This window comes from Euphorbia lathyris, chromosome 8 (assembly GCF_963576675.1).
Source record: "Euphorbia lathyris chromosome 8, ddEupLath1.1, whole genome shotgun sequence".
Classification (NCBI taxonomy): domain Eukaryota; kingdom Viridiplantae; phylum Streptophyta; class Magnoliopsida; order Malpighiales; family Euphorbiaceae; genus Euphorbia; species Euphorbia lathyris.
This window is the reverse complement of record NC_088917.1, coordinates 42,220,238-42,292,326: the sequence shown is the minus strand read 5'-3', so window position 1 is coordinate 42,292,326 and position 72,089 is coordinate 42,220,238. Positions and strand designations below refer to the sequence as shown.

The 72,089-nt window shown below is 37.5% G+C and overlaps 2 protein-coding genes and 1 long non-coding RNA gene across 4 annotated transcripts; 1 reads left to right on the top strand and 2 right to left on the bottom strand.

Moving 5' to 3' along the window:
• The first annotated feature begins 47,027 nt into the window (after positions 1-47,027).
• Positions 47,028-48,986, top strand: LOC136202864 (myb family transcription factor EFM). The gene is made up of 4 exons (XM_065993802.1): positions 47,028-47,362; positions 47,428-47,949; positions 48,132-48,208; positions 48,294-48,986. The coding sequence occupies exons 1-4, from the start codon at positions 47,161-47,163 to the stop codon at positions 48,687-48,689; spliced, it is 1,197 nt and encodes a 398-aa protein (XP_065849874.1). The 5' UTR covers positions 47,028-47,160; the 3' UTR covers positions 48,690-48,986.
• Positions 48,987-49,156: 170 nt separating this feature from the next.
• On the bottom strand, positions 49,157-65,439 carry LOC136202346 (uncharacterized). The gene is made up of 9 exons (XM_065992908.1): positions 65,286-65,439; positions 64,168-64,266; positions 63,575-64,035; positions 61,272-61,338; positions 61,143-61,196; positions 60,288-60,356; positions 60,065-60,130; positions 59,901-59,969; positions 49,157-49,485 (listed from the first exon to the last, which is right to left on the bottom strand). The coding sequence occupies exons 1-9, from the start codon at positions 65,394-65,396 to the stop codon at positions 49,429-49,431; spliced, it is 1,053 nt and encodes a 350-aa protein (XP_065848980.1). The 5' UTR covers positions 65,397-65,439; the 3' UTR covers positions 49,157-49,428.
• Positions 65,440-66,820: 1,381 nt separating this feature from the next.
• Positions 66,821-69,067, bottom strand: LOC136203747 (uncharacterized). Of its 2 annotated transcripts, XR_010674968.1 has the most exons (6): positions 68,981-69,067; positions 68,562-68,703; positions 68,267-68,354; positions 67,987-68,117; positions 67,554-67,653; positions 66,821-67,155 (listed from the first exon to the last, which is right to left on the bottom strand). It is a non-coding gene; the product is annotated as an uncharacterized lncRNA (long non-coding RNA). The 2 variants fall into 2 exon arrangements; XR_010674967.1 differs by lacking the exon at positions 68,981-69,067 and having other exon boundaries at positions 68,562-68,868.
• Positions 69,068-72,089: the final 3,022 nt, after the last annotated feature.

The following is a 72,089-nucleotide window of genomic DNA, read 5'->3' as shown; positions in this document are numbered from 1 at the left end:
TAACAAATTGAACGGTTCAAACTTCACCGACTGGTTTCGTAACCTCAAAATCGTTTTGAAGTTCGATAAGATAGGGTATGTACTTGATACAACGATACCCCTATCCCAGCTGATGATGCTCCCATCGAAGAAATTGATGCTTACCAGAAGCACAAAGCTGATGACGATCATGCGGGATGCATCATACTTGCATCGATGACACCGGAAATGGATGCCTATTCCATCATCATGCACCTTAAGGAGTTGTTTGGGAACAGACTAGGTGCGAACGCTACGAGATATCCAAGTTGCTATATCGTTGCAGGATGCAAGAGGGCACATCTGTGATGACACATTGTGTCAAGATGATTGGCTATATTACCAAACTTTCTAGTATTGGATTCGCGATGGATAACGAACTAAGCATAGACTTAATTCTTCAATCCCTCCCAGAGAGTTATTCACAGTTCATCATGAACTACCAGATGAATGACTTGCAAACCTCTCTTGAAGAGCTTGCAAATATGCTCAAGTCAGTTGAGCCCAATATGAAGAAAGACAAGGCAATACCGGCTCATGTCATAGAGGGATCAAAGAAGAGGAAGGGGAATTTTCCCAATCCTAAATATCCCAAGAAAGGCAAGGGAGCCATGCCCGCTAGAGCTAAGGGAAAGGAAGTGAAGAAGCCCAAAGGAGAGTGCCACTTCTGTGGTAAAGACGGGCATTGGAGAAGGAACTGCAAGGAGTACCTAGCCTCCCTCAAGAAGGGAAAAGGCAGTGCTTCAACATCTTGTATGTTTTATATTGAAATAAATACAATTTCACAGTCTGAATCTTGGGTACTTGATACCGGATGCGGATCTCATATTTGTACAAATATGCAGGAACTAAATCGGACTAGGGAATTGAAGAAAGGAAGCATAAACTTGCGAGTAGGAAATGGAGCAAGAGTTGCCGCCCTCGCAATTGGAGATTATGTTTTAAATTTGCCCTCTGGGCTTGTAATAGAATTAAGGAACTGTTTGTACGTTCCTCAAATGTCTCGTAACATTATTTCTATTAGCCGTCTTGTTGACAACGGTTTTCATATTTCAATAAAAGACAAACATTGCGATTTTTATAGAGATTCGATTTTCTATTTTTCAGGAATATCACAAAATGGGATTTATGTGTTAGATGACAAAATTTCTATTTTCGCAATTGATACCAAAAGACATAAGCTAGATAATTCAACTTACTTGTGGCATTGTCGTTTAGGCCATATAAACAAAAGACGCATGCTTAAGCTACATCAACATGGGCTTATAAATTCAATTGATCCTGAATCATTGGAAACATGCGAAGCATGTTTAAAAGGTAAAATGACAAAGACACCCTTTAGCAATAAAGGTGAGCGTGTGTCAGACACTCTAGGACTTATTCATTCAGATGTATGCGGTCCTATGTCAGTCCATGCAAGAGGAGGATTCAGATACTTCATAAGCTTCATAGACGACCATACCCGATATGGTTATATCTACTTGATGAGGCACAAGTCCGAAGCTTTTGAGAAATTTAAATGCTTTAAGAATGAAGTAGAAAATCAATTAGGGAAGAAAATAAAGACACGTCGATCTGATCGAGGTGGCGAATATCTTTCAGATGATTTTCTGAATTATCTAACTGAATGTGGGATATGCTCACAATGGACACCTCCCTATACACCACAACACAATGGTGTATCTGAGAGGAGGAACCGTACCCTACTAGATATGGTACGATCCATGATGAGCATAGCATTACTTCCAAAGACATTCTGGGGCTATGCCTTAGAAACCGCCCTCTTCACCCTAAATTGAGTACCAACTAAATCCGCTGGTTCCACACCATATGAATTGTTCGTTGGTAGGAAACACGTGTTCTCATTCATGAGATTATGGGGTTGTTCAGCATTTTTCAAACGCATAGCATCAGACAAACTAGATTCAAAAGCTGATAAGTGTTTCTTCATTGGATACCCCAAGGAAACTGTGGGGTATTACTTCTATCATCCAGATGATCAGAAAGTAATAGTATCCAAGAACGCAACCTTCTTAGAGAAAGAGTTTCTCGAAGACACAGAAAAGGGAAGCATGATTGAACTTGATGAAGTTCATGAACAAGAAACACCAACTGAAACAACAGAAGCGGTTGAGGAACCTGATGCAGTCCCATTAGATGAGACTCAAGTGCCACCCCTTCGTAGCTCACAAAGAGTTCGTGAACTCCCTATTAGATATGTTTTTCTAGTGGGAGATGATGATGAGGTTCCCGTGTTAGACGACGAACCCGAAAACTACGAAGAGGCTCTTAACAGTCCAGATTCTAAAGCATGGCTTGAAGCCATGGATTCTGAGATGGATTCCATGTACACCAACCAAGTGTGGACTTTGGTTGATGCACCCGAAGGGATAAAACCCATTGGGTGCAAGTGGATCTTCAAAAAGAAGACTGACATGGATGGAAAGGTTAGCACCTATAAAGCTAGGTTAGTAGCGAAAGGATATCGTCAGAAGTAAGGAATTGATTATGACGAAACTTTCTCTCATGTGGCTATGTCCAAATCAATCAGAATAATGCTTGCTATTGCCTCTCACTACGATTACGAGATTTGGCAAATGGATGTGAAAACATCTTTCCTAAACGGAAACCTGCTTGAGGATGTATATATGATGCAACCTGAAGGTTTCATATCAAGGGATGCAAACAAGGTTTGCAAACTTCAGAGATCCATTTATGGACTCAAGCAAGCATCAAGAAGCTGGAACAAGCGTTTTGACGAAACCATAAAACAATTTGGTTTCGAACAAAATTGCGAAGAAGCTTGCATTTACAAGAAAGCAAATGGGAGCTCTGTAGCATTTCTGATATTATATGTGGACGATATATTATTAATGGGAAATGACGTAGCTCTACTACAGTCGGTAAAAGTATGGTTATATGGTAACTTCTTAATGAAAGACCTTGGTGAAGCAGCTTATATACTTGGTATAAAGATCTACAGAGATAGATCAAGAAGACTGCTTGATCTTTCACAGGCTACATACATCGAAAAGGTGCTAAAGCGGTTTAGCATGCTTGAATCGAAACGAGGTAACTTACCCATGATACATGGAGTAAAGTTAAACAATCATCAATGTCCTAAAACCGATGATGATGAGAAGCGCATGGTTGTAGTCTCGTACGCCAGCGCAATCGGTTCGATTATGTATGCTATGCTATGCACTAGACCTGACGTAGCGTTCGCGTTAAGTATAACAAGTCGTTACCAAGGAAATCCGGGAGACGAGCACTGGATTGCCGTCAAAAACATTCTTAAGTACTTGAGAAGAACTAAAGATATGTTCCTAGTCTACGGAGAAGGGGGTCTAAAAATAGAAGGATTTTCAGATGCAAGTCATCTCACAGATGAGAACGATTTTAAATCCCAATCAGGATACCTGTTTATCTTGAATGGGGGCATGGTCAGCTGGAAGAGTTCCTAGCAAGGAAGTGTAGCTTTCTCTACGACCGAGTCAGAGTATATCGCTGCTGCGGAAGCAGCAAAGGAAGCGGTTTGGATTAGGAAGTTCATTACTGAACTTGGTGTGGTGCCTGACATTGTAAATCCCATTACACTGTACTGTGATAACAATGGAGCCATTGTGCAAGCAAAGGAACCACGGTCTCATAATGCATCCAAGAATTACCTAAAGTGATACCACATTGTAAGAGAAATTGTGGCAAGAGGAGATGTGAGAATAGAAAGAGTACCTACAGAGGACAACGTTGCAGATCCATTGACAAAGCCCTTAACCCAGAAAGTACATGCTCGTCATCTAACTTCTACTGGGATAAGTTATAGAAACAATTGGCTTTAGTCCAAGTGGGAGTATGTTGGGGTTTAGTGTCCTATAAGACAATTGTTCTGGGATACAAACTTAATTTAAATGAAGTGTTCTTTATATCATTTGTTTTAATGAGATATATGTTTTATAACTATATAAAGGCAATCCCTTTTAAGAACTAAATAAAGTCTAATAAAAGGAAATCCGTAAGTTTGTTTAAAGTGATTATAAAGTGTTCATACAAGCATGAAGTGAGACGAAACTTAATAATAAACTAATAAACTTAAAACCACCCCAAGTTAAGTAATATGTTCAGGATTGACATATCACTGTTGAGACTTGCATGTAACAATGTCTTCTATCCCGACAGAAAGCTGATCTCACAAGCTTCATATATACAGACATCTGGACAGTTACATGGATCCGATGAAAAGAAGTTCATTAGGATTGGGGACCCGATTTGAGATAACAGGATGGGTAGATTCATCCTTGTCACCTGTTCATCTCATTGGTATTAATAGGTATAAATAATCCTCAGACTCAAAGGAATGTTAATTAGTAATTCTGGATTACGGAATGTGACGCTTTGACCCTGTTGTAACACGATCCTTAACAAAGATGACTCTAGGGTGTGAACAGCAGCCGTTGGGTATCACAGGAAGTAGTTGCGGGATAGTTATACATTGGATTGAGCATTTATCACTCCCGATAAATGGGAGATATGTCCATGGATCTCTTGTGGAAGACTTGACTATAAATCCTTACAAGGTGATAGCTTAAGATTGAAATACAGATTTCTCTTAACCTATCTAATTGGAGTTGACTCGGCCTGTACAAGTAAAACGAACGTCTCGCTATATCTGACTTGAAATTATCCATAGTCATAAGATTCAGTTCAAGGACGTAGTTGATAAAGGATCGAATTATACCGTAACTAATATGGAAAGGTCAACGACAGAATCAACCTGTCTTCTTATAGCTCTGGGGGAATGATTACGGACTTGCTAATCACATACTTTGTACATCATTCCGTTATGCAAAGATTAAATATAATTCTTTGAAAATTAATTTAATAGTTGCATACGACTAGAAGCGATAAGAACCTAATGGGTCACACATAAGACTTGGAACCCAAAAGAGAGACATATGTTAATTAATTGACGGAAGCCCAACTGAGCCCAATAAGGCCCAATTATTAGGGGGGCGATTTTTATGTATATTAGATACATAAATATTTAATTTGATTTTATCAATTCTAATTAGATTGGGATTATGAATTAAATTAATTAAAGGATAAATAAGTTAGGAGTTTTAATTAGATTAAATTACTCCCATTATTATCCAATAAGGTTATTATTATTATCTTTTATATTTAGATATATTAATAGATAATAATTAAGAATTCTATTCCGAATTAAATTCTTATTCAGTAACCTAATTCTATCTAACTAGGGATTAGATACAAGAGATTATAAATACCCCCCTACATGCTATTTTCGAAATACCCTAAGCAATTCAAGAGAGAGAATTTCGACCCCCTTGCTCGAGGACGAGATTTTCTACCGCTTCCTTCCGTTCAATTGATTTCATCTCTTTCTCTTTATCCTTGATCTTGTGTTGATTAATTAGAGACAATCTACTTTGGTTGTTATAAACGGTTGATTCTAACTTGATCTTCCATTATTTTGTTTTGTGCCTGGGAACTCGAAGTAAGAGTTGTGGGCACTTCGTTTGCAACGGTAGATAGAACTTCTGAAAGGTATTTCTTTTATCCCTCTTTATATGAAATAACGACTAACGGATCTTGGGGTTAATGGAAATATGTTAAAAAATTTATATTTCTGCTGCTATACGTTAGCCTATTTTCCTTCATTCGAACCACTCAACGTCATTTAAGTCTGACATTAATAACAGATTACGGCGAAATGGATTACTAATGATGACGCTTACGTCATCCTAGTTGCTACTTAAATACGTGTGCAAACCCTAATTGTGCAAGTTGCTTTACTCAGCAATTGAGGTACTGAGTATGCAAGACAGTTCTATATAACTCAGCATATAAGTTCACTTAGTATGCAAAATCATTTAGCACATTTTATACTTAAAATTTATTGAAGAGGATTGAACATACATATGGCTTCTCTTAGTATACTGAACTGCTCACGAGCCAGTGGCTTCGTGAAGATATCGGCAAGCTGCTCATCCGTTGGGACGTAGGTCAGCTTGATCTCACCCTTGAGTACATGATCTCTGATGAAGTGATGCCTTATACTGACATGATTCATCCTACTGTGCTGGATTGGATTCTTTGATAAGTCAATGACACTTTTGTTGTCACATTTGACTTCAATCATTTTAGTCTGAACTCCATAATCATCCAACTGTTGCTTAATCCAGAGGACTTGGGCAACACAGCTTCCAGCAGCAATGTACTCAGCTTTAGTGGTCGACGGGACTACTGACGACTGCTTCTTACTGAACCAAGACACAAGACAGCTCCCAAGGAAGTGACATCCTCCTGAGGTGCTTTTCCGTTCCAGCTTGTCTCGTCCATAGTCAGCGTCAGTGTATCCAAGGAGTGTGAACTCATCGGTATTGGGATACCATAGACTTGCATTTATTGAGCCTTGCAAATATCTAAGGATTCTTTTTACAGCTATGTAATGAGATTCCTTAGGGTTAGATTGATACCTTGCACAGTAACATACTGAGACCTGAATGTCTGGCCTACCTGCTGTTAGATAGAGTAGAGAGCCAATCGTACCTCGGTACAATTTGCTGTCTACTGACTTACCATTTTCGTCAGCACAGATGACAGTATCAGTGCCCATTGGGGTAGATATTGACTTACAGTTGTCCATCTCATACTTCTTTAATATCTCCTTTGCATACTTAGTCTGACTGATGAATATGCCATTCTTGCCTTGTTTGATTTGAAGTCCAAGGAAGAAATTGAGTTCTCCCATCATTGACATTTCAAACTCAGTCTGCATCTGATTACTAAATTCCTTGCACATAGATTCATTAGTAGAACCAAATATGATGTCATCAACATAGATTTGTGCCAGCAGGGTATCCTTACCCTTTTTCTTAATGAATAAGGTTGTATCAGCTTTTCCCTTGACATAATTTCTAGTCAGCAGAAAGCTTGTTAGTCTTTCATACCAAGCATGTGGTGCTTGCTTCAGACCATACAGAGCCTTTTTAAGTTTATAAACATGGTTTGGGAGCTTGGGATCCTCAAACCCTGGAGGCTGATTAACATAGACCTCCTCATTTATAACTCCATTAAGAAATGCACTCTTGACATCCATTTGAAACAATTTAAAGTTCATAAAGCTTGCATAAGCACACAATATTCTTATAGCTTCTAACCTTACCACTGGGGCAAAGGTCTCACCGTAGTCAATACCCTCCTGCTGACTGTAGCCTTGAGCTATGAGTCTGGCTTTGTTCCTAACTACGTTCCCTTGTTCATCTAGCTTGTTGCGGAAGACCCATCTTGTTCCTATAGTCTTCTGGCTTTTTGGATTTGGCACTAGATCCCATACTTCATTCCTTCTGAATTGGTCAAGTGATAGCTCCCATTTATATAGGGTTTTTAGGATTAATTTAGTTTGTTTTGATAAGCTTTTAGTTAAGTTTCTTTATTAATTTGATAGTTTTTAGTTAAATTTAGTATTTTCCATTATTTATGGCATTTTCGGTGTTTTCAGAGTTTTTCAGGACTATTTAAGCATTCCCGAACCAGACCCAAGCCTATTGGAGCATTTTCGGATTATTTAGGGACCGTCAGAGCACTTTTGGAATTCATTAGGGACCATTAAAGCACTTTTCGGAAGCCTAGGGACCTAAACAGATAAAAGCCGGAGCAAAATCGCCCCATTTAGGACCTGTCTCGTCGAGACAATACCTGTCTCATCGAGACAGGCCCTCGTCTCGTCGAGACACTCCTTGTCTCGACGAGACGAGGCGGGGAAAGGCGCACCAGCGCCTTCCCCCTTGCTGGAATGCGTGGATTTGGGCCTGAAGCCCATTAAAACACTTTGTAATAGCCCATTTTGCCCCCGGAGACATTAGGGTTTCTCCCTAACTCTATAAATAGGGAGCTAATCTTCATTATTCGGGGGGGTCGTCATAATGTAGACTAAAATTTCAGAATAGTTCTTTTTGCTTTTTAGATTAGATTTCCAGCTTTCTAGGTTAGATTAATTTTAGTTTTTATTTCTTATTCAAGAACAATTGATGGGAGAAGCTCCAGATCTTCTATTTTTGTAATCGGATCAGACAAAGCGGGTTTTAGATTTCTATCTCTCTCTTATCTTTTGCTTTTATATTCAATTGAAGATGTTTTTCCATTATTCCTTTACTTCCTATTGTTATGATTAGTTTGTCTATGAATTAATCCCCATCCAATTTGGGATGGGGATGAAATTGATTGTATGAATATGTATGATTAGGGATCTAGAACCTTTGATTGATCAGTTTATGCATGTTTAATGCCTAGAAATTGTTAGGAACAAGATTTATGCTAGAATGAACATTGATAAATGATCAACTAGCCTGTTTATGTATATAATGTGCTTAATGCCTGTGACCCTGACATTAAATAGGATTATAGATAGATGAGAACCTGACCACGGAATCGTCTATACCGAACTTGTGTTAACCTGACTTCGCTAGAGACCACTAGGAATAAGGCTTTGTGGCTGGGCTACGGCTTTAGCCTTAATTGTCAATAAACCTAATGCTTTGCATGACCTAGGGTATATGCCTAATCAAGCCGTCACCCGAATGCATGTGAATAGGAAGGACAATACTGATCACATTAGTCTTTCACTTATGACAATTACCTTCAAATCATTGGTAAAACATAAATCTGAACTCCCTAAACCCATACATAGGATTTAATCAAAGGATTCCTCAGCCTAAATTGTGACATCCATTAATTCACCTTCTACCCTGTCAATTGTTTACTTTATTTCGTATCTTTATTGCTTTTGATTCGTTTAGTTAGTTATTCACAAACCCAAATCTTTATCCAACCCTCTAAACAATTAGATCATTCTAGGTAGATTTGCTAGTTGTAACAAATAGTCTTTGTGGTTCGATCTCGTGCTTAGCACAATATTACTTGTTGCGATAGGATACACTTGTCATATTAAATGCTATATACTTTACGAGCATCATCAAGCTCCTCTTGCATTGCACCCATCCAAAACTCATCGTTCTCAGCTTTTGAAAAGTTCTTCGGTTCAAGAACTGAGACGAAGGCTACATTGCTGAGGTATCTCCTGAGTTGATTTCTTGTCACCAGGATGTTCTCAACAGCATCGAGGATGTTGCTTTCAGAATGTCCTCTTGGGATTCTGATTTCTCTCGGTAGTGTAATGTCTTCAGTGGGTTGTGTTTCAACAATCTCTGCAGGTTTAGATTGGTCAGTGAAAATGATTTGAGTTTCGTTTTTACCTTTAGTCAGTCCTTGAGGAAGTGACTCGGTAGTTGTACTCAGGTCAGCAGGTGCTGAGCTGGGATCATCTTCAGTTGTCTGATTGACCTTCTCTGCAGGTGTTAGTTTCATCGAACTCAATATGAACAGACTCTTCTAAGACTTGAGTTCGTTTATGGAAAATTCTATATGCTTTGATGTTTGTTGAGTAGCCTAAAAAGATAGCTTCATCAGCTTTTGAATCAAACTTAGCAAGGTTGTCCTTAGTATTTAGAATAAAACATTTACAACCAAAGGCACGAAAATATCCTATGTTAGGTTTTCATCCTTTCCAAAGTTCATAGAGGGGTTTTCCTCAGTATAGGTCTGACTAAAGCCCTATTGAGTATATAGCACGCTGTGTTAACAGCTTCTCCCTAAAAGTACTTTGGAAGCCTATTCTCACTCAGCATTGTCCTGGCCATTTCAACCAGAGTTATGTTCTTCCTTTCAACTACCCCATTCTGTTGAGGAGTTCTAGGAGCAGAAAAGTTATGGTCAATGTCGCTGCTTCACATAATTCATCAAACAATTGATTCTTGAATTCTCCACCATTATCACTTCGAACATGAACTATTTTTAGGTCTTTATCATTTTCAAGTTTTCTACACAGTGTTGAAAACATCTCAAAAGTTTCATCCTTGCTACTGAGTAAGATGACCCAAGTGTACCTAGAAAAGTCATCTACAATGACCAAGGAAAATCTCCTACCACCCAAGCTCAGCGGCTGGACTGGTCCGAAGAGATCCAAGTGTAGTAACTCTAATGGACGCTTGGTTGAGACTATATTTTTACTTTGAAAACATTTTTTAGTTTGTTTTCCATACTGACAAGCATTGCATAATTGATCCTTTTCAAACTTAAGTTTGGGCAGTCCCTCAACTAATTGCTTTCTTGCTAATTTGGCCAGGAGGTCCATGCTTATATGACCAAGTCTCCCGTGCCATAGCTAGGAATTTTCTTCCTTTGACACTAAGCATATATTTTTTGAAAACTTCTTTTCCAAATTCAGCATAAAGACATTATCAACACGAGGGGTAGTTAAAATCAATCCATTTGTTTTGCCCTCGAGTATTTTACATCCAGAGGCATCAAATATAACTTTCCTACCGCTGTCACACAGCTGAGCTACACTCAGTATGTTATATTCAAGTCCTCTAACTAGGGAGACTGACTCAATAGAAGGATTGCCACCAACAGTTCCTGAACCTACTATCTTACCCTTTTTGTTGTCTCCAAAACTTACACTTCCTCCATGTTTATGCACGAGTGTGATGAATTGAGTTTTATCACCAGTGATATGCCTTGAGCATGCGTTGTCAATGTACCATAACTTTAACTTCTCAGCACACCTCAGGCCAACCTGTAATACACTAGTTATTCTTAGGTACCCAAAGCTTTTTGGGTCCTTATTTGTTAGGCTCAGCATGTGATACATTATATTTTACTTGGTCGCGACACACCTTTGTAGTGTGGCCATTCTTTACCATAAAAGTCACATTTGATCTTTTGTTGGCGAACCCATTTTCGCTGACCAGCACCTGGGTGCTGAGCATGGTGACACACTTTTGTTGTGTGTCCTTTCTTCCCACAGAAGTCACATTGGACATTCTGCTGGGGATTCCATCTCCGCTGACCAGCACTTGAGTACTGAGCGTTCTGATGGAAGTTTCTTTTATTCGAAACCCTGAGTTGGTTCTGAATAGATGTGATATCCTTTCTCAGCTTCTTAGAGTCTGGTTTGACCTCAATGACAAACCCATGCATGATTTTTAGATTTTCATCTTGTCGGGTATTGTCCTGGAGAACATGTCGAAGGTCACTGAGCTTGACCTCCTCAATCTCATCACATCGCCTGCTGAGTGCTTTTACTTTCTTGTTACATTTTTTAACAAGTGTGTAAAGATCACTCAGGGCATTTATCATTTCATTTCTGAGCAAAGGTAGAGTTGTTACCTCAGTAGATTGTTCCTCATTGTTTGAAGCACATGAGGGGTCAGCTAGCTCAGAAGGACATGGCTTAGCAAACTCATCAGCCATAAAGCAGATGTTTGCTGACTCAGTGGCACCAGCTCTTGATGATGATGATTCATAACTATCGCTCCAGGTAGCCACCATTGCCTTTCTGCTGCTCTTTTTGTCCTTCTTCAAGGAAGGACACCTTGACTTGATACGGCCAGTTTGATGACATTCAAAGCAGATGATGGGCTTTGAGCTTTCTTTCTTGTATCTGATGTCGCTTGACTCAGCTTTATATTTGTCATTCTTTTTGAACGGCTTCTTGTTGTATTTGTCATTCTTGCAGAACAGCCTCTTCATCTTCCTGGTGAACATGGCCATTTCTTCATCATCCGATGAGTCACCATCGGTAGAGTCAGCTTTCATGACAAGAGACTTTTGCTTCTTGTCTTCAGACTTTTCCTTCACCTCAAAGTTCTTCATTGAGATCTCGTGGGTCAGCAGAGATCCAATGAGCTCATCATACTTGTAGGTGGTCAAGTCCTGAGCTTCCTCAATGGCAGTTTTCTTTGCTTGCCAGCTTTGGGAAGACTCCTCAGTATCTTCTTCACTTGTTCCTCCTCACTGAAGTTCTTGCCGAGTCTCTTGAGCTCGTTGATTATATTGGTGAATCTTGAGTTCATCTCAGAGATGCCTTCACCATTGTTCATCTCGAACAGCTCGTACAATCGCATATGTTAGTTCACCATGGACTCCTTGACCTTGCTGGTTCCTTCATAGGTGACCTCTAGCTTCTTCCAGATTTCTTGTGCTGACTCACAACTTGAAATCTTATTGTACTCTGCAGCATCTAGAGCACAATGAAGCATGTTTATAGCCGAGGCATGATTTTGCAATTTTTTGAGGCCATCCTCTGACCACTTAGCCTCTTCCTTAATGACCTTTTGGCTGTCAATAGTTTCATAGGGAACAAATAGGCCTTGGACTATAGATAGCCATGCACTCATATTTGTTGCCTGAATGAAATCTTTCATCCTGTTCTTCCAAAAGGTATAGTTAGACCCGAAGAACAGTGGAGGCCTAAAGATGGAAAGTCCCTCAGGAAGTATCTGAGTTTTCTGATTTCCAGGGAGGAAACGAGTGCTATTTTCAGCCATTATAGAGATCAGCTCAAGATAGTTATATCTTGTGCACTGAGCTGGTCAAGCTCTGATACCGCTTGTTAGTCATGTGTAACGTGACAAAGTTAGTTCCAAGGGGGGTTAGGAACTATTTAAAATTTTCACGTAAGGCTGACTAAAACTTTAAACAAAGAATTTTAATAAGTCTTTTAGCATAGCAATGCTGAGTAAGGTTAGAGGCAAGTTTAGTCAACTGCTGGCTAAAACTGCTTCTATCGCGAGTCAGGAGATAGCACTTAAGTCCATTACTGAACTCAGCTCTCAGATCACTCAACTCATTGTATGTTCTTTTTAGCGTTTTACTAGGCAGTACACAGCAAGCAAAATGTAAAGGAGTAAAGGGTTAGAAATATGTTACTCAGTAGACTTATCCTGGTTTGGCCTCCTTGCCTACGTCCAGTCCCCGGAATCCTTCCGAGCTTTTTGAATCCTCTACTGAGATCTTTAAAGGTAGAGCACAAACCGTTTACAAATAGCTACTAAGTATACAAGAGTACCTTCCTCTATTCTTCTATTCAATACTATATCTACTGTTGAGTGTTATAACCGAGCAACTCAGCTTCTCCTTTCTATTCTCTAGAAATGGTAAAGTGTTTGTTCTAACAAAAGCTAAGAACACTTTAGATGAATGAATCACTCTAGACTTTTAAACTGAAATAGGAATTGGTATAAGAATTTGCTTTGCTTTTCAAGATAGAACTTCGAGTTGGTATTTGGTTAGCGTTTCGACTTGATGAAGATCTACATCGAATGAAGCATTTGAGAGTCCTATTCATAGTGACATATGAGGCACTGGTTATTTTGAATTTCGAAATAACCGTTGGAGGGAAACGGATTTCTGTCGCTTTCACTCAGTCAGTGCTCAATGTCTTCGACCAATGAGAATATTGCATTTTCTGTCTTCGTCAGGGATCAGTTCCTTTTGCGCAAGCTGGTTAGAGTGTCTCCACATTTGAGGAAAAGTCTTCCAGACAGCTTTCTGCCTTGTCTTCCTTAAGTGGAAATACTTTATCTCCAAGTTGTCCAGGCCAGCTGCTGACCTGACCTCCTTGTCGCTTGACTCAGCAGCTTCGTCTGGAAGCAATTGAGAAGGCTTCTCGATCCTTCTCCCTGCTGGGCTCCGTTTTGTTCTGCTTGGGCATGTGGCTTTCAATAGTTGACTTGGGCTTGACTTTCTCTTGTGGGCTTTTGGGCCTTAAACTTTTAATGTCTTGATTCTTATAATTCAATTAACTCAACATTGAACAAACACATTAGTATTAATAAATCAAAGCATTTAAATTTAATGTGTTGGAATATTTTATCATGGGAAATTAACTATACTTTAAATAATTTTGTCAAATCAAAATCATTTGGAAAGGTGTTTCAACATGAACTATTTGCAATAATATGGATGAGATTGAAATGAGGATTGGAATATATTTCATTACGTGGAGTGGGAGACGTTAGAATTATTTGGATTATGGCTTGAATAATTAATCCGCTTGAAATGGAATCGGGTCAAGCCATTTAAAAGATGTGGGCTTAAGGTTAGGATTTTATACCCTAAGGCTATAAATCTAAAGCTGACTAACCCTAATGACATAAGAGAATAAATAATTAAGATTATCTCTTGCATTTCCTTCCCTCTATGCGCATATCTCACTGTGTTTTAAACACCCCTTTAGTTCGTGGATTCTTTATTTTCACCTCGTGATTAACCTCTACATGGGTGAATCGTGATTGGTGATATGAGATGGTGGTTGAATCGATTCTTCCACTGTTTATCTTTCGAACGAGTTCTACACTGCAAAAGGTAATCCTTAAATATGTATTTATAAGCCCTTCACAAATAAGCTCAAGTTCATCAATAATCTAAACCAAATCATATAAATCATCTATAACAAATCATAGAATGTTTTTAGATAACAGAGATTGTTGATGAAAACTCATTGATTTCTAGCTGGAGTCGTGATTCGTTCAAGGGGAAAAAAAGAAGAGACAGTCGTGAAATATTAAAGAGAGAAAGAGAGAGTCGTGTGGTGTGTGTCAGCGAAGGAGATAAAGATAGGAATAAGGGAGGCAGGGACAATCACCCTGGATGGGAGAGTTGTATAGGGCTCGGATTGCTTCCGGTATTTAGGGTCTATTATCCAAACAGATGGAGAAGTAGATGGAGATGTTGCTCATAGGATTAAATCTGGTCGGTCGAAGTGGAAGAGTGCTACCGGTTTCCTTTGTGACCCTTGCATGCCTAATAGATTGAAGGAAAAATTCTACCGCACGACAATTAGACCTGCATTGTTATATGGTACAGAGTGTTGGGTAGTGAAACACTGTCACATTCATAAGATGCCGGTGGCGGAGATGCGTATGTTGAGATGGATGTGTGGTCATACGAAAAAGGATCGAGTGAGTAATGAAATAATTAGGACAAAAGTATGAGTTACATCTATTGAGAATAAAATGAGGGAAACTGACTAAGGTGGTTTGGCCATATAAGACAAAGAGCGCTTGATGCACCGATTAGGAGGACTGAAGAGTGGCAAAGTGATGTAATGGTGAGGGGTAGGGGAATACCTAAGCAAACTTGGAAGAGGGTGATCGAGAGTGATATGAGTTTATTGGGGGATTGAGGAAAATATGGTAGTGGAGGGAGAGAATTTATGTCGCTGACACGATTTGATTTTACAGCTTTATATGATGATTCATGTTAGCCGACCCTGAATCATTTTGGGACTAAGGCTTTATTGTTGTTGTATATTTGTTTAACTAAATAACTCTAATCTTGTTTGGTAATTGGAATAGACCTATTATTCCCTTAGAATAAAAAGTAAGGAAATCCCTCTATATAACTTCATTTTATATATATTTATATATATATATATATATATATATATATATATATATAAAACTTTAAAGTATAGTTAATAATTATTTACCTTCATTGGAGGAAAACAAAAGAAAATCCTAAAATTTATCTAATTACCTGCGTTACATGAGACTTCCATAAAGATTTCTAAATCCAATCTCATAAAGTTACAACATGGACATAATATAATTTAAAGTAGTTTTAACATTGTGTCCACACATTTAGTGGAGAAGCCATAATTTCAAATTAAGGTGGGAAAAATATTTTTTTTATTAGGGCTGTAAAAATTGCAAACGATACGATTACATAATACAAAATCAACATAATTAGGTGTAGCTTAATAGGTAACATATCATTTTCAGGAGAAGGAAATTTTAAAGGTCATGAAGAAGTGGAAGAAAGGATGAGTGAAGATTCGGATTGAAAAGTAATTTACATCTAAAAAATTTGGTTGGGTCAAGATTGACATACAAACTTGAGAAATGACACAAAATGAAACAAATATTTAAAAGTATTATGGTTTTCTTTCATATTTTTTATATCTTAACATAATTAATAAAGGTAATAAAATATTACAATTATGACCACCCGCAAGAGATTATGATAAAAGCTATTGGTGGTTCTTAACATCAGCTTAAACTGGTTTCCTTGACATAACCTATAATTTTTTTTATGTATCATCCTTAATAGAAATAGTGAAATTATATGCGCTTTGTAAACATATTATCTGATTCCAATATGATATTAGCAGACTTTTGGATGGTCACAATTAACCTCCTACACTTTTAAATATCATCCTTAACATACATAAATAGTAAAATTATATGTGATTCAAAAACACCACACATAAATGGTACAAATCGATTAGGTTGATACGAATATGACATATATATTTTTAAGTTGGATTAGAATTGATTCATTAGATATAATTAATACACATAAACATCAACTTGATAATTATCACTCTGAAACTTATATACAAAAATAAAGAGGTGGACAAAATTCAAAAATAAGGGGCAACATAAAATATAAATGAAGAGGTTGTTTGTGGGTGTGAAATGTAAGGAGAGGGGAATATTCGGAGGGAAAAGTAATAATAATATAGACCAGACAAAAGGGATATTCATATCTGGGAATCTTTTCTTTGATACAAAGAAAGAAAAAGAAATAAAAGTTGAGGATTGGAGTTTTCACTCTTGTATTACAAGACTCGTTTAGAAAGCTACCATCCATCATTTCCTTTTTTATTTTGTATATGCTTTGCCACTTAACTATATCCTCAGTTGCCTCAATTTTACTTAATATATATAGCATTGTTCAAGGATAAGTAGCCACAAAAGTTGTTCAACCATGTAATTATATGCTACTGTGTGGAAATTAATTAATTGGCCTGACTTCAAAATGCCTATACTCCACGTTCATATTAGACAAATATAAACTTGCTACGTATAACTACATACTACATACGTCTGAACCAATTCTCTAAAAGATAAAACATGTACCTCCTTGTTATATAAAAAAAAACAACCAAACGACGACGTACTAAAAGCTTGATCTGAGACCTTGCAAAACCTAGTCAACCGTTGATCCCGGGAATCTTGGGCCAAATGGCCTTGAAAGATATCAGACCCTGATATATGAGCTCACACTCTCTTATCAACATGAGACACGTGGCCCACTCCACTCCATGATCCATAATCATCTTATACAGCTCAACATCAGTATAAACAGAGTACGCTCAGCTCGAGGTAAACATGTTCATTTTTACACATTTACATTACTGATCTAATGATCATCCTTCAATCTTCTCCATGGACTGACTTAGGCATCGGAGCGGATTCACCGTGCAAAAGTCCCCCTTTGACCTTGCTTTGTGTAGTTGCAAATTGACTCATGGACTTGCAGATTCAACCACGTCAAACTAGTGTGGTGAGTGTGAACCAATATAATGATGACTCATTTAAGTAGTTTCATCAAAATCCCTTCCCCCAGTGCACTCCCCACAATAGCGATCTAGAGAAACATTGAAGATAAAGCACACAATAATCATTGGACCAATACTAACCCTGGAAATGGTGGAAGAAGGAGAAGCCCTAGAGCCTGATGAGAAAAAGACCAAGCTAGCGGTCTTTCTCGCAAGTAAGGGATAAGTGTACCCCGTCGTATCAAGTAATAAATCTAGTTAAGTCCAGGTATCGAATCCACGGGATTTATACCTACAAGTATTAAACTACTCAGTTCTATATGTTATCTAGGCGGTGAATACCTTAGCTTTGGGTTGGGTGACTACTATAACTACTCCTAAACTATAGGTTAAATAGATTTGTATAGTTCAAACTCTAATGAAGTGATACGGGTAATGATAAGTCACAATATACGACAAACAATATTTCAGAATATATACGACTAACAATTTACTCTTGCAAAGATGATTATCTATAAACCGAACAACTCCGTGAGGTTCTTAGACCGTGATTCCCTCTTAAGGCGACTCTAATTCTTAGGTTCAGAAAATAGGGCTCGTAAGTTCCGTGGCTTGTCAATTCCTATGGTTTCCGGATTGTCAACTCCGGTAAGGCAACACCTATGTGAATCCTAATGGATTTCGGAGTTTGTAAGCGACCTACCCAATAATCAATTATAAGTATCAAAGCAAGTAATAAACATCAACACGTAAAGTGAAACTGAAATTGTAAATCATATATTATGACTGTGGAATGAGTAAATGCGAAATACACCCAAGTCTATCATATAGGAAGAGTACAAGCTAATTAACAAGTAAAAAGGGAAGAAGAATCGGCCCTTAGAACTAGCTAACCGGACTCAAGGCTGTCGCTTAGGACTTGGAGGTGGAAGTCTCGAGTTTGGGGAATGAGGATGGAACGGAACTTCGACAGAGTAACGGAGGGATTACACAAGCTCTCAAGGTGATAGAGTTTTATTACACAAAATCTGGATACGTCAATGAGTGTTAAGCATTCTTACTTATACATAAATCAAGCTTGGGGCATAATCGTAATTACAGAGGTCTTCAGGATAGTTGACATTTGCTATTGAAATAAAAGGTCACGCTCCGTGTGGAACATGTTTCCTTATACGTTGCAGATTTTACGCACTAAAAGGCTGAATCTCCAAATAGTTGACTTGGTCCACGCTTCGCGTGGTGCTGGCCAAGCTCCACATGGATGAGCTTCTGGACTTTCATCATTTGTATCAAGGTTCTACGCGGAGCGTGGAACATTTCAAGCTCCACGTGGAATATAGTTGACTGGCAACGAAGATAAGGTTGACTAGTTCACTGTCATGATTCAGTGGGCACCTAGTACGCTCTGTTTGGGTCATGGCACGCTCCACGTGGGTCATGAAATAATTCCATTTCCTCATCGTCTTTTGCATCTCGTGTGTTTATCCCGAACCTACAAAGCACAACTACGAACACCGAGATTACTTGATTCTTTATTTCCCTAAAATATTATTAAAAGGAATGAAAAATTATCAAAAGTACATATTTTATTATTTGATCAAAACACACTTTTTTTTGTAATCAAACTTAATTATTAGCTCAAATTAAGTCGTAAATCACGCTAAAAAGATAGGGACAAAATGTCCCTATCAGAGCCCCAACAACAAAGGCTCGTAGGGACGATCTCAATAAAATTTGACTCTGTCTAGGAGGTCGTCAACATCATGAGGGAAGAGCATCATCCAAATGGAAGAAGTAAAAGAAAAACTAGTGATAGCAAAAGAAATACTCAGCGATGTAAACAACCATGAAGACACCAACTGCTCAACTGAAAACCACACTATCTAAAGATGCTACTACCAACATGACGGTTCTCTGAAGAGCCAAAGGAAAGATATGGAAACCTAATCCAATGGGAAATGAGTCTCTCCGTTACGGATTCATCGGACTCAGACTCCCCTTATGTGCAATATAAGAGAGATAGATCAATCTCCCATGAGATCGGTCCAAGCAAGAGAATGAAAATGACCCTCCCCGAGCAAGAGGACACCAGACTTTAACCCTAGACGGACTCATCATCGATAGAATCCTGATCAGTTATCCAAGAAAGGGAAGCCAAGCCCCAAGCCCAATAGCGTTGGGCACCAAAAGAACGGGACCTCCCAATCAAGGATGAGAACACTGAAGCTAAACTCGAGGCAATGCGACAATAGCTTGACAAGCTCAGGAGCACCATTGCCAGAGTGGGGATTGATGTTGAACATCCTGACATCACAGAAGTAGAAATACCTCTATACTTCATGAGCAAGTCGATGCCCTAAGGATGATTGGCCCCACTACTAATATGAAGAACTTTAGGTGAGCCATGTACACTACCACAACAACTGATGTTGTGATGTGCCATGTATTCCCTACCACCTTAAAATGTGCTTCTTCTAACTAGTATGAGTCTTTAGGTAATGAGACCATCACTAGCTTTAAGCAAATGTCTAAGATCTTTACTAATCACTTCATAACATCCATCCCTGAGAGCAAGACTATGTAAGATCTCAACTACCTGGTCCAACATGAGAAGGAAACTATTTAGGACTAAAGCTTGTGAGATCAGCTTTCTTTCTCGACAGAAAACACTATTACATGCAAGTCTCAACAGCAATATGCCAACCCCTATAACATATTACTTGACTTGGATTAACTTTAAGTTTATTGATCTTGTTATAAAGTATAGTCTCACTTCATGCTTGTATGAACACTCTATAACTGCTTAAACAAACTTAGGATTACTTTCTTTATGAAAGATTTGTGCCTTTATATATAGTTACATTGTTATATATCTGATTAAACAAATGACTAAATAAACAATTTATTCATTAATATTTATATCTTAAAACAATTTACTTTAGGACACCAAACTCCAACATAATTAATGTCAAAGGCTGAGATACGATAATTGGAGGAGACTATCGATTGAGCAACTACAATATTAACTATTATGTTTTATGGATGCCTTTTTAGTTTGGTAGAGCCTCTGTTTAAGGTGTAAGTACTTTAACAAATGATGGTGAAATAGAAGCAATTTAGCATTTATAGGAGATCAGATATAGAGCATATAATAATCAGAAGCAATAGGTTAGAGTTTAGAAAATAGTTACTCAGCAGATTTATCCTGGTTCGGCCTCTAGCCTACGTCCAGTCCTCAGAATACCTTTTTCTGAGCTTTAACCCACTAAAGCACTCTTTCACGGATAGAGCACAAACCTTTATACAAATAGACAGAGTCTCTGTAAAGTACCTTCTTTTACACTCTCAACTATTTATATGTCTATTGCTTGCTAATAACTGAAGCAAACAACAGAGCTTCTGAAAGGAATATTATGAACAGAGAAAGTTCTTTTCAAGAACACAACCAAGATCTAAATAATATTTTTGAATAAACACAAGTATGAACAATGACTGTGTATTTGAATATTGTCTAGCTCTTTTGAAGAATTTTGATCTCTCTTGATAGCTTGTATATTCTGTATTCTTCAAGTGGAGCGTGTAGCATGGTATTTATAGGAGAGGTTAGCAAAAGATCCGTTTGAATTTTTAAATAGCCGTTGTGAACAAATGGAGCTTGTCACCTTGTCTTCTGGCACGTTTTGTATTTCAGGCAAAAAGTTATGTTGCATATTTCAGAGCCACTTTTGAGCCGTGGTTTTCTGCAACCTTTTCGATTGTGCTTGTGATAGAGGTACGGTGAGGGGACACTTCTTCTGTAGCGTTGTACTTTATGTCAGACCTTGGGACCATGTGTATAATACCAGCTGTCCATTTGCTTTGCCTTATGGGCTTCTGGATTGTTGTGGCCTCTGGAGGCAACTCGGGCTTTTAATTTCTCAAGCCCATTTAATTTCCTTATACTCAAGTTCATTAATACACTCAACAAACATGTTAGTGAATAATAATTAATTTAAACTTAAGATTTTATTGCTTAATCTGATTTTGGGGTTCTAATTAAATTATTTTTGTCAGAATCAAAAACTCTTAGAAATTGTGTTTCAACAGAGAGTTGATGTGTATTTCGATAGGATCCCTTCAGTCCTTTTAATGAATATGACAATTTCAGCTCCTTCTTTCCCTAAACTACCATGCACGAATATCTCACATGTTTCCTTTGAAAGCTCCAAGTTTGTTGCATCATTGGGTATTTCTACTAGGAAATCTGCCTATGCTTGGGCTTTAAAATTCGTTCGAGGCTCAAATAAGATTTTGAATTTTGCAAGTTTTAGAGCCGATTCAGCTACAACAATCTGATGGAAAAGCAAGAGTCCGAGAAAACAGAAAGTCTGGAAGATGAATGAGCGCGTGTGCATTTTGTAAATTAGAACCTATTTATATGTAACAACATTAGACATATTTACAATTATGTCATTAATGAGTTTTCTCATATAACTATGTGTTCTCACTTAAGAGAGGTGTTCTCACCTGAGCCCTCCCATATATATATATTTATATACGGGGTGAGATCTAGTGAGACAATGGGTTGTGGTGTGGCAATAAGCTTATGGTATGACAGAATAATACTACGTAGTTTTGATGATAATTGAAAAGGACAATGTGACAAATTTGTAAATAAAAGGAAACACACGAGAGAGAAAATTGTTTTATTTCTTTTCTTTAAAATACATTTTCCCGACCTTCCTAACCTTGTTTTTCAAAAAATTTTGTACTGTTAGACTCGTCTAAATTAGACGGTCATTTTGAGATCCTTGAAGCTTAGGTTAAAAAAATTCTGGTGAACGGAATCCGGCGATTAGGTGGGCGTTTTCTGGCGAGAAAACAAAGTGCCCAGAAAATTCTCAAAATATTCCAGAAAATGTAAAAAATTATTCTGAGAAACTTTAATTCTTGGGTCAAAGTGGAATTTCTTACGGTTTAGTCTCCATAAAACTTTTTCCTTAATTTTATCCAATTTATATGCTTCAACAATTTATTGGGTCCAAACCATAAGGGATCTCGATTTGAGCCAAGAATTAGAGTTTCTTAAAATGATGTTTCACATGTTTTGAAATTTTTTGATAATTTTCTAGATACATTTTTTGTCCAACCTTTCTGCACTATGTGTTGGAAAAACCAGCACATACTGCTGGACGCTAGCACGTTGTTCTAAATCAATGTACAAATTGTTCTAATTAGTGTACCAATTGTTTCAAATCAGTGTATCAATTATTACAATAAAATAATTATATTGTTCCAACAAAATTCTTAAATTATTCCAACAGAATACTTATATTATTCCGACAGTATACGAAACTGTTCCAAATCAGTATACCATTTGTTTCAACATAATACTTATATTGTTCCAACAGAATAACTCAGTGTATCAATTGTTCCAACAAAATAGTTATGTTTTTCCATCATAATACTTATATTGTTCCAACATAATAAATCAGTTTACCAATTGTTTCAAATCAATTTTATTATCTATCGTCTTCAATTTCATTTTTGTTTTTTAGTATTTAATATAGTATCTTCTTCAATTTATATTAGTTATATTATTTAGAAAATAATTTTAATCCTTAACATTTATTGAAAATAAAAAATTACCCTTAAAAATCAATAAATCATTTTCCTTAATTTTATCCATTTTACATATTTCAACAATTTATTGGGACTAAACCGTAAGGAATCTCACTTTGACCTAAGAATTAAAGTTTCTCAGAATAATGTTGTTACATTTTCTGGAATTTTTTGAGAAGTTTCTGGGCACTTTGTTTTTCTCACCGGAAAACGCCTACCTAATCGCCGGATTCCGTTGATTTGGGACTAAACAGTAAGGAATCTCACTTTGAGTCAAAAATTAAAGTTTCTCAGAATAATGTTTTATATTTTCTTAAATGTTTTGAAAAAAATTTGGCCATTTTTTTCTTACAGGAAAAACATATCGATGGGATCTTAAAATGATCGTCTAATTAAGACGAGTCCAATGGTATAAAAGTTTTTGAAAAACGAGGACCAGAAAGTCTCCATTAATGCTTCATTAATGGCGGTTACGAATCTCCTTTAAGTGTGGACGTTAGCTCATTAATGGTCCATTAATTGCCTTTATTGGGAATCGGCTCAACCGTCCTGCGGGCGGATCGAGGCATGATGGCGGGTCTCACGTAGGTTTGACTACGGATCCTATGTGGCGGAGTCTAGGTGATCCGCCACTCGGATGACTTGCTTGATACGCCATTGCTTCCCAGACCGCCCAAATGCGCGGCCGTTTTGGTAAATATCCTCTTTGATCCCGTGGATAATATCCCGATGTTATCAGAAGCCCCCCCTAAGTTCCGTCAAAGTCCTTTAGGGCTTTTGCTCTCCCTTGCACGCCGTCATGATGAATCGCATTTATTGTTGCTCTGTTCCAGGCCATTCACCGAACGACAGGTGTCTTAGGCGCGCTGCTCGAGGTAAGTGGTGATACCTTTTTCAACCTCTCTTTTCTCTTTCCGATTCATTTGTTATTTTCCTTCCATTTTGTTCGAGTTTTTTTAGAGATTTTTCCGGCATCAAGAAGCTTCAAAACTTCCAATTTTCCATGTAAGTGAAATTTCTCGTCGTGTTTCTAGGTTTTTTATGAGTTCTGAATCTACCATTGAACTTTTTAATTTAACTTCCCCCTCTGAGCCCTCGTTTAGCTGGTCTTCTTCCGAGGACTCAAGTTCGTCCGAGAGTACCTCTAGTTGTGATTTGTCAGAGTTAAGTAACACGGTGAGGGAGAGTAAGAGTCGTTGTCCCTGTTTAATTAGAGCCCAAACCCTTTCCGTTGTTGTGACCCAAACTGCTTCGGCAATAGATTCTAGGAGTTTTTCTGGGATGGAGGCTTCCTCTTCGACTCCGATTAGGAAAAAGATGCCTCGTGCAGAGACTACTCCGTCTCGTATGGGTGCCGCGGGTCTGGCAGATTTGGCGGATCGCTATCCATGGATTAGAGATTATGAGACTGAGTTGGCGGCTGCCCATCAGCGACCCGCCTGTCCGCCTGTAGGGTACCTGTCTATATATAGTTGTCATGTGGAGAGAGGATTCTGTCTTCCTCTTCTTAAGATGATGGCGGATATCCTGGAGTTTTTTGGGATCACCGTCTGTCAGCTGCATCCAAATGGCTGGTTGGATATTGCCCTAGATTGTTACTTAGCTTCGAATCTAGGGGTAGTCTGTAATCCTCGTGTCTTTCGGTCTCTTCACAAACCCACGAAGCATAAATCCGAGTCTTTCTACACTTTCGCCAAATTCCAAAGTTATTCGCCCTTCTGCGGTAAGATGTCGAACGTCCATCTCTGGGACGAAAAAAATTTCTTTGTTAAGGTGAAAGAGGACGAGCCCCTCGGATTCCCATTGAATTGGAATGCTAAGCCCCAACACATGGCTGGGGATTTGCGTATATTGACTGATAGTGATGAGAAGGTGGCGGATCTCATGAAGAGCATTAAGACGGATGCTTGGATGTAAGCTGATGCTCTGGAATTCATGATGAATGACATTCCTCTGGTCCGCCGTGTGGGGGATGTGATTACTTACGTGAAGTTTACTCAACTTAATGAAGGTAACTTTGTTTCTTCCTTGAACTTTGATTATTTCGTTGTTCCCTTGTCAGGGGTTTGTCTGAGGCGAGTCGTGCCCTTGTAGAGATGCGTAAAAAACAGAAGGAGCTGGAGGCCCAAAAAGATACGCATGTGGGGGATCCCCGTAAGAGCTCCGGGAAGCGTCCTTCTGAAGGCGTCGCAGATCCCCCTCTTAAGAAAAAGAGATCCATCACTGCTGGTGGAGAAAAGTTAATGGCGGATGCCATAAGAGCAGAGAAACCTAGGGTGGAGCTTGAGCAGGTACATTTACTTTACCATTTTTCCTTCTTCTATCATGGATCTTGATTTGGGCCTTCTAATTTTTACATAGGTGGTTAAGCCTAACTTGGGAGGGTATTGGCTCGCCAAGTATGCTGATAAAAGGTCCCTGAGGAATGAGTCAGTTATCAATGATCTTTACGAGGCCCTTGGTCAACTTGGTGAAGTACAGGAGAACCAAAACAAGTTCTCCGGATCGGCCCATGCCAAGATGGGGAAAAGGGATCTCCTGTTGGTGAGTTTTCCTTATTTTACATTTTTGGATGAAAGAGTGATCTCCTTTAGGGAGACTATTGTTTCTTACACCATCCTTTCTTTTGATAGGCGTATATGCACATGCGTGCTATGGAGGCGGATCTACTCCAAGGGGTGGCGGACAAGGCGACCATAAAAAGGTTGGAGAAAGAGGTTGTCGTCGCCAATGCGAATGCTGCTTCCACCATTGCCCTTAACGAGAGCAAAGACGTGGAGATCCGCAGCCTGAAGGAGAAGATAGGGGAGATGGAGGAGGATGCTAAGAATCACAAGGCTGCCTTATTGAACGTGGAGAGCCTGGCGGGAGAAAGTGCTTATTATTATGGCGAATGGATTATGGCATACATTAAGCTTTCCTACCCCGGAATCGATTTTGTGGATCCGGAGTACGTGGTCCCCGAGGTTGAGGACTGCCTTAAGTATCGCAAGATCCCGAACGTTAAGGATTTCATCCGCGATCAGATTCGGAAGGAGCTGAGTGGATCAGTCGAGGAGAGCAAGCATGTCGTTGATCTTGAATCAGATGACCTCGGCGAAGCATCCCAGGGGGCGGGTGACAAGAGCAATGACTTGATAGTTGATTGTACGGTTCCTCAGGAAGGAACTATTGTTACAGAGAAGGAGGTTTCTCTAGAGGGAGCATCTTTAGAGAAAGACGCTAAGGAGGATACTCATGTGAATGTTTAAATGTAACTTAAGTACAATTTATTTTAATCCTTTTTTTCAACCATTATCTTTACTTTACGCTTTATATCTTTCAGCAAGTAAATTTATAGGTTTTAGGATTTATTGTGTTGATTCAAGGTAGGTGGCCAGCCGTACCCTGGAATGTGAGCCTTTTTGAAGGATTTGAAACTTTTATTCCTTTAGAGGAAGTTAAGCTGCCTTAGGCGATCGATTTGCTTCCTATCTTTGAGGTGAATCGATCTGCCACTAGGACTTGAGAGTATTTGAGAGTGTAAAGATCTCACGTCTGAGAAATGTTTTAACTCTGTCTCTGACGGTGATCAATTATTTCCTGTCTTTGAGGTGAATTGATCCACCGTTGAGATTATTCTCCTATCTTTGAGGAGAAAGTAGTTATGCCATGATAGCATTATTCTACTATAGGAATGCGTTTGTTGCCTCCCCCTTTTTGAATCTAGAATATTTATATTACAGCAAGAAAAGTACTCAAGGAAAGATTTTGCAAGATGAAAATTTCTCTTTATTAAATGGCGATTCGCCTTATTACAACGAATTGGTCTTATGTGTGAGCCCCGTTAAAACCTTTAATAAGAAAAACCACATAGGATAAAAACTTACTAAAGGAAAAAGAGTACTCAAGACCTTAGTTACATTTTACTCTCTTGCGAAATACTTGAGGAGGTTCTGGATATTCCATGTCCGTGGCAGAGTGTTTCCCTCCATATCTTGGATCTTGAAGGTGGCAGGTCCAATTTTGGTGACTATTTTGTATAGCCCCGTCCAGGTGACTCCCAACTTTCCTTTGCCTTCCAAGGATTGAATTTTTTCCACCTTTCGGAGCACTAGATCTCCTAGGTTTAGATCCACAAGTTTGGCGTGTCTGTCATGATATGCAGCGATCCTCTGTTTGTAGGCGGCCATTCGTACATACGCTCTCTCCCTTTTTTCTTCCAGTTGGTCGAGGCTTTCCCTCAACCTTTGGCCATTCTTGTCTTCACAATAAAATAAGACTCTGTCACTAGGGACCTGAATCTCGATGGGGATCATAGCTTCTACGCCGTAGGAAAGGGCGAATGGTGATTCGCCTGTTGCTGTCCGAGGTGTGGTTCTGTATGCCCATAGAATGTTCATTAGCTGATCCGCCCACTTTTTGTTATGCTCGCCCAGTCTCTTTTTTATGCCCTTGACAATCATTCGATTTGTTACCTCGGTCATTCCGTTGGATTGGGGGTAGTAAACAGAGGCGACCCTGTTTTGAATGCCTTGGCTTTCGCAGAATGTTCTGAACTCTCCACAATTGAACTGTGTCCCATTGTCAGTGATAATCGTGTGGGGAACCCCGAATCTTCCGACTATGTTGTCTCTGACAAACTCGACCATCTGCTCTGCGTTTATGGAGGAGACAGCTTCGGCCTCTACCCACTTCGTAAAGTGGTCTAAGGCTACTACCACATATTTCCTTTGTCTCTTGGTAGGGGGAAAAGGACCGATGATATCGATTCCCCAGACAGCAAAAGGTCATCCTTCTATAATAGGCTTTTGCAGGTGCTTAGCCATGTGAGATTCATTTGCATGGACCTGGCAATTATGACAGGACTCCACTAGCTTTTGAGCATCAAGTTCCGCTGTGGGCCAGTAAAATCCCGCCAATCTGGACTTTTTCAAGATGGAGGCGGATGCTTCGTGAGCACCGCAAGTACCTTCATGCAATTCCTTGAGGATCTGTTGTCCCTCTTCTGTCGTTACGCACTTCAACCAGGGGTGACCAAAAGATTTCCTGTACAACTGGTTATTTATTATGGAAAAGTATGCGGCCTTTCTCATCGTCCGTTTAGCCTCTTCTTTCTCTTGAGGCAAAGACCTAGTGGAGAGATACTGCTGGATCGGTGATCTCCAATCCCCTACAGCAGATGAGAGAAGAGCTACAACTTCTGGGGCGAATGCCGGCCTGTCTCTTACCTCGAATGGGCATTGAAGGTCCGCCCACTGATCCTTGCTCGAAGCTAGTTTAGCCAAGTGATCCGCTTTTGTGTTTGATCCTCGCAACACGTGAACTAGCTCCCCTTGGTTTCTTTAGTCTCCAAATGGTTCAATAGCTTTTTGGCCTCCTCTACATACTTGACCAGAGTTTCATCTTTTACATCAAAGTTTTTGATCACCTGATTGACCATCAGCTTAGAATCGCTATAGATCACAACTTGTTCTGGCGTTATCTCTTTCAGTAGGCGTAGTCCCAATATCAAGGCTTCATATTCTGTGGCGTTATTCGTTGCAGGGAACTCTAACTTCGCAGCATAATGCAACTTGATGTAGTGAGGTCCCTTAATCACTACGCTGATTCCTGCACCTTCTGCCGAAGAGGCACCATCTCTGTACATTGTCCATTCTTCTACTTTTGGCTTGGGAAGGTTTATGCCTTCTTCAGTGAATTCATTCACAAAGTATGCCAAGACTTGGCTCTTCAAGGCGGATCTGCCTTCATAACGAACATCAAACTTGCCTAGGTGAATCGCCCACTCCATTAGCCTCCCTGAAGTTTCTGGCTTTTGTAACACCTTCCTCATAGGTATGTTGGTACGAACGATGACCGTGGGCGCCTGAAAATAAGGTCTTAGACGGATTGAAGTGGTGACCACTGCTAGGGCCATCTTGTCCAATCTCGAATACTAGGTTTCGGTATCTTTTAAGACTTTGCTTACGTAATAGATCGGATATTGTTGGCTATCCTCTTCCCTTATCATGACTGTGCAAACTGCTTTGTCAGTAACAGAAACATACATGTAGAGGTTCTCACCTTCCAAAGGTCTGCTCATTAGAGGCGGTTCTGATAGGAAGCGCTTGATCCCTTCGAAGGCCTGTTTGCAATCTTCATTCCACTCGAAGCCTTTCTGCTTTTTGATTACTTCATAAAAAGGTTGGCACCTACGAGCAGAGCATGAGATGAATCGACCAAGTGCTATGTTCCGCCCATTAAGGCGTTGCACTTCTCTGACATTTTTTGGCACCTTCATGTCCAGCACCGCCTTGATTTTATCTGGATCGGGACCTACCCCCTTTTGGCTGATCATGTATCCTAGGAATTTTCCATATGTTGCCCTAAAAGTACACTTCTCAAGATTTAGCTTGATGTTGTGGTGACGAAGGACTCCGAGGACTTCCCTTATGTCTTCCGCATGTCTCTCCATGGTGGTGCTTTTGAAGATCATGGCATCCACATAAACTGAGAAGTTGTCACCTTTTCTCCCTTCGAATATCTTGTTCATCATCCGCTGGTAGGTAGCTCCGGCGTTCTTAAGCCCAAAAGGCATGACTTTGAAGCAATAAGTCGCCTGGTGAGTTACGAATGAAGTCTTGAACCTGTCTGATGGCTCCATGAGGATCTGGTGATAACTCGACTTCACATCCATGAAGGAATATACTACATGTCCTGCGGTTCCATCGACAAGGATGCCAATGCAAGGCAGAGGGTAGTTGTCTTTGGGACAAGCCTTATTAAGGTCTATGAAATCAATACACATGCGGTACGATCTGCCTGCCTTTTTAACCAGGACCACATTCGCCAGCCATTGGGTGTAAATAACTTCCTCAATGGCGTCCGCCTTCTTCAGTTTAGATATCTCTTCCTCTATTACTTTCTGCCTCTCTGGCCCATGATTCCTTCTCTTCTGAGCCACTAGGACCGCATCTTCGGCAATATTGAGTTTGTGAGTGATCACGTCTGGACTGACCCCCGTGAGGATCTCATCCTTCCAAGCAAACACATCTTCCGACTCGAGGAGAACCTTCATAATATCCTCCTTAACCTCAACTTTTAGTCCCTTGGCAATTCGTACCTGCTTACCATCTGAAATGAGAAACATTTCTATGTCTCCTAGGGCCGTTGTGACGAGTTCATCATCTTCATCCTCTTTGAACTGGGGCCGAATCGATAAGGATGCAGAATATGTCTCCTGAGAAACCTTCCGGTTCCCCTTGATCATCACACCTCCCTTGGCAGTAGGGATGTACATCATCAAATAGCGTATCGATATAAGAGCCGCCACTTCTGATATGAAAGGCCGCCCTAAGATGATGTTGTATGCCAATTGACCATCCATGATAGAGAACTCCAGATCTCCCATCCATACTTGGTCTTCATCCGTTAATTCGCATTCTAGTGTTACTTAGCCCTTTGTTTGGATTGTGTGACCCGTCACTCCCAGAATATCTACAATGGTGGTCTCGATTTGAATAGGGTCGACCTTGAGTTTGGCGAATGCCCCCCTGGTGATGACATTACAAGAACTACCAGTGTCTACCATTACTCTCTTCATTTCCCATCCTTCCACCATCATAGTAATGACGAGAGCGTCTGCATGTGGAGAGATAGCCGGACCAACGTCTGCAAAGGGACAGTTGAGTGATGCTCTATCTAGAGCAATGGTTTTTGCTTTCTTTATCGCAGGCTGATATCCTGGTCCGCCAGCGATAACATTAATGACCCCCTTAGCCTTTTTCTTTGGCTCATCTCTAGGTTTATCACCATCTCCCTTTTTATCATTCTGGACGAACCTGTCCAGCTTTCCTCTCTCGATAAGCCTCTCAATCTCCCTAGCCAACTCCCAGCACGCATTTGTATCATGGTCGTTCCTCCTGTGGTATTTGCAATAATTCTTGGGGTTTTTCCCCGTGTTGGTGTACTCCCCCCCCTTTTGGTTCGGGGTATGAAATGTTCCGCCTATGCTGGCTGTTCTCTATCCACATTAGCACTTTGCTTTTGGAGGCGTTCAACGGCGAAAAAATGGCGTATATGCTGATTTGTTCTTGAAGCCTCTTCGCCTGTTTCGGGAGGATGAGTCAGGGAGCTTTTCTTTTTCCTTATCCCATCTCCGGGATTCGCCCTTTCCTTTCTTGGGTGGAGATGCCGACTCTCTTCGAATGTCATCGACTTCCATGAAGTCTTTACACCTTTCTATCAGCTCCGCCATATTCTTTGGTTTGTTTCTGATCAGATCCTCCTGCAAGCTCTTGCATGTTATGTTTTTTACAAGTGCTTCCACTGCCATGGAGAGATCCACATCAACAATGCGGATACACAACTTATTGAACTTGTCGACATACTCCCGGAGAGGTTCATTTTCTTTTTGCTTTAGCTCGAAGAGCTTTCGCGATTTAACCACTGGAGGAATGCTTCCTGTAAATTTTGAACAGAATTCCCTACTCAACTGATCCCAACTGTTTATTGATCCTGGGTGAAGAGATTGGAACCAGTCGTAGGCTGGACCTTTTAGTGTGGTGATGAACATTCGACATTGCATTGCCTCGCTTGCACGGTTAAGTCTGAGCAACATGCGATACTTCCTCGCATGGGCTTCAGGATTATCCTCACCAGAATAGGCTGGTATATTTGGAATCTTAAAATGCCTATCTGTTTCCTCAACTTCAATCCACGCAGTGAAGGGCGATTCCCGATTGGCGAACGGATTATGCCTGGCATTCTCTTCGTTCTGTCTGCGTATCTCCTCCCTGATCTGATCCGCAATAGAACTTTGACCCCTTCTAGGGCGCCTCCTACTTAGAGACCTGCTTCGCTGCGAAGATGAGGAGCTAGATTCTGACGAAGGGTCGGATGGTGACCTTCTTCCACCGCCGTCACGCCCTCTTGGTGAAGATCGTCCCCTTGGTGGAGATCGTCCCCTATTTGCTCCATCTAGCAGCGGGTGTTCGTCTCCTCTTTGCTCGGGGGGTGGAGGCGACCTTCCACGCCGGGGGGACCTAGTCTTGCGTCTGTAATGAGAATGGGATCTATATCGTCCCTCTCTATGTGATCGAGTTCGTTTCTTACGCCTGCGACCATCACGTCTGCCTTCCGGCTGATCTATCGCTGTGTTATTCCGTCCCTGATTCGCTTTTGCTGGCGGAGCTCGAGGTTCGCCAATAATGATCCTTGGATTTATTATGTTCCTCCGGTGAGATTGATCATTTCTTTGACTTCCCTCTGGGACATCATGAAATAGCCTTCGATTTAATGGCGGGTTATCACCGAGCCCCAGATTGACAATTGTCGAATCCGCGGGTTAGGAGAGGAAAAATGACGAGTCACGGTGAGCATTAGGCATAACATAGGCGTTTTGCCATTGCGTTAGGATTGGTCTTGGCGGTTGACGATGATTAAGCGGGAAAGCAGTTCCTGTCGTTGCTCCACCTACATCTCGGTTCACTAGGAAAGCTCTTAATCGACCCTCCATAATAGGTCCATGTTCCCTGCCTACAGTACTTGCGCAAATATCCAAAAAGGACTCTGGTGACATGTCCCTTTCGTCATGGATGGTTGGCGCATCGGGATCGACGCGACCAGCGTTTGTGGTGGGGTTAGTTGACGGTGGTATGGGTGGTATTGTAGTTCTCGTTGAGGGGTTAGACCCTCCAGTTGCCATGCTTAGGTTGTGAACTGAGTCCTTTTTTTATTAGGACCTCCACCTTCACTGCACCAATTGATAACTAGGGATGAACTTCTGATCGGATTCCTTCCCTGTGGGGGGCGTCGTTGGGTTCGACGGGGGGAAGCTCCGATGCCAAAGTCAGTATAGGAATAATGAATAAACTGTATTGACAAGAGAAGGGTTTAGAGTGAGAATGTGAATGTGTACCTCAATAGCTTATGATGCAAGCTATTTATAGTCATGTGATCGTAACTCCCAGTAACCAGAAAGTCTCCATTAATGCTTCATTAATGGCGGTTACGGATCTCCTTTAAGTGTGGCCGTTAGCTCATTAACGGTCCATTAATTGCCGTTATTGGGAATCGGCTCAACCATCCGGCGGACGGATCGAGGCATGATGGCGGGTCTCACGTAGGTTTGACTACGGATCCTGTGTGGCGGAGTCTAGGTGATCCGCCACTCGGATGACTTGCTTGATACGTCATTGCTTCCCAGACCGCCCAAATACGTGGCCGTTTTGGTAAATATCATCTTTGATCCCGTGGATAATATTCTGATGTTATCCATATATTAAATACAAATGTATATCATTATAGTTTGTAACATTTTTTTTGGAACAATTATAGTTTGTAACTTAATATATATATATATATATATATATATATATATATATATATATATATAAATTTATATTATCAATTTAATCCAATTAAATTTCTAATGAGATGATTTTGTCCTTCTCTTTGTTTAATTAATTCCGGATGAGGGTGAACTTGAAGTCAATCCAGTTAAATTTCTATGTTCACTTGGACCCACACACCATTAATGTAATGCTCTTAGATTCAAGCAATCGTGTTAGACGTGAATGCTAAACATTACTAGAAACCTTTTATTCTTATCTAGTCTCTTCTATGAGGGATCCCGATAGGCCTATCTAGAGATGGTGGTTAGACCGAACATCCAATTTATCTTACCGTTCATATAAGGTTTTAGCTAACCTTTATGATAATCCAACTGAGATGAGACAGTAATCTCATGCGTAACCTTCGAGAACCTAATAATGACCTCTTAGTAATCATTTTTTATACGATAGCAAGTCCAATTAATAAGAGGCACAGTTAAGTCATCATCATCTGTTGCTCGGACATTTCATTGGTCTCTAGTGAACTGATAAGATCGAATAAGTAATTACACATTGCCTTATTCGGGTGCGGCCACACACTTATCTGTCTCACTAATCAAGCGGTTGGTGATATCTAATTTCTATAAGGGATTCATCCCTCGCTTCGTTCATGGTTTCTAAATATGGCATAGAGTGCACCCAACGGAATTCATACTTGGCACCTAGTTACGGACCTCTTAGGTGATCAATCTAAGTATAGTGCAAACCATCTAGACCCATAGTGAACTTGATCGGTGTATATTTGGAATTTACCTTGTAACTGAGATACGTATCCTGACGGTTATGCTTTTCGCACAAAGCACACCATTGATCCATGTGTCCAAGTTATAAGATTGTATTTGTAGATAAAATGTATTAATAATTAGAGGCAATTGTATGTAGGTTGGGTATGGAGGCGAATATATATATTTTTTTTTTTTTTGGTTCTAAAAAGAAAGGAATGGAGGTGAATTTGAATATATTCATATTTATCTTTATTCTGGAAAGATGATATTAAAATGAGGAAAAGAATTAATGTATGAAATGGAAGAATTAGAAATATAGGTCAAAGAAAGATAATAAAAAAAGAGAATCTAGGTTACCTTCTTACCCACTTCATTATAGCAGAAGAAGATTCCCGAGTCTTTTGGAGGATTAATTTAGAGTCGTAGAATTAAGATATTCCTTGCTTAGAGGCAAATATTTGATTCTTTATGCATGAATTTTACATTTGGATTACAACTTTTTGAAACCATAAAAGAAAGTTGCATGGTGGATTGATTCTGAATTATGCCATTTCATCTACCCAATTGTTTCATGTTATTAATGACATGATCAAATTGATTCTATTCTTTTTTTTACTTTCTTGCACGGATTGTATTGTCTAAACACTTTCAATTTCAGAAATCCAACTTCCGATGACATTCAATTCAAATATGAATGCTAAATACACAATAATTCTTTCATCCTATATATATATATATATTTTAGAAAGTCTCTAAATGACTCTTGCTCTAAACTACTTATAGCATTTCTGCTGAATTTCATGTGTATTTTAAACGAGCCAAAATCCAGATTCTCGGTAAAATATCATTTTCCGAAATCATCCTAGAGGTGACAATAATACTTCATATATTTTATTTTCAGAAGATATTACTATATATCTCCACGATATATTTTTGTGGATTTTCTGTGAGGTTACATTTCACTTTGCAGACCAAGGCGGGAACGATTTCAGAAAACAAAAATGACATTCCATGTAATTCATAATAAATAAGCTTTTATAATTTATTTCAGATTTTTTTTTTTTTTTGAAAAAAATTCGGCCTCATCTACACATCGATTGAAATAAAAATTTATAGTTTAGATGCACGTTGCGACATGAACGAATGGACCTGAAAAAATAAGAAAATGTCAAGAAAATTTTCCAACATTTGTACGAGGAAGAGTCGGGCTCGGCTGTAGGTAGAGTCCTCTCAACTCTACTTAGCCCTCTCGCTCTACACATATCGATTTCGGTACCATTTAAGATTTTAGAGATTAATTTTTCTATAAATAGTGAAGGATTTCAATGTTCTTAGGGCACCAAAATTTAGAGAAAGAATAGCTTTGAATATTAAAAATAGTTTTGAGTTTTTTTTTAAATATATTCTAGAGAGACAGAGGCAATAGAGAGAGAAAGAAGCACTTTCAGTATTTTCTTTTTATTTTTATTAGAGATTTGATTAATTAATAATCAGTAGCCCAATCATTTCTATCTTTATTTGGGTTCGTTTTCAGAGCCGGAAAGGATTTGACGAATCAAAATCAAACTTCAGTGAAGGCACGCTCCAATAATAATTTCTGAGAAACACTATGACTTTTTCGCTTCATTTTAAATTAGATTGATTTATTTCTGAATTTTTTGAGTTTCTTTGAGATTAAAAGCATTAATTTTTAATTTGTTACGAACTTTCAAAGTTATTTCTACAAAACGGGAGCCATCTGAGCTCTGTTCTTGAGGGAATATAGCCGGCTCGGCTCTATTCCCCAAGAACAAAGCTGATCTGTGCCTTTTTTGGTTCTTTTTTGTATCCTTTTTGCCTATTTTTGAAAAACACACTTATACTAATATTAAACAAAAAAAAAATCTACTTTTTAATGAAAATGGGTTTAAAATTAGTTTTGAAGTGAAGAAATAATTATTTGGTATTTATTTAGTATTTTCCTTGCCTTTTTAGCCTATTTTATTAGAATTTTATTATTAAAAATATATTTTTTATAAATAAAATCCTAAAATGAAATTTTATTAGTAAAAGTCTTATTTTCAGTCTCAATAAATTCAAGAATATTAAATTTAACATTCTTTGCATTTGAATTTAATTTGATGATATCTAAATAATTATCATCATTTTCTAGATTTTTTATTAGATTTATTTAGCTTTTATTTGGTAAAAATAGAATTTTATTGATAAATCAATATATCCAAAAATATTAAATTTAATATTATTTTCATTGGAATCTAACTTGGGATATCTAGTTAATTATTATAATATTTTGGATTTTTTATTAGCTTTATTTACCTTTTTAATTGGTAAAAATAGAACTGTATTGCTAAAAAAAAATCTATTTTCATTTTTAATAATTTCAAGAAAATTAAATTTTATATTCTTTGTATTGTAATCTAACCTGGGAATGTCTGGATAATTATAATAATTTTCTAGTTTTTATTAGTTTTATTTAATTTTTTATTTGGTAAAAATAGAATTTATTGTAAAAGTCCTATTTTCATTCACAATAATTCAAAGAATATTAAATTAAATATTCTTTTTATTATTGGAATCTAATTTAAAGATATTTAGTTATCATAATTTTCTATATTTTTATTAGCTATTTAGCTTTTTATTTGGTAAAAATAGAATTTTACTGATATTATTTTATAAAAGTAGATTTCATTAATAAAAGTCTGATTTTTATTTTCGAGGATTCCAAAAATATTAGAATCAGTATTTTTTTTTCCATTGGAATATACTTCGAGAATGCTTAGGTAATTATCATAGATTTCTAACTTTTAACCACAATGAATGGTACTTTATCGATAAATATCTCACTTTTTAATTCCATAAAACTCCTAGAATATAGTAACAAACGTATAAGGTTCCGGAATATTTCTTGAGAATATTTGGGATAATTATTGCAAATATTTTGCTCTCCAAATAGCCTTTTTTATTTAATAAAATTAAATTTTATTGGTAAAAGTCCTATTTTCATTCTCGGAGATTCCAATAATATTAAATTCAATATTTTTTTGAAAGCAAATTCAATATTATTTCCATTGGAATATATCTCGAGGATACTTAGGTAATTATTATAAATTTCTGACTTTTTAGATGGTGTTTTGTTGGTAAATATCTCATTTTGTTATGAAATCTTGGAACGTAATAACAACTCTACAAAGTTCCAGAATATTCCTCAGGAATATTAGGATAATTATCGTGAAAACTTCACTCTCAAAAGTAATACTTTCATTCTCGTGGATTCCAAGAATATTAAATTCAGTATTCTTTCCATTAGAATATATTTCGAGAATACTTAGGTAATTATCATAAATTTATTAGATATGGATATTTCTGCTGTAATTTAGGAATATAATTGATTTGTAATTATCATGTTCACACATATATCTTGTGTATATATATCACATTATCAATGAATGGAAAGGCAAGGATTCTACATTATCATGGTATCATGAGCCTAATTTCTTTCCTAAAAACTCTCTCCTAAAATTTCTCTCCCTAATCCCACCCAAATCTCTTCTTTCTCTCTTCCTCATTCTGCCGTTCTTCATCCCTAAAAACTCTACTGCCACCATGCCAAACAATGAACAAAACAATGGTGTCGCCGCCGCACCAACTCATCCGGCCCTCTCCATTATCAACATTACCTCCTTTATTCGTGATCCTCTCGAATCCGGCAAAGGCCTCTATACCACTTGGGCTGAACTTTTTAAAACACATGCCCGTGCTTTTCAAGTTCTTGATCATATCCTTCCTGAAACCGACGATAAATCGGAAACCTCTTCTTCGGTTATGAAAGCAAAGAATCCAGGTTTATGGTCTCGTGTTGATGCCATCGTGTTGCAATGGATTTATGGAACCATATCTTCAGACCTTCTCAACAGTATCATCGGACCAAATTTAACAGCCGCCGACGCTTGGAAACTCCTAGAACAACAATTCTCCGATAATAAAAATTCAAGAGCCCTTTATTTACAACAAGAACTGTCCAATGCTAGACTTGAAAATTTTGATGATATCTCTGCCTACTGCCAACATTTGAAGTCCCTCTCGGACCAATTAAGCAACGTCGGGGCTGCCGTATCCAACGATCGTCTCGTTCTTCAATTAATTTCGGGGCTCACTGACGCCTACGAGACAATCGGAACACAAATTCGCCACAATGACATTCTGCCCAATTTCACAAAGGCAAGGTCCATGTTATTATTGGAAGAATCTGCCCGTAAAAAACGCACAGCCGCCACCGTCGGATCTGAAATTGCCGCCGTTACTATCGCCCAACAGTCCCCGTCGAATCAAGCTCCTCCATATTCAAATCACGTTCGGCCTTCTTTCCCTCAAAATTCTGGCGCTGCTCGCGGTGGCCGGGGTTATTATCGCCGTGGCAGAGGCGGACGGGGCAGAGGCGGACGATGGCAGCAAAATAGCGGTCCTCGCTGGTCAGGGGCTGTTTCTTTACAACAGCCATGGGGGTACGGGCCATGGACTGGACAGGCGCCCCAATGGGCCTATCCCCCATGTCCTTATCCTTCTTGGCCCAATTCTTCACATGGTGCAACTCATGGTGCAACTCGCGGGCCTGTTTTTAATAACAATTCTTCTGCAGTCCAGCCAGGCATATTGGGAGCCCATCCGCAGGCCCATCTGGCCCAGTATTACACTCCAACAAACATTGAGGCGGCTATGCACACCTTGACAATCACACCACCTGCAGAACCTTGGCATATGGACACCGGCGCCACTTCTCACATGAGCGGGGATGGAGGTAAACTCACATCTTATTTAAATAAGAGTCCTAACACAAGTATCGTAGTAGGTAATGGCACTTGTATTCCTGTTATCGGTCTTGGTAATGCATCTTTAAAAACAAACAACAAAACCCTAGAATTGAACAATGTTTTACATGCCCCTAGATTAATCAAAAACCTTATATCTGTGCGGAAATTTGCTATTGATAATAATGTGTCCGTTGAATTTGATCCTGTTGGTTTCTCTGTGAAGGACTTGCGCACGGGGATCCCTATTATGAGATGTAATAGCACCGGTGATTTATATCCAGTCACATCCTCCTCTTCAGAGTCTTCTTATGCTTTAAATGCTTCTGTTTTATCTCCTTCAGTTTGGCACAATAGATTGGGCCATCCTGGTCCTCAAATTTTAGACAATCTTCGAACTAATAATTTTATTTCTTGTCCTAAAAATGTTGATTTTTCTATTTGCAATTCTTGTGTGCTTGGGAAACATATTAAATTGCCTTTTTATGCTTCTAAAAATATGTCATCAATGTCGTTTGATATTATTCATAGTGATATATGGACATCTCATGTTCTAAGTTCTAGTGGCTATAGATATTATGTTCTTTTCCTAGATGATTATTCTAATTTTCTGTGGACTTTTCCCTTAGCAAATAAATCTCAAGTTTTTTCTGTGTTCCTCACATTCCGAAATTACGTACGTACTCAATTTGAAAAAGATATCAAAACTTTTCAGTGTGATAATGGTGGTGAGTATAACAATAGTCATTTTCATGATTTTTTTAACAATAATGGTATGCAATTCCGTTTTTCATGTCCACATACTTCCTCCCAAAACGGTAAATCTGAACGAACGATTCGAACAATCAATAATATAATTCGCACTCTTCTAACACATGCTTCTTGCTCTCATTCTTTCTGGCCTCATGCTCTTGCTCATGCGACCTATCTTTTAAATATTCTCCCTCACAAAAATCTTAGTCTTCTTTCACCGACTCAAATTCTCTACAATCGTACTCCTTCTTATACTCACTTACGCACTTTCGGTTGTCTTTGTTACCCACTTGTCCCTTCTTCCTCTAGAAATAAACTTCAACCTAGGTCCTCTCCATGTGTGTTTCTTGGATATCCATCCAATCATCGAGGCTATAAGTGTTACGACATCTCCGCGCGGAAAATAATTATATCTCGTCACGTTATTTTCAATGAAAGCAAATTTCCATTTTCCACTCAACATGTCTCGGCCTCCCCTCCCATTTCTTCTATTTCCAACTCACCTACACAAACAACCCAACCCATTATTCCCTTCCCCACTAATGCGTCCACTCCTAACCAAAGCCCAGTTTCACCACGGCCCAACAGTCCCAACCCATCTTCCCAAAACAGCCCAGCACTTCCCCCTTCTCCTCTCGACAGTCCCTTTCCTTCTCCAATTCAACACGGCCCAAACACAAATTCCCCACAACAGCTCACCTCCCCACAACAGCCCACTTCCCCGCCTTCTCCCGATCCTATACACGCCAACCCAACCCAACCGACTCACCCTATGACAACCCGAGCTAAACTTGGAATTTTCAAACCCCAAAGAAAGCTCAACTTACACACCACCACTATTTCTCCTATTCCTTCTAATCCCTCACTTGCTTTACAAGACCCTAATTGGAAACAAGCCATGACTGAAGAATATAAGGCTCTTATTGAAAATAAGACGTGGGTCCTCGTACCCCGTCCTTCTAATGCTAATGTTCTTCGTAGTTGGTGGATTCTCAGGCACAAATTTAATGCAGATGGATCTTTTGAAAGATACAAAGCAAGACTTGTTGGAAATGGGGCGAATCAACTTATTGGGGTAGACTGTGGTGATACTTTCAGTCCAGTTGTTAAGCCAGCAACAATTCGAGCTGTATTAAGTATTGCACTTTCTAAAGGTTGGCCACTACATCAGCTGGATGTAAAAAATGCTTTTCTTCATGGGGATCTTCATGAGACTGTTTATATGCATCAACCACTGGGATTTCGGGATCCCAACTATCCAGATCATGTATGCCTTCTTCAAAAGTCTCTTTATGGTCTCAAACAGGCACCACGGGCGTGGTACCAACGGTTTGCCTCTTTCTTGTCTACCATGGGTTTTTCTCACAGTAAATCTGATCATTCACTGTTTGTCTTTCGTCGGGGAGCAGAGATGGCATATCTACTCTTATATGTGGATGACATCGTTCTAGCTACTTCTTCCACTGCTCTACGAGAGTCAATTATCAACAAATTGAGTTCCGAATTTGCTATGAAAGATCTTGGCCCATTGAGTTATTTTTTAGGGATATCTGTCACTCGGAGCGCCGGCTCTCTTTTTCTGTCTCAAAAGAAGTATGCTACTGAGATCATTTCTAAAGCCGGTCTTTCTTCAGCAAATTCCTGTACAACACCTGTTGACACTAAGCAAAAACTGAGTGCTTCATCTGGTTCTGCTTATCATGATCCATCTGAGTATCGAAGTTTAGCTGGTGCATTACAGTATTTGACTCTCACTCGCCCAGACATCAGTTATGCTGTTCAGCAAGTCTGTTTATTCATGCACGATCCCAAAACGTCTCATATGGCAGCTATCAAGCGGATTCTTCGATATGTTAAAGGAACCCTGGAGTTCGGACTTACATTCACAACCTCTTCACTAGATTCCTTGGTCTCCTATACAGATGCAGATTGGGGGGGATGTCCTGACACTCGACGTTCTACTTCAGGATATTGTGTTTTCCTTGGTGACAATCTTCTGTCTTGGTCTGCTAAGCGGCAACCCACTTTATCTCGTTCTAGTGCTGAAGCAGAGTATCGTGGTGTTGCTAATGTCGTATCTGAAACTTGCTGGATTAGAAATCTTCTTCTTGAACTTCATTGCCCTATTAGTAAATCCACCTTGGTATATTGTGACAATGTGAGTGCAGTTTACCTCACTGGTAATCCTGTACAACACCAACGTACCAAGCATATTGAGATGGATATACATTTTGTTCGAGAAAAGGTTGCTAAAGGAGAGGTTAGGGTACTTCATGTTCCTTCTCGTCATCAAATTGCAGATATTTTCACCAAAGGTCTACCACAAATTCTTTTCGACGACTTCCGCTCTAGTCTCAACGTTCGACCACCTCCCGTTTCGACTACGGGGGTGTATTAGATATGGATATTTCTGCTGTAATTTAGGAATATAATTGATTTGTAATTATCATGTTCACACATATATCTTGTGTATATATATCACATTATCAATGAATGGAAAGGCAAGGATTCTACATTATCAAAATTTCTAGCTCTTCATGAGTATAAATGGTATTTTATCGGTAAATATCCTGCTTTTTATTTCACAAAACTCTTGGAAAGTAGTAACAAATGTACAAGATTTTAGAATATTCCTTTGGAATATCTAGGATAATTATCGCAAATACTTCTCTCTAAATAATTTTTCAAAAACTCGTTCTTCTTTATTAAAGTTTTGTGAATATATACCTATATATTTCATGAATAAATAACCAAGAATAAAATTTTGTTATTTTCTTCGCTGAAAGTTTATATCATATTCGTCGTTGTCATTTGAATTCTGTTCATATATATTTCATTCATCATACATTTTGATTAATATTTGTCATTCATTTGTATATTATCTTGTCATAATTTTGAAAATGCTTGAATAAATTCGAGAATCGGAGAAAATCCTGATTTCTCAAAATTGATCATAATGATTCATCTATTGTGTTAGCATCGTAGTAATTATTTAGGATTGAAAGTGGAGTAGAATTCATGAGATAAATTGATTAAATAATATTTTAGATTAAGGTAAAATAGATAGAAAGTCAACGGACGGTATGGTAGTCCTATTATGGCGTCTGTTATACAGTTGGCATAAGAATTCTCTGTAGATTTTTTATCCCCGTCTATGAACTTCTTTGCGTGTAATGGCGGTAGGGGAAGGGGATGTGGTCGAAACTTCAATTTTGGACATTCTTCTAGTCATCCAAACTTCACTGTCTATATTACGCTAGATGTCTTTACTTCCCTGTCACAACTACAAAGGTGTTGGTCGTATTTCCAAACAATGCCCCTCATCTAAGCTTAATCGTAATTTCAAAGCCAATTATAAGCCTTCATTGAATGTTGCAACCACTTCCAACCCGAGCTTGATTGACTGGCTTGTTGACTCTGGTGCGACTCATCATCTGACTTTTGATCTAGGGAATCTTAATGTTCACTCTGAATATGATGGACCTGAATAATTTACAGTAGGTAAGGGAAACACTATTTATATCTCTTATATTGGTTATTCAAAATTTACACTTCTCGATTCCTCAATTAAGCTTCGTGATATTCTACATGTTCTAAAAAAAGTAACTAATGTATCATATGTTTCCTGTTTAACTAATTTTGAGACAAAGAAGGAGATTTATTTAGGAGTGGACGGGAATGGTCTCTACACCATGTCACTTCCGTCATCACTACCTTATCGAGTTCAAGCATTTACTATTTCTCATCCTTTATGGCATGCTAGATTATGCCAGCTAGTTTGCCCATTTTCAAGAAAACTTTTTGAATAATAAAATTTTATCCAGTGATAATAAAAATAATGATTTATGTGATTTATGTTGTGTTAATAAAACGCATCATCTTCCTTTTCCAAAATCCAATTTTATTGCTTCAGATCCTTTGGATTTTGTTCTGATGTGTGGGGTCCTACAAACAGTTCTCATGATAATTTTTGTTTTTATATACCCTTTTATTATCATTGGAGTAAACTCCCATGACTATACTTTGTGAAATATAAATCTGAGGTGATAAGTATTTTTGTTAAGTTTCGTACCTTGGCTGAAAAGTACTTTAATGGACATATTAAAACCTTTCAGACGAATTGGGGAAGCGAATTTCAAGCCCTTACTGAATATTTATCCTTGAATGGTATTAATCGTCGTCTTTCGTGTCCTTATACACCGGAACAAAATGGGTGGGTAGAAAGAAGACATTGACATGTTGTTGAAACATGTCTCTCTCTTTTACACCATACCAAATTACCCATTGGGTTTTGGACCTATGCATTCAAATTTTTCTTTGTATGTAATAAATCGTTTCCCGATTACGACTATTGATCATTACACCCCTTATGAAAAGTTGTTTGGTGTGCCCCCCAATTATAGCATATTTCGTCCTTTCGATGTCTATATTATCCTTAGCTCCATCCATATGGTTCAAATAAATTGAGTCCTCAGTCTAGAAAATGTATTTTTCTTGGATATGGTAAAGTTCGTAAGGGATATAGATGTTTTGATTTGCTTAATTTTTTGTCACATGCCATGTTGTTTTTAAGGAACGGGAGTTTCCCTATCTGGAGTTAGATCGTGAAGCTCGCTCTTTGTCAACAACAAGTTAGTCGAGTCCTCCTCTAAGAGTCATGTTTCCGGCATTAAAACAGCCTTTTACAATCATACCTCTATGGGGTGTGCCTTCAAATTCCATACCAAATTCATCAACACCACTTCATGTATCTATTACTAAGGAAATAATTACATTTGTTCCATGGGAACAATTCATGAAGCATATTGTGTCCAACGCCCCACATTTTGTGTCATTGTTATTCGCCATTACGTTGGCCATTGACATATCACGGTACATGGCAGCTACAATGCCAAACTCACAAACCCATCCGTAAATTCACATCCTCATATCTAGAGTACTGAAACTCGACTAGCTCCAGTCCACCTTGGCCCCATCTAGAACCCAAAACAACAGCTCTACCAATAGAAATCGAGCCCACAAAAACACATAAAATGTAACCCAAACAGGAAAATTACGCTTCCCGAGCATTACAAGCTATAATTCAATTATCCACTTCGACATGCTACACTCAAGTTTTATGAAAGTCGAAATGGCGTGAGGCAATGCGTTCTAAGTACAATGCATTAATTAATAATGGCACGTGGGAATTGGTGTAGGCAATTAAATCTTCTAACATTGTTGGATGATGTTGTGTGTTCCGTACAAAATTAAATTTGTATGGCATTATGGATTGGTATATAGAACGATTAGTTGCTAAGGGTTTCATCAAAGGCCCAACCTTAAGTTTGAACAAACTTTTAGTCTCGTGATAAAAACCAACCCTAATCTGGGTTCTGTTAAATGTATCTATTGGGTGGAATGTTCGATGGTTAGACGTGTCCAACACATTTTTTAATGTGGTTATTTACATGCAACAACCTCTTGGTTTTATGCATCCTCAGTTACCACACATGTTTCTCAGTTGAAGAATAGTTTATATGGCCTTAAGCAAGCCCCATGTATGTTGCATCAACGTTTGATTATTGTCCTTTCTAAGATCGGCTTTGTGTGTTCAAAGGCTAATTCGTCTTTACATTGTTTCCACAAATGGTGTTTGACTATTTTTTATGTTGTATGTTGTATGTTGACGACATACTTGTTACTAGTACTGGTGACAATACCATTACATGCCTTGTTCAACTTTAATCTCGCTTTGCCATTAGGGATCTTGGCAAATTAAGCTATTTTCTTAGCTTAGAGGCTTCGTGGATTCCTACAATGCTTCACTTGAATCTTGCATAAAGTACATTAAGGATATCATTCATCATGCACAAACTAATGGAGTCTTGACCCCGTCTTGTACTTCAGTCAAGTTGACTCTTGAGAGTGGTGAACCGTTTGATGATCCCGATATATATCAAGGTATAGTTAAGGATTTTCAATATACTACTATTACATGTCCTGATATCAGTTATTCGGTTAACAAACTGAGCCACGCCTATACATGGTCTTTTTCTTCATCAGGCTCATTCACTTGATCTATTTGGTTACATTGATGCTGACTGGAGTGGTGATCTTGATGACCGCACAGACCGATGAACTTTATTGTTTATCTGAGACCAAATCTTGTTTTTTAGCACACACGCAAACAGTGTATTATGTTTCGATCCTCGACAGAAGTAGAGTGTTGGGCTCTCACTTGCCTTGCGTCTGAATTTATATGGCTTCACACGTTACTACATGAAATTGGGTTTGCTCGCCCCAAGCCTCTGATTATGTAGTGTGTCAATTTGGGCGCCACGTATTCCACGGCAAACCCAATCTTTCATCATCGTTCCAAACATTTGGAAATCTATTTCACGAAAGCACTTTCATAGGCACATTTTATTCAACTACAAGACAAGTTGAAAGTTCATTCACCATCAACTTGAGGGTAAATGATATGAAACGGATTGTGTGAACATTAATTAGTTAGGATATTATTTATTTGAATTAGTCTAGATATAGATTAATTCAAATATAGTTTATGTTGTCACATATCATGTAAAGTCTATTAAAGCAAATTCAAACAATTTAATATACAACATCAAAGCCTTAGTCCCGAAATGATTCGGGATCGGCTGACATGAACCATCATATGAAACTATGCAATCAAATCGTGTCAGCGATACAAATTCTCTCCCTCCGCTCTATCCTATCCACTACCATATTCGCCTCAATCCCTAATAAACTCATATCAGTCTCGATCACCTTCCTCCAAGTTTGCTTACCCCTCACCACTACATCCCGTTGCCACTCTTCAGTCCTCCTAATCGGCGCATCAAGCGTTCTTCGTCTTACATGGTCAAACCACCTCTCATTTTGTTCTCAATAGATGTAACCCCTACTTTTGTCCTAATTATTTCATTACTCACCCTATCCTTTCTCGTATGACCACACATCCATCTCAACATACGCATCTCCGCCACCGACATCCTATGAATGTGACAGTCAACATCTCCGTACCATATACTAGTTGAGATAAAATCATTTCAATTAATAGGGTGCAATTTGTATATTTTAATTTTGTTGGCTTTAATCATGAAATGAAATGATATGCATTAATCTTTCTTATTGCACTTGTGAATTGAGAGATAGTAACAAAAACTTTAAATATACTGGTTGAACTATATTCTAGGTCTTTATAAAGTAATTAGTGGTAAGAGCATATACATTAGTCGAATATTATGTGAAGTGTAAGAAGTAGAATAGTTAAAATGAAATGATGAAACTTTACATTCAGCGTTAATGGGGTTTGATTCAAAAGTAGGAGAAGATTATACATAAACATTTTTTGTTTTAAATATAGGAAAAAGAAAGAGATAAATAGCATCGGTATAATTGTAATATTTAGAGAAAAAGGGAATAAGGTGTAGAGTAAGCACATGAGGCATCTAGTGTCAGAGTTTGTGTGATTCTTTCTTTCTTTCTTTCTTTGAGAAAAGGAGAAAAAGAAAGCAGTTCCTTCCCTCTAATTTATAGCTTTTAAGTGGCTTTGTTCTTTGCAAGAAGTTACCATCCCTCTTTTCCTTTTTCTTCTTGTGTCTTTATTCCCTCATCCCTCTAAAAAGAAGATCTCTCTATCTCTCTATGTATAGCATGAACATTTGATTGATGAGAGTAGAAACATTGATATGAGGTCTCCTTCAGAGCTAACCCTGGATTGCAAACCTCATAGCTACTCAATGCTATTGAAATCTTTCGGGGAACACAATAATAATAACAATGATCACACTCTTAAACTTGAAGAATTCCTCTCTCGACTTGAACAAGAAAGACAAAAGATTGATGTCTTCAAACGCGAGCTTCCCCTTTGCATGCAACTTCTCACTAATGGTATATTCTATTATTTTTCATTTTTCATTTTCAGAACAACTCATCATTCTTTTCTATTGGTTCAGCTGTGGAGACTTCAAGGCAGCAGTTGCAAGCTTATAGAGGAAATCAAGGAGGAAGACCAATTCTTGAAGAATTCATACCACTCAACAATGATAAATCAGACAATAAGGTCAACTGGATGACAACAGCACAGCTCTGGACCCAACCTCAACCTCAACCTCAACCTCAATCCACACTAACTAATGATAATAATAATAATAATAATAATAATATAGGAGGGTTTAGTGTAAGTCCAAAGTTGTGCTTAGACACCAAACAAAGAAATGGAGGAGCTTTCTTACCATTCTCAAAGGAAAAGGAAAAAAACTTATGTCCAGCCCCAACAACCTTAGCTCTTTCTTCTCCTGATAAACAAATTATGGGTGCTGAATCTGACAAGGGAGAGCAGCCTAATTCATCACCGGATCATGGACAAACTACCAATAATAATACTACTTCTACTCATAGAAAGGCAAGAAGATGTTGGTCTCCTGACTTGCACCGCAGATTTGTCAATGCTCTTCAAATGCTTGGAGGTTCTCAAGGTAAATTATCAACTTCCACATATATGTTTTTCTTTTTTCACCTTCAACTTGAGATTCTACATCTTTTCTTAATTTAAGCTTATTAAAATTGCCTTATGTTGTTTTTACATGGATGTCAAAATCTGTTTTTCAGTTGTAGAAAGAGTATATATAATAATGATTGAGTGATTTCTGTCTAACAGTGGCCACACCAAAACAAATAAGAGAGCTAATGAAGGTTGAGGGTTTGACCAATGATGAAGTTAAAAGCCATCTGCAGGTATATTTTGTACCAAATCAATTTTTTCTTTTGACCTGACCTGACACCATAAAAACATGCATATACTACTTTTTCTATGGCACAGAAATATAGGCTCCATACAAGAAGACCTAGTCCAAGCCCACAAGCAGCATCTGCCCCAGCACCACAACTCGTAGTTCTAGGAGGCATTTGGGTCCCACCGGAGTATGCAACCAGCTACCACCCTGCACCACCACCTCACTTTCTTCCTCATCCTCATCCTCATCCTCAAGATTTCTACACACCGCCTCAGCCGCTCCACCTTCATCACCAGCTACATATGTACAAGGCCACATCACAACCTCATACCTCACCGGAACGCTCCGAGAGCATTGAAGATGGAAAGTCTGAGAGTAGCAGTTGGAAAGCTGAGAATGTGGACAGAAAAGGATTGGGTCCTTTGAGGGAATTAGATGCTCATGAAGAAACCAATGCAAGTCAGATCACTCTCAAGTTTTAGCTTTTAGGGTTAGGGTTTAGCTTATCATTAATCTTTTTTTCTTTTCTTTTTTTTGTCAAATATTGATCAGAGGGTAACCATATATATAAAGTCACAATTTGTTTTATCTTCAAAAAAAAACAAAAAACAAAATTTTAACATCATTACTTGCTTGTTGCCCAAAAGCAACTTCATGTTTTATCTGTTTTTGTCTTGCGGACAGATTTACCCTTGTTTCCATAGATAATAACGGTTGGTCTTATTTAGTCAATGTATTGAGTGAAATTTTCAAATAAAGACAAGACACCACCGACAGTGGCTGGCTAATTTCTTTCCAGTTTTACCAGCCTTTCATTGCCAAATCACATAGCTTAGTTGGTAGAGGTGCTCTTTCAGAAGATAAAAAAAGTTTTAATTTTATCATCCCAATTCCACTGCCAACCAGTTTTTGCAATTAAAATCGTTTAGTTCATAAAAACACGCATTCGTTTCCATACAATAGTTATTGAATTTGAATGTCTACAAGTTTAGTTAATGAGAACCCCATATGTAAAAACCAAATCTAGGAAGTTGGAAGAGGGAGATATATGTAATGTGATGGTCCAAACTGATAATTTCAATCTCAAATTAATAAACAATGTAATTACATACTAAATTAATGCAGAAGAAGCTACCAAGCATATATTGATTCGTTATCATACATAATTAGGTAGATATTCTTTCTAAATCACGCTTTGCCATTCATTTATCATCCACCATGTCATCCTCCTGAGTCACTGTCGATCGTTGCTGTTGCTGATTCTGAATTAACAAGCGACTGCAGTGCAGACAAAATAATTTGACTTAGCCTCATCATCACTCACTCTCACTGCTATTATAATCATATCATCATATAAATAAATACATGGAGATACACCAATTTCCTTTATACTTATGCACATATTTCTTTAATACCACCACTATAAAAACCCAATTTACTTTTTTATTCGCTGCTATTATAATCATATCATCATGTTAGCCGACCCCGAATCATTTCGGGACTAAGGCTTTGTTGTTGTTGTTTGTTGTTGCTCATGCAATAAATCAGTATTCAATCTAATGGGAGTTTTCGAGGTTAACAAAATGTATTAGTGTTAATCTGTTTGTTTATAAAATAAGTTTCTGTTTCAGGTTTCAACATGAAGAATATAGATATTGCTTTCAACACAAACAGCATGTGCTTTGAAACCTTTTTTTTTTTTTTTAAGTAAACATTCAGTGGAATAAAGGTGGTTTCATCAACTTACCTTTGCCTTTAATAAAGATTGTTTTTACTTGAACATAGATATAATTGGTAATATGATGCAAAATGAATTTGGGTTAAATAAAGCATTTTTAACAGAAACCTTCCACGATAGCAGTAATTTCATGAATTGGCAATGATTTTCTGAAAAGCTTCTTTCTAAACAAACGGGCTTATGGAATGTGCATATGTTAATGCTGCAGTCATAAGGAATCTATCAAACCTTCCACAATACATATGCAACACATTATACTTGTGTAGGAATAAGAGTGAATTTAATAAAACTCCCAAACCATATATGCATAAGCATGTATTGTTCCTGCTAACGCTTGACATAAGGCAATCTACGATTTTAAGAGGAAAGCAATCAACATACAAACAGAGAAAAAGGCTAAATTTCACTTTGGAAGAGAAGAAACCAACCATATAATATAATCACTGGGTTAATTACCCTCATCATCCATCCTCGAACTTTTAATTGGTTACAGAATATTCATAAAACTCTCAATTTTTGTCACAAAAATCCTAACACAATGCTTAGCTGCACTCAACATACCAACCATATAATATAATCACTGGGTTAATTACCCTCACCGTCCATCCTCAGAACTTTTAATTGGTTACGAAATATTCATAAAACTCTCAATTTCTGTCACAAAAATCCTAACACAATATGATTAGCTGCACTCAACATACCAACCATATAATATAATCACTGGGCTAATTACCCTCGCCATCTATCCTCAAACTTTTAATTGCTTACCGAACATTTGATAAAACTCTCAATTTCTGTCACAAAAATCCTAAAACAATGATTAGTTGAACCCAACATTCTTTCGATATAGAAACATGTAAGCTTTTTGCCCATATTTGGACAATTGTATCGGCAACATTATTATGAAAATGACAATAAAAGAAAAGAACAAAGCGTGGACATGTGTGTCAGAAAAAATGGGCAATGAACGTAACAACCAAAATTAGGATGCTGGAACCTGAATAGTTAAAACGAAAAAAAATAGGAATAGGTATCTTGATATCAATTTGTAGTTAAGTTACAAACTTTTCATTTCTTATATCTTCTATTTTAGCACAATAGCTTCATATTATATTTCACAATACCTACCTACAATGGCAAATCTTTCCAAGTGACATAGTTTCCATCCTAATCTCTACCCTATCTGTACCACTGTGTTGGGGAAGACGAAAGTCTCATTTTTTTGGAGTGCCCGATGGCTAAGCAAGTTTGGCATTTGTTCTTTGGGGACCAGCGGATGGATTCAGTATTTGCTATTTTGAGCTGGCTGGGGAATTTGCTTACTGTTGCTTCTGCTGATGTTTTTGCGGAAATTGCAGTGATTATTTGGAGCCTCTGGAAGTATCGGAACAGTGTAGTTTAGGAGAAAAAATTCTCAGTCCTGCCAACGTTCTTCAGGCTGCTCGGTTAGATTTGGCACTCAGGCAGAGTCATTAGAAAAGCTTCCTGTTCCAGCTGCAGTTTCTGGCCCATTGCCGTGGCAGTGCCCTTCGAAAGGTTCATTTAATTGCAATGTGGATGCCGGGGTTTTCTAGGAAGAAGGTTATTGTTCGGTTGGCTTTTTGGGATCATCGGGGACCTGCCTTTTTGCTTCTCACGCCCCGTTAAATGGTTTTTATGAGCCAGTAGTGGCAGAAGCTATAGCTGTTCGGGAAGCTCTTCCATGGATTAAAGCGTCTAACTATAGCAACATCACCATCCTATCCGATTGTCTCTCAATAGTCCAAGCCATTCTTCAGTCTTCGTATCATTTATCTTATCTGTCAGATGTAACGTCTGACTGTGTTTCGTTATTTAGAGAATTTAGAAAATTGTTCAATCTCTTTTCTTAAGCGTTCAGCGAACTCTGCAGCTTATTGTTTAGCTCGGGTTGTTAGTTCTATGTCTGTTTGTGGAGAGTGAGCTTGTCCACCCCCATTTCTTAAGGATGTTCTTGTTGTTTTGAGTTCATAAAGCTTGTTTCTTTAATTATATATTATAAAGTGTACAGCTGTAGAAACAGATATAGGTAGCAGTTAGCATTTATTTATTTTTCTAAGTTAAACTCTAGCTCTATATATAAATACCTATACCCTTTCCATAATCAATATTGAGAATTCTCTCAACCTCTTGTGTTTGCTTACATAGTATTGTTAGGAATAATTGAAATTACGATAAACGAAAAATAAGCAAACACACAAGAATTGTTAACCCAGTTCGCCACTCGATTAGAATGACTACGTCTGGGGGCACTACCAAGTATCAGAGCATAGTGTGCAGATCCTTTATTTTTCGTTTGCCAAGTGTGCGAACGTTCTTCACGACCTAAGGTTCCACCCATTCTTCTTACCATCGACCTCCAGCCACCTGCTAATCTCACTGCCCCTCCCAATCATTTGCTTGTGCTTCGATCAGCCGATTTCCAACGTTCCGACTGCATTCCGACCGGCGAGTGAAGCTCACGCACCGTCAGTGGACAACTCTCCTCCACGCATCGCCGAGTGACGGTGCGTAACCTCTCCGCCTCCGATTGACACCCTCTGCTTCGTCTCGTCATCCTCGACCTGCCTGTCCACTTTGTTTCTACTTCCGGTAACTTTTTTCGAGTGGAGGTCAATCTCTTGTGGGTTCCATTTCGCTGTTGTTCGTTGTTGCACATCAATATATTGGATTATTATTTGCCAATATGACTAAAGGGCGGCCCGTTCGCACTACGCGTCCCCGCTGAGCGAGGGTCCGGGGAGGGGTCCCACCACAAGGGTGTACTGGGGGCAAGCCTTCCCCTGCCAATTTATTTATTTGCCAATATGACTAACGGAAAGAAAAATGAAGCTAGCAAAAATGTGGTTAGGAACATTATGATGATATCTCCGAATATCACCGATCATAAACTGATTGGGCCCCAACTATATCGATTGGTCTCGTCACTTGACTAATGATCTGAATACAGATAATGAAGATTGGATGGCAGAGGATTCTCGGAAACAACTCTATTAATACGGCAATTGTTGGTATGGTTTGTCATCGTGAGTATCTCAAACAACTTATAGACTACTTGCAAATATCTATATACTAGTAAGGGTAATGTCTCTCGCTTGTATGATACTTATAAGTCGTTCTATACCACGGATCGCCAAATCAATATGCTCAGGATTACTATATGCAGCTGAGCGAAATTTTTGAGTTGCTAACTTTGAGCACTAACATCAAAGTGCTCCAGGCTCAACGGGAGCAAATGTTTGTTCTCCGCAATTTATGTGGACTTGACTCTTATTTTGAGGGTGTTACTTCTCAGATCTTTTCTAGTGCCACCATTCCTGACGCTGAAGAGGCTCGTATTGGGCTGGTTCTAGTGCTCTCGTCGATCACAGGAACGCATCTAACCGCTCGTATAAGGGTCCGGGTGAGGGTAGTAGGGACACAAAAGGTCCGACCGAAGCAAACAAAGTAATTGAGTGTTATTATTGTCATGATGAGTCTGGTCATACCAAGCATACTTGTCCGATACTCAAAGCAAAGGTGCAAAGGAATCGGTCTGCTCAGGTTGTCATTATTGATGCCATCCTCGGGCCCGACTTACACTCTTACTGCATAAGAATATGCCTGAGTATCAAGAATCATTAGCTTCACGGTATTCTTCTTCATCTATCACTGTCATTGTTGAGTCACGTTCATTTCTTCATCTTCAAAGTGGGTCACTAATCCTCGTACGGCAAACCATATGATAGGTAATTCTATATTATTCACTTATCATAATAGAACTTTTCCTTCTCATGTTGTTGTTGCTGATTGTATACATACTTCTGTTATTGGTTCTAGCACTATTAAGCCAACCTCTTCCCTTTCCCTTTCTTGTGTTCTTAATGTGCCTGGATTTGCATTCAATCTAAGTAAACTTACATGTTCACTTAACTATTCTATCTCATTTTTCTATGACCATTGTTTGTTTCAAGAAATCCGTTGGTCTATACGTCTTAGATACAACTGTTAGAACACATGTTGCCTATTTTCTAATGTATCAACATCTTTTGATGAACATTGTATTGAAGAAGTTATGTCCTCATTTTTAGAATTTGCCTAGCTTAGATTGTGAGTCGTGCCAGTTTCTACACATCACCGTTTGAAGTAGTTCATTCTAATGTTTGGGGTCCTTGATCGGTTGCATCGAAACCGGGTTTCAAATATTTTGTGACTTTTGTGGATGATTATTCTTGAACTACTTGGTTAAATTTAATGAAAAATCGTTCTGAATTATTTACTCGTTTACTGCTTTTTGTGCTGAGATTAAAACCTAGTTTAATGTTTCGGTTCATACGCTACAAATTGACAATGCTAAAGAATACTTTTTTGGACCTTTTCAAACTTTCATGATCCAGAATGGTATCCTTCATCAATTTACTGGTGTTGATACATCATCCCAAAATAGTGTATCTGAACGCAAGAATCGTCATCTTCTTGAAACTACTAGAGCTCTTTTGTTTCACATGTTCCAAAACACTTTTGGGCCGATGTTGTCTCTACCTCATGTTTTCCCTGTGTCATAAGGCGAGACTCCTTACAATACCCTTTTTCCTAACAAACCCATATTTCTTGCTCTACCTCGTATTTTTTGGGAGTACTTGCTTTGTTCGTGATGTTCGTCCACAAGTCACTAACTAGATTCGAAAGCACTTAAATTTGTCTTCCTTGGATGCTCTCGTCTTCAAAAAGGGTATCGTTGCTTTTCTTCATCTCTTAATAAATATCTTCTGTTCTTTCTCATGTCGTCTGATATATCCACTTTTGACAATGATATTAATGATGTGTTGGTCTATCAAATTCACCATGTTTCGCCTCCCTAGCCCTCTAAGCAACCTGTTACTTGGGTATATTCAGGACAATAGAAATCTCTTGCTTCCAATCCAGTACCAATTTCTGTTTCGCCTTTAGATCCTCTTAAGTCAAGTCGAGCTAGTGATGACATTCCTATTACCCTTCGTAGAAGTAACCGATCTTGCTCTTATCCTATTTCTGCTTTTGTTTCCTATGAAAACTTATCCTCTCCTTCACGGTCTTTTATTGCTTCACTCGATTTTACTATTGTTTCTAAATCTATCTCGGAGGCCTTATCCCGTCTAGGTTGGTGCAATGCAATGGTAGATGAAATGAATTCTTTGGATGGTATTTGGGATTTGGTAAATTTTCCTGTCGGAAAAAAATATGTTGGATGCCAATGGGTGTTTGATGGGAAAGTCAATTCTGGTGGGTCAGTTGCTCGTTTAAAGGCTCGCCTTGTTGCAAAAGGCTATGCTCAGACTTATGGGGTTGATTATTTTGACACTTTCTCTCCAATGGCTAAACCAACTTCTATTCATCTTTTTATCACAATGGCAGCATGCTCTAATTAGCCCCTGCATCAACTAGATATCAAAAATGTTTTCCTGCATGATGACCTTTAAGAAGAAGTTTACATGGAACAACCATCAGGATTTGTTGCTCGGGAGGAGTATGGGAAAGACTATCGTCTCTGCAAATCTCTATATGGGTTGAAACAAAGTTATCGAGCATGGTTTAGAAAGTTTAGCTAAGCAATTGAGAAGTTTGGGATGAAGAAGCGCAAGTGTGATCACTCTGTTTCTATAAACATTCTATTTCAGGTATTATTCTCCTTGCCATCTATTTAGACGATATTGTTATTATAGGTAGTGAAATCTCATCTCTAAAATCGTTTCTCCATGGTCAGTTTCATACCAAGGATTTGGTGCTCTACAGTACTTCTTGGGAATTGAGGTGTCAAAGAGTAACAAAAAGGAATCTTCCAGTCTCAAAGAAAATATATTCTTGATGTGTTGTCAAAAACAGGAAAATCTGGAGAGCCTTTTGAAGATCTTGGAAGATACAGGTGTTTGGACTACGCTTGAACAAATATTATGCTACTTAAAAGGAACTAACGGACGAGGATTACTCTACTAGAATTATGGTCATATCCCGATTTAGTGTTTCTCCGATGCAAACTGGACAGACAAGGATGATAAGAGATCCAATCCCGGTGACCGTGTCTTTGTTGGAGGTAATTTAATTTCTTGGAAGAGCAAGAAACAATATGTTTCTTGTTCCAGCGATGTCTCAATCAGTGTGAGATTACGTAGATTCGTCATCTCTTGTCCGAACTTGGATTCAAGGTCACCACTTCAACAAAGTTATGGTGTGACCAATCAAGCAACCCTTCATATTGATACGAATCTTGTGTTCCATATATTGAAGTAGACTATCACTTTGTTCATGAAAAACTACAAGAAAACATCATTTCCACAACATACATGGACACCAATGAACAACTTAGAGACATTTTTACCAAAGGGTTCGGATAAATTACGGGTGTACATTTGTAGACACAAATATAGATAGTAATTTGCATTTATTTCCTTTTCCTAGTTAGACTCTAACTCACTATATAAATACCTATACCCTTTCCATAATCAATATTGAGAATTTTCTCAACCTCTTGTGTTCGATTACATCTTTCAAAAAAAAATTGTTTTCGGTACACTATCACAATACCTCTTACAATTGATACCACAGCCAAGACTATAAAGTAAAGATACCAAATTTTCTCTTTTATCCAAATAACAAAAATCCAGCACCAAACAAAATGATAAAATTCTCTCTATGGCATCCACCAATTCAACTCGATAAGTTGTCCAAGTTATCAGCGGTAAAAAAAAAAAAAAAAAAAATTTATGATTTTTAGAGCATCAAATTCAAAATAATATTACACTTGTAGGATACTGTAGAACAAAAAATTCCACAAATTTCTACATCGTTAAAAGCAGAATAAGTTGCATCTGATCAAACTTCTTACACTAAATCTATGGTACCCACACCAGCACCATCTCCAAGAAGGTTAACAACTCTGGAAGGATGCGGGCACACTAGCAAAGGTTCATAATAACATTGCAAACTCATTTTTTTCCAAAATAATGAATGTCACCACGACAAAATAAGCTTGAGAAATATTAACAAACCCCGAAAGTCAGATATAACAGAATTGATACTTTATTCAAAGATCAAGGCTTCAAAAGAAGTCTGAGTGAGTATACACTTCATATAAAAGCTTATAAAGAATTGAAACATAATCATTATTTTTCTCTTAGATGGATGACTTAATTGCAGTAGGACCTGATGGCATCCCTATTGAGATTTAGAGATGTTTGGGAGAAAGAGGAATCAAATGGTTGACGACGTTCTTCAACAAAATTTGGAGAAACAATAAGATGCCATCAGAATGGAGGAAAAGTATCTTAATCCCTTTGTATAAGAACAAAGGCGATGTCTAAGATTGTGCCAACTATCGGGGAATCAAATTAATGAGTCACACTATGAAACTTTGGGAGCGAGTGATCGAACAAAGGCTAAGGAGGACGGTGAAGATCTCGGAAAACCAGTTTGGCTTTATGCCGGGAAGATCAACTATGGAAGCCATCCATCTAATGAGACAATTAATGGAGCACTATCGAAATAAGAAGAAAGACTTGCATATGGTTTTCATTGACTTGGAGAAGGCGTATGATAAGGTACCAAGGGAAGTACTTTGGTGGGCCTTGATAAGGAAAGGCATTTCGCGGAAATATATTGACATCATAAAGGACATGTATGAGGGAGCATGCACGAGTGTACGTACTAGTGTTGGGAAGACTGAAGAGTTTCCTATTACGATTGGAGTGCATCAAGGTTCCGCACTAAGCCCATTTCTTTTTGCCATCATTATGGATGAACTAACAAGTTCACTTCAAGATGGTATACCATGGTGCATGCTGTTTGCAGATGATATTGTGTTGGTTGATGAGACGAAAGGAGTGGAGAGGAAGTTGGAACTATGGAGACAAACTCTAGAATCTAGAGGCTTTAAGTTGAGCCGAAGTAAGACGGAATATTTGGAGTGTAAGTTTAGCGGCCATAGGAGTAGGGAGGCAGGGACAATCACCCTAGATGGGAGAGTTGTTCAGGCCTCGGATTGCTTCCGGTATTTAGGATCTATTATCCAAACGGATGGAGAAGTAGATGGAGATGTTGCTCATAGGATTAAAGCTGGTTGGTCGAAGTGGAAGAGTGCTACGGGTTTCCTTTGTGACCCCGGCATGCCTAATAGATTGAAGGGGAAATTCTACCGGACGGCAATTAGACCAGCATTGTTATATGGTACGGAGTGTTGGACAGTGAAACACTGCCACATCCATAAGATGTCGGTGGCGGAGATGCGTATGTTGAGATGGATGTGTGGTCATACGAGAAAGGATCGGGTGAGTAATGAAATAATTAGGACAAAAGTAGGGTCACATCTATTGAGAATAAAATGAGAGAAAACCAACTAAGGTGGTTTGGCCATGTGAGACGTAGAGCGCTTGATGCGCCGGTTAGGAGAACCGAAGAATGGCAAAGGGATGTAGTGGTGAGGGGTAGGGGAAGACCTAAGCAAACTTGGAGGAGGGTGATCGAGAGTGATATGAGCTTACTGGGAATTGAGGAAAAATGGTAGTGGATAGGACGGAGTGGAGGGAGCGAATTTGTGTTGCTGACACGACTTGATTTCACGGTTTTATATGATGGTTCATGTTAGCCGACCCCGAATCATTTCGGGACTAAGGCTTTGTTGTTGTTGTTGTTGTTGTTTGGATGACTTCATCGTGATGGGAAACAATCCATCTTTATTCTCAGAACTCAAAGATGAGATGAAGAAGAATTTCGAGATGATATTCTTGATGAATTATTTCCTTAGCATAAAAACGACATTGTTGATTTTGGAATCTAATACAAACCAAAGGAAGATTTTGAACTATTGGGCTACTTAAAAAGATGACATGAAAAGTAGATTTGGTTATATTTTTTCCTCCCGATAAGAGAGTATTTTCATTGATCTCGTAGAAGCAAGAAATAGTAGCACAATCAACCGAACAAATAGACATCAAGCAATGTCTAAGAAAATATATAGTAGATATTGGCGAAATTCAGCACCAACCGACAAAGATATTTTGCTATAAAAGTTCACAATACAATAGTCATTGCTAAGGCCCGTTTCTTTCTCGGAAAATATTCTGTTTTGGAAAATATTGGCTAAGGAAAAATTTTGTGTTGGAAAATAAAATTTTTTCTAACGTTTGACTACAACACCCAAAAACGAGAAAAAGTGGTGGGTGGCTACTATTTTCAAAAGGGCCGAGAATAGACTATGGTTCTAAAAGCTTAAGAAAGTGTTTTAATCTTTTCAAAAGGGTAAAACATTTTCCTTACTTTTTGCATAAATTTTATTGTTGACTTATTTTCCTATGCAAACAAACATTGGAAAATCAGGAAAATATTTTCCAGCACAATACTTTTCTGCAAATAAACGGGCCTAAAAATCCAATCAAACACCAAACAATGAAACATATTAAGGTAGTGTTTGATAAAACTGAAAATTAAAGTGCTTAAAAATAAGTACCGAATTTTAAGTGTTGAATAAACTTGAGTTCACGCAAAATAAACTTGGAGTTCATGGTCAAGGAGAAGCATTGAAACACGTGAAGCCTTATCTATATTTGGACAATTGAATCAACAATTATAAAAATGACATCAAAACGTTGATGTGATTATTTTGTGTCAGCAAAATGAGAAATGAATGCAAGGACCAAAATTAGAATGTTGAAATCTGCATAGTTAAAATGCAGAAATAGGATCAAAACTTTGAATGCTACTAAACTAAAATTTGAGGGGCTTTGCGACACAGTGCAATTTTATGATAATTTTGAAACTAACATGAGTGACACAAATCAGAAAAAATCAAGTGTCTTTCTGCAAAATTTTATCAACCTTATAATTCAAAGGAAAGGAAAGCATGTTTGAAACTCAACCATCCACCATCTGAACCATACATGTTATAAAATTATGCAGCCTAGTATACATCAAGATAATGATGACTGACCTGAAGTTCCTCTTCACAACTTTTAAGCCTTTCTGAGTATTCTTTTACTTGCAGAAAACATTTTTGGAGCTGCAGATTATAATCAACAAGCAAATATTAAGCCCAAGTAACAGTTCACAAAGTATTAAAGAAGTCCAAAATAGATATAGTAATTAATTTATTACTTTAGTTAATTGCTTCTTATGCTGTGAAGAGCGCTTCTTAGCAGTAATAAATGCATCCTCTAACATCTGCATTCACCACCAAATTCTAAGCTGGGATGAAAAGGCTTCATGATAAAATTAAACTGTTCGAAGCATCAACTACATAATTGGAACTCTGTATAAACTTCTAAATACAACAAAAATAAAAAAAGAGAAACTCACTTTGTAATTATAAACTATATACCTGAGTTTTCTTCTGCAAATTTAAAACAACTTTTTGTTTATCTGATAACCTCCTTTCCATCTCAGAAATCTGATTTGGCACATATATTTAGCATCCCTTTTTTCATAACACGCACAAATAAACGGATATGTGGATGTATAAATAAAGAAAGAAAATCTTATGATGTTTAGAAAACACAGGCAAGGCAACACAATGAACTGTTGCAAATTTGTAATTACCCACAGATGATGATAATATGAATTCAATCACATGCGGTGGGAAAATTATCTGCGTGCAGTTTATTTCATTTATTTTGGTGTAAATATGAGGGTAAGAGGAATTTGAACGAGGGATGGTTTTTGCCCAGGTTCAAAGATGCAACAACCATCGATCCAACCCCATTGTACTGCATATAATTTCTTTTATCTTTTCAGTCATAATTAATAGGATAAATAATTTACTAGTCCTCATCTATTTACCTAACACACTGTTTAGTTCCCTATTTTGAAAAACACATTATAAGGTCCCTATCTTTTGTCAATAGTTAAGCATTAGGTCCTTTTGTCTGGTTTCTTTAGATTTTTAAGGGAACATATGTTAGCTTACAGGACAGCCATAGTAGATGCAAAATGGCCATGTTACTCTGTTATTTTCAGTCTGTCTGTTTATGCTAAATATAACGGTTAAAAATCTAAAAAAAAATATAGACAGAAGGGCCAAATGATTAATATTGAGAAAAGATAGGGATCTTATAATGTGTTTTTCAAAATAGGGAGATTAAACAGTATGTTAGGTAAAAAGGAAGGGACTAATAAATTATTTACCCTAATTAATAAGAAAAATTAGAGAAAGGGAAAATTATCTTTAATTTCAGACCTCCGTTTTCAGTTCATTGCGCCTCTGAACTGATCTCTCCAGTTTTTCCTTCACCTGATAATAAGAACAAAAATGAGCACGGAGTATATTATTTCAAGATAAACATACATACTATGATGGTGAGCTTACTGGAACATGATAATTGCCACTTGAATCTGAAGACTGTTCCCTGCTCTCTTGATCATTATATTCAGAACTGCCAATGAAAAAGGTATAGCAGATTATTTCAACCTCTTGAGTAAACATGAACAGCTTACTTCATTTAAGTCTAACAAGATCAATTTTTCCAATGTGTTCATTACATAGCAAGGCATATAACAGTAACAAACATTTGGGTATTAATCAATAATATTAGCAAAAGAAATGTTCAACAGAGCATTAGTTCTGGTCACTGATTCTCCCCAGAAAATTAGGTCAAAAACCTTAAAGTGAACCTTGGATCACATTAGAAATTTTGGTTTTAGAATGGGAACAATCACATATAACCTATGTTGCACGGAAACTGATACAGATACCAGGAAATGTAATTTCTAAAAAACATAGGAAAACGGAAACATGTAAATATTAAAAATATAGGAGCATATTTATAAATATTTAAAATATAATAATATATTCAGAAAAAAGGACTACAAGAGAAAAAGATATAGGCAAGTTCTTTAGATTGAAGGATAGGAGGAAGGAATTATTATCAGTCAAATAGGAAGTTTCAATCTTCGTAATCTTAGACTGAACTAGAATTGCAAAATAGAAAGTTTGAATTTCCAGAATTTTAATCGAAATATCTTTAGATTGAAGGATACGAGGAAGGAATTATTATCAGTCAAATAGGAAGTTTCAATCTTCGTAATCTTAGACTGAACTAGAATTGCAAAATAGAAAGTTTGAATTTCCAGAATTTTAATCGAAATAGTCAAAGGAAACCATTTAAAAACTGAGAGACGTATTTCATATTTTGGATAATTACGGAAACGTGCCCAGAAACGTTTCGTATCAGTTTCCCACCGTTTCCGTTTTCCCACATCTACCGGAAACTTGAAACACATGCCATGAAGAGTTTCCGTGCATCATAGCATATAACACCACAAAATCATATTTATGTAGTGATCACGTATGAAAGATTTAATCCGCTAGTCACTCAAAACCTATGAAGCACCAATAGGGGTATGCGTAGGGGTACAGATACTTGTACGGGTACGGCAAACGGCATTTCTAAAAAATATGAGATACGGGTGTAATAAAAAATTTAAAAGATACATAAATATATAAACCACAAATCATATTCATAAAGTCATTATAAAACCACAAATAACACTCATAAGTCATTATAAAACCACAAATAACATCTATAATATTAACTAAGTCAGTAATTCATAAAAAGCAATCATTTAATACAGAACGCACTATGCAGAACAGAAGTCGAAGTTGAACAAAAGTTGAAGTCTAAGTTGAACAGAAGTTGAAGTCGAAGGAGACTTCAATCGAACAGAAGTCGAAGTCGAACAGAACAAGTTATGCGAACAGAACCTACATGAGATGGAAGTTAGGGTTCGGGAGAAAACTAAGAACAATTTGGGCGGGTTTTAATTTTTCTATATCTCTGTATTTTTCCACAAACGGTGAGTAAGTGGTGGGCTAGTATTACTTTATTTAATTTGTTATATAATCCTTATATTTTTAAAGTTTTTTTAAAAAGAACCCTACAATTTAACTAATTAATCATGAAAAGTATCACGGCGTAGCCCCTAATTAAAAAAGAAAAAGGAAAAAAGGGGATACTTCCTAGCCATATCCCGTACGTATCCCGCCGTATCCCCGTCCTCGGAGTATCAGATGCGCCTAGGTTGACCTCTTAGAAATATCGGTATTTCATAGCTCAAAACCATATACAAGTTCCATCAATAAAACTCTACCTAGGTGCTTGAAGCTGTTCAATTTTCTTAAAAGTAGCATTTCCCAAAAATTCATTATCAATTATTGGGTCATTCAGCTTGCATTAGAAAGGAAGGACAGCTAACTTATGACAAAATTTTGATCATTGTTTAAAGAAGCAGCCCATAAATAAACCTAACTTTTGCATCTTGCTGCATTTTTTCATTGCCCTAGGCATAATGCCAGCAACCGAGACAATGAAAGCAATCTAAATCTCACAACTTACAAGTTGCAAAAGTCTCCAGCATATTTTGCCTTTTTTCTTTAGGTAGCTCAATAAGTAATCCAGTCAGGAAAACATCTGCCACGCAATCATGTTTGATGAGCACATATCAGAATTTGACATATGAAGATATGAATAGTACATGTGTTGCTCCATAACACCAACAAGTGCATTGATCAATCTATTATGTACAATTAACACATAACTAGCATTCTCATGTCCTCGTGACAAAAAGTGCTCTCAAATACTATTTTAAAAAAAAAAAATAATCAGATCTTACTCATTCTTTTTTCTTGCTTGCTGATCTGTCTCCTTGTGAACAATTCTATGATCACCATTGGTTTCATCCATCTCCCTATCTTGATCCTGCTGTAAATCACGTCCTCTTTCACAATTCCAATCACCATTTTTTCCTTCTTCTCGATCATTACCCACCAGATCTCTGCCTTGGCTTTGATCTCCATCCAAGGAACCATTCCTTGCCCGATCTTCATTCTGATTAAGATCATACTGTCTTTCCCCATCTTCAAGATAATCCCATGACCGATCACGCTCTCTAGACCTATCACTGTACTGTTCGCGATATCTGTCCCTATCACGATCATAATCTCTTACTCGATCTCTACCCCTTCCCGAGTCCATACCCCTGTCTAGATTACGTCGAAATCGTTCACGGCCGAAATTTGATCTGCCCCCTCTGGTTGTTACTTCATTTACTCTTACAACTCGCCCATCAACAGTCTATTTACAAGCTTCACAATGTCAAAGTTCTAAAGTCTCAAACCAACAATATAAAGCTAAAAACAATCATACCCAGAGAAGTAGCAAATGGTCCGAACTAAAAAATAAAATAAAAAGGAAGAAGATAGATACCTTGCCATCCATGTCATTAATAGCATCAATTACTGATCGTGGATTTCTAAAAGTAACAAAGCCATAGCACTTTCCCCTTGTTGTATGATCATTTATAATCTGGAAGAAAAAAGGACATAACTTGTCAACTGCAAATGCTCTATTTTCATTTTGATGGATATCTAACACATATACATAGGATAACAGAAGCACATTAAAGTTTTGCACCATGAAATGAAACAGGGAAAAGTTTTAGGTAATAAATCGCACGCCTAAAAGGTGAGAATCCTATCAACAATGTTGCCTCCGAAAGGCAAACCCATAACAAAACTTGGTGGCTGTAAAAGCAAGCTTTATTTGCATTTTGATGAATATCAAGCAAATTTTTTTTTTGTTTTTTTTTTTGGTTACATATCAAGCAAATTTGTAAATGAGCAATGAGTGCACTGAAGTTTGCATCATGAAACAGGGAAATATATAGGTAAAAAATTCCAAGGATAAAAGATGAGAGATATCTCCAGTCAATCCCCTACAATGTTGCCTCTATCCCCTGCAAACCCATTCATTCAACGAAAGTTAGAGCGTATTCAGGGCAATCAATTATGCCTTCTTCTGTGCTATCCTCATAGAATGCTGATCAACTTGTTCACAGGACATACATAATTTTGTCTATTTATCATCTGCTAATTTGTGACCCTTGAGCAAAAAATGACTCATGTAATAATTTTGTACACTTGTACAAGTGGGAGGTAGATAGTCTCTACAAATTTGTTCCAAAAGAAAATAAATACATCATTGTAAGTTAGCATGGGTTGTAATTTTCAGATTCTGTCACGCATCTCCAGTTGATTTCACTTTCAGCTTAAAAATATAAAGCTTCACAACTATTTATCTGTCTTAAACTGAAACAGTAACAATCTCAATAAGTCATTGATAATCTTCGCCTTTATAGCAATTGAATGAAAGCTTTGACAAACTTGCCAAAAAAAATTTTAAAAAAAAAAAGCATTTAGTAGAAGAACTGATATAAACCCTAAATGCATAAAAGAAATAAAAATAGCACAGAAAAATATCATATGAGTGACCGCAAAAGCAGAATAGAAGCTCCATTAACGGAAACAAGGAAAAAAAAGTGAAACCTTAACGGCGATGATGGCACCGTAGGGACCGAAGACTCTGCGAAGGGTATCATCAGTTGCAGTGTACGGGAGGCCTCCAACGTATATAGAGTTATCGTCGTCCACCGTCATTTTGTAGCTTTGATTGTGTCCGCTGGGATTGCAAAGCAGACCGCTCTATAACCTCCGCTGCTTCTACAACGTCTGTCACGTGAGTGAAAGCGGGTGCACGTGCACTATTTAACAGTCCAAACACACTATCTTTTTACTTATTTGAATTGGTAAGAAGAAATTAATAAAAATGTCTTATAATTTGTTTGGTTAACAAAAAAATTCTAAGACATGTTTCCTTAAGAACTAGAAAGATACCCTTGCTTCGCTTCGAGAAAAAATAACTTGACAATTTTTATTAAATTGATTTATCTTTTAACTACTTTGATCACGTGATTGGTGGTAGTTATTTTCCTAGTTAAAATGGATATATAATAACTAAAAATACAAAGATTTTCTCCACTAAACGCCTACTAAACCAAATGAATATCCGGACTTAAAAATCTGATAATCCAAAAATTAAGAAATTTTCACTTTAAAATTTTAGTAAGTTTGGATCTAATAGTGAATATTCACAAATAAGATAAAGGCTTAGAATGCTTAACGATATGACTACTGAACTTTATACTTTTTAATATCGGTAGCTACTCAATTTTAACTAACTCCTCAAATGACCGTTAACAACCTCAAAATGAAAATATTCAAGAATTAAAGTTGTTCAGAATGAAATTTACCATAAAACCACATTTTTTATTTTCCAAAATCACATTTTTTGGAGCTTTCTCTCTCTAAAAATTTATACTATCTCCTAACCAAACAACATCTAAATGACCTCAAAACGAAATTTTATAAGAGTTAAAGTTCCTTAGAATATCATTAACTCTTCGAATTATTTATTTTGAGATCGTCAACGGTCGTTTTGAGGTGTTGAGTGGCCACCGGTGTTAAAAAGTATAAAGTTCGGTGATCATACTGTTAAGAATTGAAGTTCAGTGACCATAATATTAAAATGGTAAAGTTCAGTGACCATGGGTGTAATTTACCCTCTTCCAAAGAAAAAAAAACTGAACATGGGAGAAGTGAAAGACGGTGTCGTTTTGTTCCTAGTTATATGTGGAACAAAATTTGGAAAAACATAAGGATAATAAGGATAGAAAAGGAAGCAGTATTAAGGGTAGAATTGAGAGAAATTGGGAAATTAATGGAATTGGCACTGTTCATGCCTTCCACTTTTATAAGTATATATAAAAGACGGGTTTTGTTCCTAGTTATATGTGGAACAAAATTTGGAAAAACATAAGAATAGTAAGGGTAGAAAAGGAAGCAGTATTAAGGGTAGAATTGAGAGAAATTGGGAAATTAATGGAATTGGCACTGTTCATGCCTTCCACTTTTATAAGTATAACTAGATAGATACCATCGCTTCGCTTCGGGGCAAAAATTAGGCTGAAAATTGAGCCTAATAATCATATATGAGTTATAAAATGAAAGTTGACATTGTAAAGTTCATAAAGTAAATCTTGATAGATTTAGATTTTTCTAGCAGCTGCACTAAAAAAAATAGTTCAATGCCACTGTTTTTTTTAAGCACTACATTTTTGTAAACTTCTTTGATCCATCTTCTTCTGGGTACTCTCCTAAAACAGACTTACTTTCTTTTTACTCAACTTGTACATTGCTGGTCTGTTTGATAGTACACTATGTCTCCATAGTCGCTCACATAATGACCCTATGTTATGTTTCTTACTAAATTGTCGAATAGGTGAAATGGAAACAGAAACGCCTCTGATTTCTTTGGTTCTCTGTAGTACTTTCCCAGCACTGCCTTTGCTGCTTTTGTCTGCACATATGTATTACATTCACAATAAAAAGAAAAAAACGTATGGATATATGAACCTATTGAGAAAGAGCCCAAACTTTCTCCTTGTATTACCTGATAACAAAATTATATCCTACTCCATACCACATGTCCATATTTCTAACATAACTGCAAACTGATCCTTAATTCTACGAAAAATAAAGATTATATATTTATAAGAGCTTAAGTCACAATATCATTAAATTGAGATTGATTTTCAGGAAAAACATAAGCCATAAATTCAAATTATTTACTAATCTAATTTATACAACACCATAGGATTCAAATGCTATCAACAAATCAATCAAGGAGTTTGAGAGAAGACGTGCATAGGCTATAAGTTGCATAATTAAACCCAAAAAAATACTAACAATACTAACCTGGCCACAGAGCCACATGTCATGAGCACAAACCAGTTCATCTAATTTAGAACAGAAGCTTCAAAATCCAGATCGATTCAGACCAAAATGCAGCACAGTCCTGCTATTAGAAAAAAAGACAAAAATAGAATGAGCATGTCGAAGAAAAAACATATAAAAATAAAAACAAAACAGAGGATAAAGCGCAAGATAATAATACTAACCTAGCTAATCACAGATCCACATGCCATGAAACACAAACTAATTCATCTAATTCTTTGTCATCAATTAATTTCTCATGACATTCCTCAATTTCTTTACATTTTTCATTGCCTCATCCTTTTCTTATCAAGGATGATAACATAAATATTGAAAACTAATTCTTGACAATAAGATTTTCCAATAAAAATTTTTTATATAAACCAATTAATTTAAATTTAACCAAAACATCCACCTTTAAAGAGAAATTACTAAATGTAAAGTGCTTCCATTACTTTCCATGTGTTGGGAATGTTTGAGGTTGAAAGGTACTCAGCCTTAAACCCGACTAAAACCCTCTTCATGCTTACTTACTGCCCAGTGGATCTTCATTTAAACAAAAAGAAGATAAACATCTCAAAACTCGTACCAGTAAAAATCTAATTCAAACTTAAAGAAATGTCGAAGAAAACAATTAAATTTTGACAATAGATTAAAATAAATAACCAACTAAGGTTTGATTGTAATAAATGTACCAAGTAAAGCTCTAGATAATGAAGCTGTAAGTCCTGCAAAGTTCTGTTCAATGCAACTGGTACATCTTCTGGATCATGATCAGAACACCTGCAGGTGGGAGAATTTAATAAACATGGAACAATAAGAATGTGAAGAAAAGAGTAGTGAATCAAATGCAAAAGCATATTCATGAGTATGTAGTTTAAAAAGTAGAAGCCCAAAAAATTCAAAATGAAAAACAAAGGGGAAACCAATAAAAATAGTCATCACTATTGATATTTATGTTATCATTAAAAATAAGAAAATTTCCAATACCATTTTAAAGTTTAGGAGCTATGATGAATCAACAAAATTGAAAACTGTACTTCCCCATTCCCCTTCTACATTTATGCTCGTTGTTCATGTCCTTTCCACCCATCGTCCAATGAGGTAATCCATTGCCTTCGTTGAACCTCACCTACAACAGATGTCAAATGTTATCATACAAATTGAGCACATTGTAGATGCAAAAGATGCATTGTATGAGTCTAACATTATTGTATTTCATATGGGTTTAGAATTGACTATACAACCAATAATAAACAATTCAAAGAAAGAGAGTAGGTCCAAAGCATGAACTAAAGAGCAGCAGATGGAAAGAATTATTTGAAAACTCAAAAGCATAGCCATATTATTTCATATGCAATTACTTCATTATAGAACTATGATCATATATAGCTAAAAAAGATTAAAACCTTTATGCAATTAATTGCAAGCCTCCATTAAATCTGCACTTCTAAAAGAATTTGTATATAAGAAATAATTAATCTGTAAATTGAAAAAATAAAGGAGAAAAAACACAGAAGAATCATTAGTTGGTTGTTTCCAATTAATTTTTTTTCATACAAACCAATTAATTTAAATTGAACCAACAAATTAAGATAACAAATGAATCAATTTAAACAAAAGATCTAAAATACCTTTAATTCAAGTACATAAAAGGGAGAAGAAGATTCTGAAAGAACCCAAAGCCACTGGATCTTCCGGTCAAAATCCCAAGAACTACTTGGTTCGTTAAAATTACAGCCATGTCTTTTTTTAAAGAACAAATAGCTGCAAAATTGGTAATTTCAGATAAAGAACGGAATTGCAGAAAGAAAAAGAAAAGAGAAAAGGTTAGAAGGTAGATAAGTAAAGAGAGGAAAGCAAAAATCAGTTACCTGAAGGAGCTAAATTCCATTGAGGAGAAGAAAAACACCCAATTGGAAAGAAAAAAAAATCGAAATAAGAGATGGATCGGAGATGAGGCTGGTAGAGGGGAAGATAGTCCCAAATAAGGAAGGGAGCCGAACGATAGAAGTAACCCTAAAGTAGCGAATGAAAATTACCAAAATGACCATATAAGAGCACGAAAACCTACCTGATACTTTGATAATACATATTCAGTCGACAGAGTAGAAAGGAAAAAGCGAAATGTGCGGTGAAAATATTCCTATAACAGCAAAGAATCACCAAATCGCTATCCAGGAAAACCCAACATACATGAACCTTAGAGAAATCAATCTACCATACTTGTTGCAAAGAAGAATCATACTGAAGTTGAGAGAAAGAAGAAGAGAGAGAATGAGAGAGATAAGATACCAAGTTTTACCCATTTCTCAATTAGAAACTGATACACATTTAGATTTCCTTTCCACATTTGAAGAATTGTTATGAGAGAAGGGAAGGAAGGGAGAAGGGGAGACAGATTAAAGAAAGAGAGAAACGAAAGAAGAGAGAAGGAGATGGCGCAAAAATCGAGGCTTTTTACATGAAAGTTCAGTCAGGTCTGTCCATGGATTCACACTTTCTTTTTTGTAAGAAGTAGACAGAGAAGGGAGGAAGCGAGAAGGAAGGCACGAATTCCTAGAGAGGAGGTAATACGACATCGTTTTGTTGCTAGGTTGCTAAAAAAATTAGTGAATAGCAGGGGCAATATGGTCAACTCAAATGAGAGGGTAACATTGGAAAAAATCTGGCACAAAATTCTCAATTTCACTGTTACAATCATCCACTTTTATAGTTATATATAATATGGAATTGGAATTAATAATGTCTTGTTTCTTCTAGTCAAAATGGATCATAACTCATCTATTAATCCATTTAACCCATCATTTAATAGATTAGAATTGACTCTTTTATGGATTGGGTCATAAATGGTTGAGCCATTTAATCCACATAATAAAAAAATTGGATATAATTTTATTAGAGTCAACTCATTAATCCATTAATTTCTTAATCCATAAAGGAAAATTACATTAAAGAAAAAGGAAAAAACCCTCAACTCACCCCACCCCATGTGATTCGAACTCATAAGCTCTCAACCATCACGCTAAACAAAAGAAAGATTAAACTAGTACTTTAGATTAATGAGTTTTGAATTATTGAATTATGTCTGGTGTTAAATTTAAATTGTTGAAGTTGAATTTTAATTATATTAACAAACTATATCATGTTGAAAAATCAGCTATTATATTACATTTTAATTAATTTAGTTAAATGAGTCAATCCGTGTAACTCGTTTTATATTTTTCCCCTTTTATTATGATTTTTACATTTTCACGTTTTTTCTATTTATATACTTTAACGCTTTTTTATTTATTTATTTTCAATTTTTAATAGATTTAGTTGATTGGGTTAAATAAATCAACCTGTGTAAATCATTAAATAAATGGGTTGAGCCATGTTAACACATATATAAATGGGTTGTCTCAACCTATTTATTAAATGGCTTGTGTTGGATCGACCCATTTATTAAATGGGTTTGGTCAACCTTTTTAGCTATTTTGACACCTTTAGTTTCTCCTTCCTTTTTCTCTTCCCTTTTTTGGTTTTTTTTTTTTTGCCTCTCCTCTTCCTGGTTTCGATGGCTTCAATGAATCTAGCGACTAACCTACCCACTCATGTGATCCTTGAAGAAAAGCATCTGTATAACTGAGATTGGGTTAAACCTTTATCAATTTGATTTCTTTCGTCTTTTAGAGAGGAAAATGGTGACTAAAGGAAGTCGCATGACCTATGAACAACATTTATTGATTACTAAGAAGTTAGTAGAATAGCAAGATCCTCGTACATTAATTCTGAACATGACGGATTTCTAGGTTCAGATTTATGAACTTTTGGTTGGCTTCATGTCCGAAAATGTCGCAACTAACATTCGCAATTAGATGTGATCTTTTGTGAAGTCGGATACAAATAACTTTACGGGTGTTAGACATCAATATATGAGATTCAGAGTTTCAGCTAACATTCTCCAACCTTAAAACACAAAATGAAAATTAGCAAAGTCGGAGGTGAATTTTCATGGATTAATTTCAAATACGAACGTTTGCCAACGCTTTACTTTTTCTGTGGCAAAATCGGTCATTCTGATAAATTATGTAAAGCTCTGTTAGAAGTTTAGTATCTTGATAAGGTGGAAAGGCTATATGTCATTTGGCTCCGAGCAAGAGCTATGAAGCATTAGGTCGTTCCTCAATCAAGGTGGTTGCTCTCTTCACCGTTGATAGCTGCAAACGTTGGCACTACAATTAGGAGTTGTGGATGTTGGTCCCTAATAAGGTTAGATTAGTTCTAAAGTGGGGTGAATAGAACCATTGGTCTTTTTAAACCTTTAATAAATTTTCTCTTTTAATTTAATAGCAGCACAAAGGCAACTCTCGGAATCAGAGACAAGTTCAATCTATTGAGTATCAATCTATTGAGTTCAATTCTGCTTCTGATATTTGCACTCAGAGGACTACTCATTTAAGAGAGCTTTTGAAGATCCTTAAGATTGATGTTATTCGTTATACACATAATATTCAGAATGATCTAAGTGAGATA

Excerpts from the sequence above, each read along its gene's own strand:
- LOC136202346 (XM_065992908.1), bottom strand. The coding sequence starts at position 65,396 with ATGACGGTGGACGACGATAACTCTATATACGTTGGAGGCCTCCCGTAC. Across the intron at positions 61,197-61,271 it reads GTGGCAATTATCATGTTCCA|GTGAAGGAAAAACTGGAGAG; the intron begins GTAAGCTCACCA and ends TCTTATTATCAG. Across the intron at positions 59,970-60,064 it reads ATAAGAAGCAATTAACTAAA|CTCCAAAAATGTTTTCTGCA; the intron begins GTAATAAATTAA and ends TATAATCTGCAG.
- LOC136202864 (XM_065993802.1), top strand. The coding sequence starts at position 47,161 with ATGAGGTCTCCTTCAGAGCTAACCCTGGATTGCAAACCTCATAGCTAC. Across the intron at positions 47,950-48,131 it reads AATGCTTGGAGGTTCTCAAG|TGGCCACACCAAAACAAATA; the intron begins GTAAATTATCAA and ends TCTGTCTAACAG. Across the intron at positions 48,209-48,293 it reads AAGTTAAAAGCCATCTGCAG|AAATATAGGCTCCATACAAG; the intron begins GTATATTTTGTA and ends TCTATGGCACAG.